At 46.0% G+C, this 72,089-nt stretch overlaps 1 protein-coding gene across 5 annotated transcripts; it reads left to right on the top strand.

Annotated features, from left to right (window-relative positions):
* Nucleotides 1-25,728: 25,728 nt before the first annotated feature.
* ercc4 (excision repair cross-complementation group 4) lies at nucleotides 25,729-63,817 on the top strand. 5 transcript variants are annotated; one of them, XM_048552100.2, is made up of 12 exons: nucleotides 25,833-25,939; nucleotides 29,863-30,021; nucleotides 32,447-32,627; nucleotides 33,834-34,029; nucleotides 36,269-36,476; nucleotides 38,469-38,649; nucleotides 44,012-44,143; nucleotides 47,428-47,535; nucleotides 48,467-49,064; nucleotides 56,321-56,413; nucleotides 57,994-58,106; nucleotides 61,225-63,817. In XM_048552100.2, the coding sequence occupies exons 2-12, from the start codon at nucleotides 30,001-30,003 to the stop codon at nucleotides 61,956-61,958; spliced, it is 2,565 nt and encodes an 854-aa protein (XP_048408057.2). In that variant the 5' UTR covers nucleotides 25,833-25,939; nucleotides 29,863-30,000; the 3' UTR covers nucleotides 61,959-63,817. The 5 variants fall into 5 exon arrangements, with proteins under 5 accessions (XP_048408056.2, XP_048408059.2, XP_048408057.2 ...); XM_048552099.2 differs by lacking the exon at nucleotides 29,863-30,021 and having other exon boundaries at nucleotides 25,729-25,939; XM_048552103.2 differs by lacking the exon at nucleotides 32,447-32,627.
* Nucleotides 63,818-72,089: the final 8,272 nt, after the last annotated feature.

Genomic DNA, 72,089 nt, shown 5'->3' with positions numbered 1-72,089 from the left:
TACCAGCCCCAATCATAGATCTCATAGACAATAAGATCCACCAGGTTCCAATCACTACATTTACATAACAGGCATTGTTTAATGATTATTATTCACTGGTGAGATGTGGGCATTGCCTGGTGGAACAGTATTGCTGTCCCATCCCTTGTTGCTCCTGAGCTGATGGTGGTTAGCTGCCTTTTTGAACCGTTGCAGTCTGAAATACAAGTGGGCCATGTAATAACACAAATCATTCTGTACAGCCACGATTAGTAATGTTCAATCCAGAACTGACATCCTCCGAGCAAAACCCAAGACCTCCCAAAACAGATGGATACCATCACAAACAGACCTCTGACAGAAAAAATGAACATTTGAACATTCTGAAACTCAAAGGAAATCTGTGCTTATCATTTCTTTTCCAATGGTTCTTAGAATCAATTTAATATGACTTCCATGTCAGGGCTGATATGTACGTTTGCAACTCAGGCTTGTTAGATAGGTCTCATCCATCACCCATTTGTATGTTGGTTACAATTATATTTCAGGTTTAAACTTTCTCCATTATGAAGGCCGGAAAGGAATTTGTCTGGTTAGTAGCAATTTGCCTATTCCATTACGCGTACATCATAACCATATCATAGAGAAGATATTCATCCTTCAGTCATCACCTAATGAATTGCTAATTAAAATAATGATATTAACTACAGGACTGTTCTTCAAATGATTTCGCAAATTCAATAATGGTTGTGCATAATTAGCATGCGTGGAAGGATGGATTGAACATTTTAATCAAATCCAGAAGCAGTTAATGATTTCTCTTAGGCCAGCCACAAGTTTAAAAAAATCCCTGTGAGGAACTTGAGAGTGTGATTAATGATCTTAAGCCACAGCATGTTCTATAATACAGAACTAACTGAGGTCCGATGACGTTGTGACAGAAGGCTTGCCTAGCATGCATCCTACTCCATTAGTAACTCTGATCTCTCACCCAATAGTTTGTCTTGGTGACTCACTCAGCTCTTACAATGTGGTTCCATGATGTGGGAGGTGCCAGTGTTGGACTGAGGTGGACAAAGTCGCATGACACCAGGTCATAGTCCAACAGGTTTATTTGAAATCACAAGCACTCAGGGCACTGGTCCTTCATTACCTGATGAAAGCTTATGATTTCAAATAAACCAGTTGGACTGTAAACTGGTGTCAAGCAACATTTGGCTTCAAGTGGTACACAACATGGTATTATTCTGAGCCTGGTAGGAGCAGTGCAACACTACAAATGTTGGAGCTCTGAAAGCAAATGGCTTGGAGAAGATGAGATAGATAATTGATGCCAATAAATCATCATGAGGACAAATGAGTATTGTGCTCCATAGCAGAGGCACAATTGAAAATGCTTAATCAGTATGAGTTGTAAATTAAGTTTGGAACACATATATATCCATGGACTATGAGAAACTTGAATATGGAGGTGTTTGGACTATCTCTGAAGATAGTCTAGCATGTGATTTATTGCAAGCACAAAGTTGGAAGGTCAGAGAAAGTTGTGAATTATCAACTGTTTACCAGAATAGTAAATAATTCTGGGAGAAAAGTTCATTAGAGATTTGAGAGAGATAAGAGGTGAATCTGTTGACAGGTCAGAGGCAAGAAATCCTGCAGCAAGCACCTCCAGGCTCTCCAAAGCCTGTCCACAATCTACAAGGCACAAGGCACGAGCCAGGATGGGTGCAGCTTCAATAACACTGAAGAAGCTGGTCATCTTCCAGGTCAAAGTGGACAGCCTGAAAGTTATCACATCCACAAGAATCCATGCTCTCCATCACTGACACACTGTAGCAGCAGTGTGTACCAACTACAAGATGCGCTGTAGGAATTCAACAGGATTCCTCAGGCAGCACCTTCCCAACCCACGACCACTTCCATTTAGAAGGACAAGGGCAGCAGATGCATGGGAACATAACCCCCTGCAAGTTCCCCTCCAAGCCCTTCGCCACTGTTCTTTCAGCGTCACTGGGTCAAAATACTGGAACTTCCTCCCTAAAAGCATTGTGGTAAACCCCAGCACATGGACTGCAGCGGTTCAAGAAGGCAGCTCACCCCCACCTTCTCAAGGGGCAACTAGGGATGGGGCAAGAGATACTTGCCCAGTCAGCCAGCCACACCCACATCCCATTCATGAATATTTTTAAAACGTAAGCCTATTAATTGTTAGATAAACAGACTTGGAAACCCCTAGGATTTCTGTGTTTTGTTACCTAGCAACAGCCTCTGGGTTGAAGTTGATGTATGTTATCACAGAACTAGAGTTGTTGGAGAACTTTGCCTTTCTTCTACTCTCTGTCAGTCAGTTAGAGACAAAGTAGATGCAGCTGAAAGACCTCTGTTGTGAAACCTGAAACCTGATGATATTTAAATATCGGGGTTCTGAACTGTTTCCCATTTGAATCTGGAAACTGGTCTGAAGATCTTCCACCCTTTCATGACTGACCATTAAACCATATGGGGGCTCAGTGGTTAGCATCGCTGTCTCACAGCGCCAGGGACCCGGGTTTGATTCCGCCCTCAGGCAGCTGTCTGTGCGGAGTTTGTACTTTATCCCTGTGTCTGTGTGGGTTTGCTCCGGTTTCCTCCCAAAGTTGTGCAGATGAGATGGACTGATCAGGGGAAATGCAGGGTTACGGGGATTGGGTGGGGGGGGGGGGGGGTGGGGGTGAGTCTGGGGGGGGGGGGGGGATGGTTCTTCAGACATTCTGTGTGGACTTTCTGGGCTGAGTGGCCTGTTTCCACACTGTAGAGATTCTATCATTCACAGCCAAATGTGTGAACAGTGCCACTGCTCCAATGTCATGCGATGTGACTGGACATGATCACTACTTAAAAATCAACAACCAAAACAAGAAACGCTGGAGAAAAATTAGTGGGTCTGATAGGTGCTCTCCTTAGACACTGCCAGACCTGCTGACGCTCTCCAGCATTTTCTGTTTTCACCTCAGATTTCTGGCATCTGCAGTATTTTGTGTTTAGATGGACCAGCAGATTTCCTTTCTCCAAAATATTAGTGACTATCCAGTTATCGTTTTCTCTCTCCCTGGGCTCCATCTCCATCTATTGTTTATTCCTCCCCCTCACAGCGCACCATCTTTAGCATCTATGCCAATATTTCCCCAACTACCATCAGTTCTGAAGAAGGGTCACTGGACCTGAAATGTTCACTCAGTTTCTCTCTCCAGAGATGTTGCCAGACCTGCTGAGTTTCTTCAGCTCTTTTGGCTTGCACATCACAAATGCAGGGTTTTGTTTGATTGCTCCTAGGATTCAGATATTTCTGTGGCAAGGCAAATATTTGTTGTCCATCCCTATAATTGCCCTCGAAATGAGTGGTTTGCTGATTGAGTTCAGAATCACACACATTGCTGTGGGTCTGGAGTCACATGTAGGCCAGATCAGGTAAGGATGGTAGATTTCTTTTCCTAAAGGGGCATTAATGAACCAGATGGAGTTTTATGCCAATTGCCCGATTATATGGTCACCATTAGGAACCCCCTTTGTACCAAATTTTTACTAAATTCGATTTTCACCATCTGTCCTGGTGGGACTCGAATCTACATCCCAAGTACATTATCTGAGGATTTTCTGGATTTCAGGACAGCTGACAGCACCAGTAATCACTACCTTTATCAGGTAGAGAGAATTTTAATGTGATTAACAAAATACAGCATCTGGGATTGAAAGCTAATCTCTGCGAGTTTGAAACTATCACCATTAGTTGTGAAAACAAACAGAAATTGCCGGAGAAACTCAGCAGGTCTGGCAGGATCTGTGGAAGAAAAAAGCAGTGTCAACTCTCAGGTCCGGTGACCCTTCCTCAGAACGACAATGTATCTGGAAAAAGGTTGGTGTACATGATGAAGATGGGGTGGGGGAAGGGGCAGGAGTAAATGATAGATGGAAATGGAGCCCAGAGAGAGAAACAGCCAGGCAGACAAAGGCCAGTCCTGGGAGAATGAATGGGTGCTAATTAGGGCCATTAGTGGCTGATAACAGGTTGGCTGTAGTGACAGCCTGTGTAGTGGCGAGGCCTGGGGTGTGGGAATTAGCATAAGGGCATGGGAGAAGGTGTCTCGAGCTGTAAAATTGTTGAACCTCAATACTGAGTCCAAAAAACTGTGGAGCCCCCAAGCGGAGAATGAGGTGCTGTTATTCCAGCTTGCGCTGAGCTTCCCTGAGACACAGATGTTGGCCAGGGAACAGGGTCGAGCATTGAAGTGGACGGCAACCGAGAGCTCAGGGTGACTGGCAATCACCCAGTCTGTTGTTTGTCCTCCCAGTGTAGGGGAGACTGCATTGTGCAGACATAATATCACTAGCACAACAACCTGCGAAACTATACAAACACTTTAGCCATCGGTGTTCCCCTAACATTGAGCGCTCTTGTGGCATGGTGATAATGTCCCTGCTTCAGGGCCAGAAAGCTTGGACTCAAGTCCCACCCACTCTGGACACATATCAGAACAAACCTGAACGTAAAGTATCTATTCAGGAAGCTCAATGCAGGTCAAAAAATGAATTTAAATCTTCCCAAGTCCGCATGGCTCTGTTGCAGAACACAACAGCTATTTACCTCCAAACATGTGAGAGGATTTGACTTATTTTTAACTTTGGAAAAGTAAAGATCCAGGGCATCATTAATTATGTGAATGTTACACTGATAGCAACAATGTTACACTGGCATCAACAATGTTACACTGGCAGAAACAATGTTTCACTGGTAGCAATGATGTTACACTGGCAGCAACGATGTTACACTGGCAGCAACAATGTTACACTGGCAGCAACGATGCTACACTGGCAGAAACGATGTTTCACTGGTAGCAACAATGTTACACTGGCAGCAACGATGTTACACTGGCAGCAATGATGTTACATTGGTAGCAACAATGTTACACTGGCAGTAACAATGTTACATTGGTAGCAACAATGTTACACTGGTAGCAACAATGTTACACTGGCAGCAACGATGCTACACTGGCAGAAACGATGTTACATTGGTAGCAACAATGTTACACTGGCAGCAACGATGTTACACTGGCAGCAACGATGCTACACTGGCAGAAACGATGTTTCACTGGTAGCAATGATGTTACACTGGCAGCAACGATGTTACACTGGCAGCAATGATGTTACACTGGCAGCGACAATGTTACACTGGCAGCAACGATGTTTCACTGGTAGCAACAATGTTACATTGGCAGCAACAATGTTACAGTGGCAGTAACAATGTTACACTGGTAGCAACAATGTTACACTGGCAGCAACGATGTTACACTGGCAGCAATGATGTTACATTGGTAGCAACAATGTTACACTGGCAGTAACAATGTTACATTGGTAGCAACAATGTTACACTGGTAGCAACAATGTTACACTGGCAGCAACGATGCTACGCTGGCAGAAACGATGTTACATTGGCAGCAACAATGTTACACTGGTAGCAACAATGTTACACTGGCAGCAACAATGGTACAGTGGCAGTAACAATGTTACATTGGTAGCAACAATGTTACACCGGTAGCAACAATGTTACACTGGCAGCAACGATGCTACACTGGCAGAAACGATGTTTCACTGGTAGCAATGATGTTACACTGGCAGCAACGATGTTACACTGGCAGCAACGATGTTACACTGGCAGCGACAATGTTACACTGGCAGAAACGATGTTACACTGGCAGCAATGATGTTACATTGGTAGCAACAATGTTACACTGGCAGTAACAATGTTACATTGGTAGCAACAATGTTACACTGGTAGCAACAATGTTACACTGGCAGCAACGATGCTACACTGGCAGAAACGTTGTTACATTGGTAGCAACAATGTTACACTGGTAGCAACAATGTTACACTGGCAGCAACGATGTTATACTGGCAGCAACGATGTTACACTGGCAGCAACGATGTTTCACTGGTAGCAATGATGTTACACTGGCAGCAACGATGTTACACTGGCAGCAATGATGTTACACTGGCAGCAACAATGTTACACTGGCAGCAACAATGTTACACTGGCAGCGACAATGTTACACTGGCAGCAACGATGTTTCACTGGTAGCAACAATGTTACATTGGTAGCAACAATGTTACACTGGCAGCAACAATGTTACATTGGTAGCAACAATGTTACACTGGTAGCAACAATGTTACACTGGCAGCAACGATGTTTCACTGGTAGCAATAATGTTACAGTGGCAGTAACAATGTTACACTGGTAGCAACAATGTTACACTGGCAGCAATGATGTTTCACTGGTAGCAACAATGTTACACTGGCAGCAACAATGTTTCACTGGTAGCAACAATGTTACATTGGCAGCAACAATGTTACAGTGGCAGTAACAATGTTACACTGGTAGCAACAATGTTACACTGGCAGCAATGATGTTTCACTGGTAGCAACAATGTTACACTGGCAGCAACAATGTTACAGTGGCAGTAACTATGTTACACTGGCAGCAACAATGTTACACTGGCAGAAATGATGTTTCACTGGTAGCAACAATGTTACACTGGCAGCAACGATGTTTCACTGGCAGCAACAATGCTACACTGGCAGCAACGATGTTTCACTTGTAGCAACGATGTTTCACTGGTAGCAACAATGTTACATTGGCAGCAACAATGTTACAGTGGCAGTAACAATGTTAAACTGGTAGCAACAATGTTACACTGGCAGCAACGATGTTACACTGGCAGCAATGATGTTTCACTGGTTGCAACGATGTTACACTGGCAGCAACAATGTTACACTGACAGCAACAATGTTTCACTGGTAGCAACAATGTTACACTGGCAGCAACGATGTTACAGTGGCAGCAACAATGTTACACTGGTAGCAACAATGTTTCACTGGCAGTAACAATGTTTCACTGGCAGCAACAATGTTACACTGGTTGCAACGATGTTACACTGGCAGCAGCAATGTTACACTGGTAGCAACAATGTTTCACTGGCAGCAACAATGTTTCACTGGTAGCAACAATGTTACACTGGCAGCATAATAATAAAACGTGAAGCTGGATGAACACAGCAGGCCAAGCAGCATCTCAGGAGCACAAAAGCTGACGTTTTGGGCCTTGATCCTTCATCAGAGAGGGGGATGGGGAGAGGGAACTGGAATAAATAGGGAGAGAGGGGGAGGCGGACCGAAGATGGAGAGTAAAGAAGATAGGTGGAGAGAGTATAGGTGGGGAGGTAGGGAGGGTATAGGTCAGTCCAGGGAAGATGGACAGGTTAAGGAGGTGGGATGAGGTTAGTAGGTAGATGGGGGTGCGGCTTGGGGTGGGAGGAAGGGATGGGTGAGAGGAAGCACAGGTTAGAGAGGCAGAGACAGGTTGGACTGGTTTTGGGATGCAGTGGGTGGGGGGGGGAAGAGCTGGGCTGGTTGTGTGGTGCAGTGGGGGGAGGGGATGCACTGGGCTGGTTTAGGGATGCAGTAGGGGAAGGGGAGATTTTGAAACTGGTGAAGTCCACATTGATACCATATGGCTGCAGGGTTCCCAGGCGGAATATTTCATTTCAAGCCCACCGACTCCCACATCTACCTAGATTACACCTCCTCCCACCCACCCTCCTGCAAAAATTCCATCCCCTATTCCCAATTTCTCCGCCTCCGCCGCATCTGCTCCCACGATAAGACATTCCACTCCCGCACATCCCAGATGTCCAAGTTCCTTAAGGACCGCAACTTTCCCCCCACAGTGATCGAGAACGCCCTTGACCGCGTCTCCCGTATTTCCCGCAACACATCCCTCACACCCCGCCCCCGCCACAACCGCCCAAAGAGGATCCCCCTCGTTCTCACACACCACCCCACCAACCTCTGGATACAACGCATCATCCTCCGACACTTCCGCCATTTACAATCCGACCCCACCACCCAAGACATTTTTCCATCCCCCACCCCTGTCTGCTTTCCGGAGAGACCACTCTCTCCGTGACTCCCTTGTTCGCTCCACACTGCCCTCCAACCCCACCACACCCGGCACCTTCCCCTGCAACCGCAGGAAATGCTACACTTGTTCCCACACCTCCTCCCTCACCCCTATCCCAGGCCCCAAGATGACATTCCACATTAAGCAGAGGTTCACCTGCACCTCTGCCAATGTGGTATACTGCATCCACTGTACCCGGTGCGGCTTCCTCTACATTGGGGAAACCAAGTGGAGGCTTGGAGACCGCTTTGCAGAACACCTCTGCTCAGTTCGCAATAAACAACTGCACCTCCCAGTCGCAAACCATTTCCACTCCCCCTTCCATTCTCTAGATGACATGTCCATCATGGGCCTCCTGCAGTGCGACTATGATGCCACCCGAAGGTTGCAGGAACAGCAACTCATATTCTGCCTGGGAACCCTGCAGCCATAAGGTATCAATGTGGACTTCACCAGTTTCAAAATCTCCCCTTCCCCTACTGCATCCCTAAACCAGCCCAGTTCGTCCCCTCCCCCCACTGCACCACACCACCAGCCCAGCTCTTCCCCCCCACCCACTGCATCCCAAAACCAGTCCAACCTGTCTCTGCCTCCCTAACCTGTTCTTCCTCTCACCCATCCCTTCCTCCCACCCCAGGATGCACCCCCATCTACCTACTAACCTCATCCCACCTCCTTGACCTGTCCGTCTTCCCTGGACTGACCTATCCCCTCCCTACCTCCCCACCTATACTCTCTCCACCTATCTTCTTTTCTCTCCATCTTCGGTCCGCCTCCCCCTCTCTCCCTATTTATTCCAGTTCCCTCTCCCCATCCCCCTCTCTGATGAAGGGTCTAGGCCCAAAACGTCAGCTTTTGTGCTCCTGAGATGCTGCTTGGCCTGCTGTGTTCATCCAGCCTCACATTTTATTATCTTGGAATTCTCCAGCATCTGCAGTTCCCATTATCTCTCTTACACTGGCAGGAACAATGTTTCACTGGCACCAACAATGTTTCACTGGTAGCAACAATGTTACACTGGCAGCAACAATGTTTCACTGGCACCAACAATTTTTCACTGGCAGCAACAATGTTACACTGGCAGCAACAATGTTACACTGGTAGTAACAATGTTACACTGGTAGCAACGATGTTTCACTGGTAGCAACAATGTTACACTAGCAGCAACAATGTTACAGTGGCAGCAACGAGGCACAAGTCAGGAGTGTGATGGAATACCCCCCCACTTGCCTGGATGAGTTCAGCCCAGCAACACCATCCAGGACAAATAAGCTGCTTGATTGGCACCGCATCCCCAAGCTTTCACACCCTCCACCACCGACGCTCAGTAGCAGCAGCGTGTACTGAATACAAGACGCACTGCAGAAATTCACCAATGATCCTCAGACAGCACCTTCCAAACTCACAACTACAAGGGCAAGGGCAGCAGATATATGGGAACACCACCATCTCCAAGATCCCCTCCAAGTCACTCACCACCCTGACTTGGAAATATATTGCCATTCCTTCAGTGTCGCTGGGTCAAAATCCTGGAATTCCCTCCCTAATGGCATGGTGGGTCAACCTACAGCAGGAGGACTGCAGCGATTCAAGAAGGCAGTTCACCCCCACCTTCTCAAGCGGGCAACAAGGGATGGGCAAGAAATGCTGGATGACCCAGCAACACCTACATCCCATGAACGAATTAAAAAAAACACTTTCTATCAGTAAGAGCAACTGTGGAATATTTAGCAAAAGATTGGGTTTACATATACTGCTTTAGAGAAGCAGAAGTGTTTAGTGCAATGTGGATAACTGCCAATTGAACACATAATTACCAAGTGTAATAGCCCCTGTATAATTTGCAGTTACAAATTGTATTGCTAACCAATGCAGATTTATAATCTAAACTGATGTTAAGTCTCAACAACAGCCCATTACAGAAGAGCAGTCAATAGTGCAGTGTAATGTTGCATCAAGTGAATGAGACGTCCAAACACCCAACAGAATTCACAAAGATTCTCCAATTGAAAAGCAAAGTTTGAAGCTCAGACACGGGCTGAATAACTGTTGTGTGAAAATCTGGAGAGGAAGGCCAAATCCTGTATTGTCAGTTAAAATGACACCAATTCAAACTCAATTGCTCTGTCAATTCAGACCCCAACCTCATTGAAATGTATGCAACAAAGGAGCTGTGAGATTATTTATAACCACACGAGCAGGATAAATACCTGTACTTTCAAAATGAAGTTATCAGCTCAGCGACAATCTGTCAGTTTGTTGACCTTATCAAAGTAAACCAATCATTATATTATCAGCATTATTTTAGATGCTGTGAATAAGTTTGTTGGAGGTGCTCCTGGAAAATTGTAAAGAAAATTAAAGGGTGGTTCCCCCAGAGGCTAAGTTTAAGCCTGATGTGCAGAGCTAATCAAGAGTGTGATTTACTGTCTGCTTGTTATTATCTGAAGTCAGCTCATTTGAATAATTACTCATAATTCAGCAAACGTTTCTCACTAGTTTAGCATCACCCTGGAACACAAACATAACCACAGTATATATTCTCTAAGACATCAGGTCTTCTTAAAGAAATAGCAGGAACTGCCGATGCTGGAGTCAGAGATAACACAGTGTGGAGATGGAGAAACACAGCAGGCCAGGCAGCATCAGAGGAGCAGGAAAGCTGACGTTTCAAGTTGGGACCCTTCTTCAGAAAGGTCTTCTTAAATGCCTCTTCCCTGTTTCAACCATCCTCGCCTCCAACCTTCATCGGAAGGTTATGAGTCTTTGGAGCTCCAGCTGGTTGTGGTAGTAATGTGATATTATTACGGCAAAATTCACCAACAAGGGAGTCAACTAAAGGATGGACTTGAGGCACAAGCAGATCAGCCACAATTTCATTGCACAATGGTGCAGACTGAAGGGACAGAATGGTCTAACTCCTGCTCCTTCTTCCTACAGTTGTTTCTTTAGCTCTCTCACCCTCGTCTCCTCCACACTCAACTTCTAACAACAAACACTAAGCGCAGGATCTTCCCAGCCCCCTTGAACAATGTGATCCATGACTTGGAAGTTGGTGGGAGGTCCTGATTGATGTGGAGACCACCGCATTTTCCAACCAAGTGTCCGACATCTGAGGTGAGATTCTCACGGGTGACAATTATCACACATTATCGCTTGTTCATTCCTGACTGATCTCACCTCATTAGTATGCAGTCTCCTACCCTATCAACCACCATAGGAATCAGGATGGCAACAATTCCCATCAGGAAGGTCAGAGAGGAGCAATGATAACTTGGATCACCTGATAACTCCAGCTCGCTGCTCTGAACCTCATCCTTGAACACCTTTGATTTCATTAACTATCGTCACATGTACCGAGATACAGTGAAAAGTATTGTTTTGTGTGCTAACTAGACAAATCATATCTTACGTAAGTACATCAGGGTACTAGAACAGAGCGCAGAATACAGCTTCAGTGAACTTTAACATAAGTGAAGTCTGTCTGTAAGTTTGATGAGAGCGGGAAAGAAGCTGTTCTTGTATCTGGCGCTGGATTCTCAGCACATTCCCTGAGCAGCTATTGCCCACATTCCGTACCAACACACCTGGGCACCCAATCAAGCTGCACCCTCATGGCACACCTTTGCAATGCACTTACAGCACGTCCTGTACTTCAGTGCAACACTTTGGAGCACACTAGCACCTTCCTTTGCGGGGCTACTGCCTTTATTCACAGGGACCCAGCATCATCTCATGGGCTGGACCAGGCTGCATCTCAGGGCTGCTCACTCGCTCCAGTGAGGCTCATGATGTTTGACCGCAGTGATTCCACTCTGTCTTGCCTTTTGCTGGCTCAGCCCCTCAGTCAAAGCTAACAGGCTCATTGCACTTCGGTCTTCCCTTGCCATTTGGCACAGACACAAAGCCTGTCAGCTGTCATTAGGTGGGGTAGGTTGGGGGGTGTGGTGCAGGTGGGATGTTGTGTTGGACCTTTACTGCAAATACCGCAAATAGGAGCAGCAGCAGGCCATTCTGCCCCTCAAGCCTGCTCCATATTCAATATGGTGATCATTGAACTCAATACCCTAATTCCACCCCCGCTGCCATATCCCTTGATCTCTTTATCCACAAGAGACCTATCCACCTCCTTCTTGAAATGGCAACAATTTGGCCTCAGCCTCTCTCTGTGATAATGAATTCCACAGGCTCACTAGTCTCTGGGTGAAGACATTTCTCCTCATATCAGTCTGAAACGTTTTACCCCTTGTCCTTAAAATACAACCCTGGGTTCTGGACTCCGCCACCATCAAGAACATCCTTCCTCCACCTAACCTAGTTCTGCGAGAATTTTACAGCTTTCCATGAGATCTCTCCCTGTCCCCCCTCTGGCTCCTTCTGAGCTCATTTTGTCCATGAGACCCACCTTCTACTCCCCCGACCCCACTCCCAGTCAAATACTGGCAACCTGACTTCCATTCCTGAACCCCATGTTAGCCAAAATTGTTTGGTGATGTTCGTTATCTTTGTTTGTTGTCTATTTCTCTGTCAAATCTAACAACATTAGCCCTTCTCCTCAAATTAAAACAAACTTGGACCCCACCATTTTTGCAAACACCACTTCACCTCCAAACTACCTTCCCCTCCAAAATTCTCAAACCTGTTGCTGGCTCCCATCTCCATATCCTGTTGTCCTGGTCTTCCATTTCTGAATCTTTCCAGTCAGATTCCTGTGATAGAAATTACAGTATGAACAGGCTCCTTTTATAGTCACAGATTATTCTGAGGTGACAGCAATGACTGTAAATTTCCCTCTTCGCCCTTCCTGACCTATCTGTAGCCTTTGGCATGATGGAGCTACACCAGCTTCCTCTAATGCCCCTCCATTGTCGCCCCACTGTCTGGCACCACTCCTACCCACTTCCATTTTTATTTATCTAATTACGCTCATAATGTCACCCGTAATCCTTCTCTTCCCACTTTCCACTCCCATGCCATTAACTCGAGCAACTGTCCTTGCCCACATTCCTCCCCTCCCAAGCCTCCGGATTCTACCACCTCTCAGCTACGTGCGGTCCCTTGATCACTGCATCTGTAACATCTCATGTTCTCACAACACCCAGGTCTGTCTCAGCCTTGACTCTTCTACCATTGTAAAGTTTATCAGACTGCTTTACCAGGCAGGCAGCACCGGATCTGGAGAAAGCACTGTGGGAAGATCAATGGCATTGTCCCCATTGGAGTCTCTGTTCCCTGACTCTTATGGAGGAGTGGGCAGCGAAGGAGATTATCTCAGAGTACAAGCAGAACTTTGATCAGTTGGAACAACGGGCTGAGGAGTGGCAGATGGGGTTTAATTTAAATATAGTTAGGTGCTGCATTTTGGAAAAGCAAACCAGGGCAGGACTTATACACTTAATGGTAAAGTCCTGGGGAGTGTTACTGTACAAAGAGACCGTGGAGTGCAGTACATAGTTTCCTGAAAGTAGGGTCACAGGTAGACAGGGTGGTGAAGAAGGTGTTCAGTGGACTTGCTTTTATTGGTCAGAACATTGAATATAAGAGTTGGGAGGTCATGTTTTGGCTGTATAGGACATTGGCAAGGCCACATTTAGGATACAGCGTTCAATTCTGATCACTCTTCTGTGGGAAGGATCTTGTTAAACATGAAAGGGTGCTGAAACGATTTACAAGGATGTTCCCAGGGTTGAAAGGCTCGAGCTATAGGGAGGGGCTGAATAGGCTGGGGCTGTTTTCCCTGGAGCTTTGGATGATGAGGGGTGACCTTTTAGAGGCTTATAAAATCATGAGGGGCATGGACAGGGTGAATAGACAAGGTCTTTTTCCTAGGGTTGGGGTGTCCAAAACTAGAGGGGCATTGGTTTAAGGTGAGAGAAGAAAGATTTAAAGAGACCTGAAGCTAACATTTTCACGCAGAGTGTGGTGCGTGTATGGAATGAGCTGCCAGAGGAAGTGGTGGAGGCTGATACAGTTACAACATTTAAAAGGCATCTGGAAGGGTTTAGAGGGATATTGGCCAAATGCTGGCAAATGGGACTAGATCAGATTGGGATGTACGGTCAGCGCAGGCAAATTGGACAAAAGGATCTGTTTCAATGCTGCATAACTCTATAACTGTATCCCTTTCTCCGGCAACAGCATCAGGGAGGTGATGATCTAGTGATATTATTGGTAGACTATTAATCCAGAGACCCAGCTAATGTTCTGGAGGGGAAGTTTGAATCCCAGCACAGCAGATGGTGGAATTTGAATTCGATTAAAATACCTGGAATTACAAATCTACTGATGGCCATGAAACCATTGTTGCTTGTTGTAAAAACCCATCTGGTTCACTGATCCCATTCAGGAAAAGAAAACTGCCACCCTCACCTGATCTGGCCTACATGTGATCCCAGACCTACAGCAATCTGGTTGACTATCAACTGCCCTCTGAAATAGCCTAGCAAGCCACTCAGTTGTATCAATTGCTACAAAGTCTCAAAGAAATGAAACGGGCATCGACCTAGGCACTGGAAAAGACAACAATAGAAACAGTGCTGTGGACCCTGCAATGTCCTCTTTGCTAACATCTGGAGGTTAGTGCCAAAATTGGGAGAGCTGTCTCACAGACTAGTTAAACAACAACCTGACATAGTCATACTCAAAGAATCATATCTTATAGACAATGTCCCAGACACGACTATCACCATCCCTGGATATGTCCTGTCTCACTGGCAGGACAGAAATAGCAGAGGTGGTGGCACAGAGATATACAGTCAGGAGGGTGTTGCTCTAGGAGTCCTCAACATTGACTGTGGACCCCATGAAGTTTTATGGTTTCGGGGTAAACATGGAAACCTCTTGCTGATTATCACACACCATCCTCCCTCAGCTGGTGAATCAGTACTACTCAAGGTTGAACAACCCTTAAAGGCAACACTGAGGATAGCAAGGACACAAAATGTACGCTGGGTGGAGGATTTCAATATCCGCCGCCAAGAGAGGCTCAGCAGCTGATTGAATTGATAGGGTTCTAAAGGACATAGCTGCTAGACCCGGTCGGCAACGGGTGTAAAGGGAACGAATAAGAGGGTAAAACATTCTTGACCTCATCCTTTCTAATCTGCCAGCTACAGTTACATCTGTCCATGACAGTATCAGTAAGAGTGACCATCGCACAGCCCTTGTGGAGACAAAGTCTCGCCTTCACATTGAAAACAACCTCCATCGTGTTGTGTGGCACTATCACCGTGCTAAATAGGTCAGACTTTGCACTGATCTAGCAACTGAAGACTGGGCATCCATGAGGTGCTGTGGGCCATCAACAGCAGCAGAATTGTTCTCCAGGACAATCTGTAACCTTGTGGCCCAGCATATCCCCCACTCAACCATTACCATCAGGCCAGGGGATCAACCCTGGTTCAATGGAGAGTGTGGGAGGGCATGCCAAGGGTGGCACACCAGGCATACCTGAAGATGAGGTATCAACCTGGTGAAGCCACCAAACAGGACTACTTGCATGTCAAACAGTGAAAGCAGCAAGTGATAGGCAGAGCTAAAGAGTCCCACAGCCAACAGATCAGTTCTAAGCTCTGCAGCCTTGCCACATCCAGCTGTGAATGATGGTGGACAATTAAATAACTCACTGGAGGAGGAGGGTCCACAAATATCCCCATCTTCAATTAGGGAAGAGCCCAGCACGTCAGCGCAAAAGATAAGGCTGAAGCATTCGCAGCAATCTTCAGGCAGAAGTGCCGAGTGGATGATCCACCTTGGCATCTTGCAGTGATCCCCAGCATTACAAATACCAGTCTTCAACCAATTCGATTCACTCCATCCCACACTACATCCACTCCACTCAAGAAATGGTTGGAGACACTGGATACTGCAAAAGCTATGGGCCCTGGCAACATTCTGGCAATAGCACTGAAGACTTGTGCTCCATACAGCTACAACACTGGTACCTACCAACAATGAGGAAAATTGCCCAAGTACACAAAAAGCAGGACAAATCCAGCCCCATCAAGTCTACTTTCAATCATCAGTAAAGTGATGGAAGGTGTCAGTAACCGTGCTATTGGGCAGCACCTATTCAGCAATAACCTGCTCAGTGATGCCCAGAGATAACGGGAACTGCAGATGCTGGAGAATCCAAGATAACAAAGTGTGGAGCTGGAAGAACACAGCAGGCCAAGCAGCATCTCAGGAGCACAAAAGCTGACGTTTCGGGCCTAGACCCTTCTTCAGAAAATCCTTCCTGCTCCTCTGATGCTGCTTGGCCTGCTGTGTTCATCCAGCTCTACACCTTGTTATCTTCAATAAGCATTAGTTGCTCTCGATCTAATACTGCGCTGATTGACACTTGGTTTGTGTGGAGCAGTGGCAGTGTCCCTATCTCTGAGCTAGGAGACTCTGCTTCAAGTCCAACGTATCCCAAAGTTGTGTGATAGCATCTCTGAACAGGTTGATCAAGGAAGAATAACTATCATCCAGTTGGCCCTTTGAGGAAACTGTATTCTCATGCTGCCAAGGATAATTTGATCTGCCTATCTCTTTGTTAAAAAAATTGAACTTTTCTCATTTAATTGTGCCTAATTACAACAGAGAAATGAATTTCTGCCTGAGTTTTTTCGTGAAGCAGTCTACCTTGCTTGATGGTGGGAGTCTGTCCCACATAATGGTCCTAGACCCCCATAAGCAAAGCTATAGTGCTGCTTCTCTCTTCACCTCAATGCTAAAACTCACTGTCGAAACAGAAGCTGCTCTTATTCCAGAGATAACAAAGAATGGGGCTGAAGGAACACAGAAATGAAGAAATGAAATTTCTGAAGAAGGGTGCTGACCCAAAACATCACCTTTCCTGCTCCTCTGATGCTGCCTGGCCTGCTGTGTACTTCCAGCTCCACACTGTGTTATCTCTGACCCCAGCATCTGAGGTTCTTGCTATCTCTCTGCTCTTATTCCAGTTGGCTTTTTCCAGGGTGGCAGGGTGGTTCAGTGTTTAGCACTGCTACCCCATTGTGCTGTGTGGAGTTTGCACATTTTCCCCGTGTCTGTATGGTTCTCCTCCAGGTGCCCTGGTTTTCTCCCACAGTCCAAAGATGTGCAGGTTAGGTGGATCGGCCATGCTAAATTACCCACAGTGTTCAGGAATGTGTAGTTTAGGTGGATTAGTCGTGAGAAATGCAGGGTAGGGGTGTGGGTCTGGGAGGGCTAGTCTTTGGAGAGTTCGAGTGGACTCAGTGGGCTGAATGCCCTGTTTCCACACTGTGGAGATTCTACAGGTAATGCTTGTGAAAATAATCCTGGCCATTTCTCAATTTGTTTTGCTCATCTCATACAGATAATAGCTACATTAAAATGCATTGATGCAGCAAACTATTTGAAGCCACTAAGAGTGCTAGTCTTACACAATGCCTCTAGCCAGTATTGAGAACCAGTCAGTTGCATAACTCTATCAATTGCTAGCTGCAAGCTTTTGAGGCTTGTACTGCCTCACGCATCTCAGCATTTTGGGCTCAATGTGTCAGAAAGGTACCAAAAAATGAACAAATGACCAACCTCAGAAAATAAATTATCCTGTTAATTTACTACCTACTGCCTCATTATTTTTGAAGAAAAGCGACGACAATTACAATTAGCTGTGAATTACTGAATGTTATGCCAGGTTTCCTACTCACAATTTACCTGATTTTCCACTGAATGAACATGAAATTTGTCCATTAGAGATTAGAGATGTTACTCCTTATTAATTCAAGAGATGTTCACAAAGTTGACAGAATTGCTTTCTGGTTTGCTCAGCAAATGCAGGAAAAGAGATAGAGCTTCAGTCCACACACAGTGCCATTGTGTTATAACTTGGGGGCAGTCTGCCGAGGATGTCTGAAATTGACTGAAACACAGAAACACATGGTGATTATATGTTAAAATTAAAATGTAAAGTTGCCATTGTCATGCCAGGCCATAGGGCTGTTCTTTCATTACAGAGCAGTGGCTGATTGGGGTTTAACCTAAGGATCACCATGCCACAGGAAGGGGAGAGGTTGAGAAGGACAGTCCTTCAGGGTAACTTCAGCTGATGTGGGAATCAAACCCATGCTGTTGGCATCACTCTGCATCACAAACCAGCTGTCCAAGCCAACTGTCACCCTCTTGTATGTTATCAAGCAATCGTATGACCATTTAAGGTCTGTGCAATATCACTGGAGATCTAGAACTCTTATGATGCAGTGATAGTGTGCCTACCTTTGAGCCAGGAGGCCTAGAATCAGGTCCTACTAGCTCCAGAGGTATGTCAAAATATCTCTGAACAGGTAGGAGATACAGAAGCTTGAACACATCACCAACAGGTTCAAGAACAGCTTCTTCCCTGCCGTTATTACACTGCTGAATGGACCCTTCTAACTTCAAATCTAATGTTAATCTCACTTTGTGCCCCTCCTGTGCAGTGTAGCCTGTATGACTTGGTCTGTCTATTCACCTGTATGTTCTTGTTTGCTATGATCTGTCTATACTGCTCGCAAGACAAAAGTTTTCACTGTACTTAGGTACATGTGACTACAACAAATCAAATCAAATCAAAGCAAAATACTTTGGATGAGCATTTACCTGGGCTGTGTGTAAAGGAAGCAGATTGTTAGTGCTGTTAAACCTCACACAGGTAGCTCACTGGAAATCAGGCCCTGCTATTCCCCACCATCTGACACACTTTTCTTTTCAACATTGTTGTTTTAACGTTCTTATATGACATAATTGATGCTCCGGCCTAGCCTATCCATAAAACAGCTCACTTGTACTAACCCCCCTGCATGGGCGACTGCGCTATCTCCTTGTTTGAAGTGGTTTGGGTTCAGTGTGTCTGTCTGCCTCTCCCCTTCATCTTCACCTTTGAAATTATTGAATGCTCCTGTGCTATCTCTCGCACTCCTGAGGGCCCCTCCAGGAAGATTTTCACATTGTCCAACCTTGAGAATTCATCTCCCTACCTTAAAAAAAATTTTCCTTAATCATTTTTAAGTGATGTCTGACGCGGTGACCACGAAACAAATTCAAATGGCCTAAATCCAGTAAAATCTCTGCTAGCAAATAATTTTTAAAAATCCATCCCTTTCACCCATTCCTGAGGATACACTTAATAAGACACTTGCACCACTGTCACGACGTTGGATGGTATCAGTTTAAAGCTCACTGTTTTTGTGCATGAAGTAGAATCCCTGCAGTGCAGGAGGAGGCCATTTGGCCAATCGAGTCTTTACAAACCCTCCAGAGAGCATCCCACCCAAATTCCCTTCACATACTTTTGAATTCCAAAGTCCTTCCCTTTTCTTTCTCTGCCCTTTGAGGTTTAAGAAATTTGCCATGTCCATGCAAACGCTCACCAACTTCTATAAACGCACCATTGAAAGCACACTGCCCGGGTGCATAGCAGCCTGGTACGACATCTGCTCTGCCCAGGACCGTAAGAAACTGCAGAGAGTTGTGAGCACAGCCCAGACCCTCACAAAAGCCAACCTTTCATCCATGGACTCCAGCTACACTTCTCGCTGCTGTGGAAAGGCTGCCGACATCATCAAAGATCCCTTCCCAACCCAGTAATGCTCTCTTTCAGCCTCTTCCATCAGGCAGAAGATACAGAAGCTTGAGCAGATGCTTCCCTGCCATTACTAGACTGATAAATCGACTCTCTAAATTCAAATAATATTGATCCTGCTTTGTAACCCTCCTGTACAGTGTAACCCTGTCTGCCTCGCTCTGTCTAAACACCCTGTGATCTGTATGTCCTTGATTACTATGATCTGCCTGTACTGTTCACAAAACAAAACTGTACTTAGGTGCTCATGACTACAATAAATCAGTAACAAGCAATAATAACAATCATTGGGATTCTATTGACAACTGGTTCATTTCTTCCCCACATCCAAACTGCTTTAACCATAATTCAATCTGCAACTCCGATGACACACCACTTGAGAACACTTCACTAAGAGATAGTAAGAGCTGCCGATGCTGGGGTCAGAGATAACACAGTGTGGAGCTGGAGGAGCACAGCGGGTCAGGCAGCATCGGAGGAGCAGGGAAAGCCGACGTTTCAGGTCGGGAATATTCTGAAGAAAGGTCCCAACCCGAACCTTGCAAACCAGTCAGAGCCACCCTTTCCAATTTAGTTCCTTCCAATGCCATCTTATTGAAAGAACATTTGAAACCTGATATCTGTTGTTTTATCACTACCTCACATTCAATTACAGGTTATCCACTTCCCATATTACACTCCAAGCCTCTAAACCTCGTTACAACTTGACAGGAGCTGAAAATCAAGCGCCATTTCTCCATTAGTGTGAATGTCTTATTCAATCACCTAAAGTGGTCAATTTGTTTCTCTTTATTAGCGTTAACTAGAATTAAAGAGACTTTCACTAGACTTTTCAATAAACTCAGAAGTTAGACATTTATCACAAGCAATTTTATTCTTCAATCAAGTGGAAACTAGCCATCAACTAAGCTAACCACATAAAATAAACTATATTCCCTTAATCACAAACTCACAAATGCATACTCAGACAGGACAAAGCTGTGCATGACACAGATTTACAAAGTAATTGTAAGTGGATAAATCAGAAATCCCCATGGATCATGCCCGTGTGAGGAGGGTAGAATAAGGTGACGTTCTCACATTTCCTTCGGTTCCTTGTTGACAAGTTCATGTTGCTGTCAGACACAGAGCAATGGGAAATCTTCATTCTAGATTTCAGATTCAGGTGAGAAACAGTTAGGAGTCTCAATATTTGAAACTTTATTTGAATTTTAATTTCCCCCAAACTACTTTGCTGAGAGATAGAGAGAGTGCTGCTTTCAGCTCCAAACTCGGACTCCTCCGGGCAGAGAGAGACTAGACTATATCCCAGAATAGTCCTCCTGCCAGATCTGTTACAGCTGCTGGAGGACCAGTTCCATGTGGGTCTGTCGATAGCCCCATTAGACACTGTAATGTACAACATGGTGGCAGCGGTCTGACTCAATCAGGATGTCAATATGGTCACTCTCTCTCTCTCACACACACACACTCATACTCACTCACTCACACACACACATACACACACGTTTATACACACACACACACGTTTACACATACACACACACACCTTAACACACACACACGTTTACACAGACACACATGTTTACACACACACACACGTTTACACATACACACACACACCTTAACACACACACACGTTTACACAGACACACATGTTTACACACACACACACGTTTACACATACACACACACACCTTAACACACACACACGTTTACACAGACACACATGTTTACACACACACACGTTTACACACACACATTTACACACACACATGTTTACACACACACATTTATACACAAACACACACACACACACACACACACACATTTATACACACGCTCACGTTTACACACACACACACACACATTTATACATACACACACACATACACCTTTCCACACGCACACATGCACGTTTACACACACAAGTTTACACACACACACGTTTATACACACACACACGTTTACACACACACACGTTTACACACACACACGTTTACACACACACATTTACACACTCACACATTTACAGACACACACGCGCGCGCGTGCGCAAGCACAAACATTCTGGAGAGGGATGTGAAGAGCCTCCTCCATTTTCACAACACACCAAAATAACATACCAATTGGAAAACATGATGTGGAGGTGCCGGTGTTGAACTGGGGCAGGCACAAATGCAGGCACGATGGGCTGAAAGGCCTCAATCTGCAGCATAAATATTTCTATAATTCCGTGGGGTGAGGGTTCAAATCCCACCACAACAGCTTGTGGAATCGGAATTCAATGCATGAATCTGGGATTTGAAAGCCACGTTCGGCCATGGTGACTATGGAACAATGATCAACTGTTTCCAGAAACCAACTGGTTTACCAATGTCCTTTAGGGGAGGAAATCTGCCATCCCTGTGTAGTCTGACCTACACGTGACTCCAGACCATTCTACACTTTGGTGTTCTGAGGAATGAGAGGTGATCTCATTGAAACATGTAAGGTTCTAAAGGGGCTTGATGAGGTAAATACTGAGGGTGTTTCAACTCATGGGACAGTCTAGGGCCGTAAAGCGGCACCAGTTGAAGACTGAGATAAGAAGGAATTTCTTCTGGGAGAGGGTTGCGAGTCTTTGGAACTCCTTGCCACAGAGAGCTGTGGGGGCAGAATCCCTGTGTATATTTAAGGCTGAAGTAGAGAGATTCTTGATCAGTCAAGGAAGTCAAGGGCTTTGGGGAAAGGACAGGAAAGTGGATGTGAGGAATATCGAATCAGCCATGATCCTATTGAATAGAGGAGCAAGCTTGAGGGGCTGAATGGCCTACTCTATGTCTTAGAGTGTTAAGGACCCACTGGGATCGAGGTCCATTAAAAATCGGCAGTAAATGCTGGTCTTGTCAGGGTTGTCCACATCCCAAGAGAAAATAAAGTCAAAATATGACTGAGGGAGTGCTGCATTGTCACAGGTGCTACCTCTCAGAGGCGTTGTTAAACTGACGCACCCATCTGAGCCATTGGGTCAATCTAAACCATCCAACGGTACCAATTTGTTGAAGGGTTCTCACCAGTGCCCTGCCCTATCTTTATTCTTCAATCAACATATCAGTCTAAATAGTCAAATGGTGAAGAAGACATAAAAAGCCTGCAAAGGGATATAGATCAGTGAAGTGAGTGGGCAAAACCTTGGCAGATGGGAAACTTGATGTTGGCAGAAAGAACAGAGGAGCTCAGCAGCATTGAAATGGAGAAAGAAAACTGTGGCCCAAAGGGATTTGGGAGCGCTTGCATATAAATCTCAAAAAATTAGTGTCCAAGTTCAGCGAGTAACAGGGAAGGCAACTGGAACGTTGGCTTTTCTTTCAAAGGGAATGGAATATTAAATAGGGAAGCTTTTGCCAAAATTGTATAAGGCACTAATCAGACTGTGAACACTTTGGAAACCTTATCTAAAGCACGATATACTGACACTTCAGACAGGTCAGAGAAGGTTTGCTGGGCTGATCCCAGGTATGGAGGAGAGGTTGAGTCGATTGGGCCTGAACTCATTGAGGCATAGGAGAATGAGAGGCGACCTTACTGAAACATACAAGATTCTTATCCATTATAGGAGAGTCTCAGACCAAAATACAAACTCATGTTTTTAACATAGAAAACAGGAGCAGGAGGAGGCCATTCAGCCCTTCGAGCCTGCACCACCATTCAACACGATCATGGCTGACCACACAATCTCAGTATCCCGTTCCCCTTTTCTCTCCCTATATCCCTTGATCCCTTTAGCCGCAAGGGCAACGTCCAGCTCCCTCTTGAATATAACTAATAAACCAGCCCCAACAGCTTCCTGTGGGTGAGAATTCTACAGGTTCCGAACTCTCTGAGTGAACAAATTCTTCCCCCTCTCGGTCCTGACTGGCTAAACCCTTATTCTTAGACTGTGACCTCCTAGTTCTGACTTCCCCAGCATCGGGAACATTCTCCCAGCATCTAGCCTGGCCCATCCCATCAGGATTTTATATGTTTCTATGAGACATCCCCTCATTTTTCTAAAATTCCAGTGAATCCAAACTGAGCCCACCTAGTTTTTAAGACAGGAATGTCTTCTCTTAGAGGGTAGTGAACCTGTGGAATTCTTTACTGCAGATGGAATGTCAAGGCTGGATCATCCAGTATATTCCAGGCTGAGATAGATTTTTAATCAGTGAGGGAATCAAAGGTGATGGGGAAACAGCAGGATAGTGACTCAATTGAGACTAGCTGTCTCAGTGCTCTGATTGGTCTACTCCTGCTCCAAGCTTTTAAGGCTTTATAGTCTATCTGCAAAACAGATGGGTGTATCATTATGACATTGCTGATTGTGGGATCCTGCTGTGTGCAATGTGGCTTCCCCATTTCCTACATTACAGCCACGATTACGCTTCAACACTTACTTCATCAGCCACACTGCAATTTGGGATATCCAGGGGTAGTGATAAAAATGCTATGTAAATGCAAGCTTTTTCATAATATGAACACAGGAAGTGCAGGAGAGATTCAGCACATCCAGCAACTGTCCCAGACTTTCCAGGACTGTTGAGGGAATTGTTTGATGTCTCAGGGTCCTGGATGCTGGAACTTTGCTTGTCCGATATTTTTGGAAAGAAACGACGATCAGGGAGACATGTGCAGGACTAACAGACACCCACAACCCCCCTCTCCCACAGTCTGGACAGAAATCCTACCCCATTCCACCATCATTCCCTACCCTTCCGCCTCCCATGCCCTCATCACCCAAACACCAAACACACACATCTTCCCATGGGCCTCTCAAATGAGCCCCACCTCCCAACACCAGTTTACCCCCATCACCATAGACTAGATACCAACCAACCCAAAAGCTCAGCTCCTGTGGTGTTACCGACATCTCCCATTGCCCACTGCTACCAGCCTGACCAACACTGCGTATGTAAGGACCCACAGGGATCAAGATCGATTAAAAATGGGCAGTAAATGCTGGTCACCCCCACCCCCTCCAGGACAGCATGCCAGCAATAACCTTTTGTTATGAACAACACTCGAATTGTTAATAAAACCCAAAAAACTGTGCATGCTGAGGCCACCTGTCATGTACCCCCCCCCACCAATCCTATCTGCTGCACACAAACCGACATTTTCCTGGCTACCATCAGTTCTGAGGAAGGGTCACTGGACCCGAAATGCTAACTCTGATTTCCATCCACAGACGCTACCAGACCTGCTGAGCTTTTCCAGCAATTTCCATTCTTGATTCAAATCCTTCCCATTCATTGGCCCTGAATTTGCTTTTAATCTTACACCATAAGACGATAAGATATAGGAGAATTAGGACATTTAGCCCATCATGGATGTGTTGCCATTCAATCAAAGTTGATATGTTGCTCACCCCATTCTCCTGCCTTCTCCCCCTAACCCTTGACTTTCCCCCTAATAACCAAGAGCCCATCTATGTCTGTCTTATCTCAATGACTTGGCTGCCACAGCGCCCAGCAGCAACTAGTTAAACAGATTCACCACCCTCTGGCTGAAGAAATTCTTCCTCATCTCAGTTCGAAAGAGTTGTCCCTTCAGCCTGAGGCTGTGGCCTCAGGTCCAGATCTCTCCCACTCTCGGTAACATCTCCTCCATGTCTACTCCATCCACACCACTCAATGTTCTGGCCCACCCTCACCTGCACCGCACTCTCCCCACTGCCCCCAGAGTTGGTCACCCTGTGCTTTAAAGTCAATAAAAATGTTTCTCTGTGGTTAAATTTCTGGGTTGGGCAGAATTTTTTTCAGAAAAACCAGTACAGGCGCAAGGGGCCAAATGGCCTGCCTCCGGACTGCTACATGCTGTGAGCCGTTCATCTGAACTCCAGCAATCTCCTCAGGCCAGGAGGAAACCGGCCCCTGCCAACTATCAATGATAACAAAGTGTGGAGCTGGATGAACACAGCAGGCCAAGCAGCATCTCAGGAGCACAAAAGCTGACGTTTCAGGCCTGGACCCTTCATCACACTTTGTTGTCCTGGATTCTCCAGCATCTGCAGTTCCCATTATCACTGCCAACCAGCAGATGGCGGTGGCGGTGGAGGAAGGCGACGATGCGGCCGCCAACCAGCAGGTGGCGGTGGCCGTGGAGGGCGGCGTCGATGCGGCCGCCAACCAGCAGATGGCGGTGGCGGCGGCGGCGGTAGTGGCGGGTCGTTTTCGGCCTTTGGGGTGAGCAGTGTCCCGGGGAGCATGACTCGTCTGTTGGAGCACGAGAGCCAGATTTTCCTGGATTTATTCCATGAGGATGGGCTGGTCATCACGGCCAAGGGCATGGGGGTGGACAGGATTCTCTTCAACTTCCTCAAGTTGTACAGTGACCCCGGGAACCTGGTCCTGGTGCTCAACACCGGCGTTGCCGAGGAGGTAAAATGAAGCCTGGGCCTGCCCTGAGTTCCTCACCGTCTCTGCCCACAGCCCCCCTCACCCACACCCACAGCCCCCCACCCACACCCACACCCACAGCCCCCCCACCCACAGCCCCCCTCACCCACACCCACAGCCCCCCTCACCCACAGCCCCCACACCCACAGCCCCCACAGCCCCCCCACCCACACCCACAGCCCCCCTCACCCACACCCACAGCCCCCCCTCACCCACAGCCCCCTCACCCACACCCACAGCCCCCCTCACCCACACCCACAGCCCCCCTCACCCACAGCCCCCCTCACCCACACCCACAGCCCCCACACCCACAGCCCCCACACCCACAGCCCCCCCCACCCACACCCACAGCCCCCCCCACCCACACCCACCCCACCCCACCCACACCCACCCCACCCCACCCACACCCACACCCACAGCCCCTCCACCCCCACACCCACACCCACAGCCCCTCCACCCCCACACCCACAGCCCCCCCCCACCCACACCCACACCCCCCCCACCCACACCCACACCCCCCCCACCCACACCCACACCCCACCCACACCCACACCCCCCACACCCACAGCCCCCCCCCACCCACACCCACACCCCCCCCACCCACACCCACACCCCACCCACACCCACACCCCCCCCACCCACACCCACAGCCCCCCCCCACCCACAGCCCCCCCCACCCACACCCACAGCCCCCCCCACCCCCCCCCACCCACAGCCCCCCCCACCCACGCCCCCCCCACACCCACGCCCCCCCCACACCCACAGCCCCCCCCACCCACACCCACAGCCCCCCCCCACAGCCCCCCCACCCACACCCACACCCCCCCACCCACACCCACACCCCCCCACCACCCACACCCACACCCCCCCACCCACACCCCCCCACCCACACCCACACCCCCCCACCCACACCCACACCCCCCCACCCACAGCCCGCCCCACCCACAGCCCCCCCCACCCACACCCACACCCCCCCCCACCCACACCCCCCCCACCCACACCCACACCCCCCCCCACCCACACCCACACCCCCCCCCACCCACACCCATACCCCCCCCCAACCCACACCCACAGCCCCCCAACCCACACCCACAGCCCCCCAACCCACACCCACAGCCCCCCCCACACACCCACAGCCCCCCCCCACACACCCACAGCCCCCCCCCACACACCCACAGCCCCCCCCCCACCCACACGTTTCTAGCCCCACCACCCACACCCCTGAGCCCCCCCAGCCTCTCTCCAGCACCCCACAACCCCGCCCCCCCTTCCCCCGCGCCCCCCCCGCCCCCCCGCCCCCGCCGTCCCCCGTCCCCCGTCCCCCGTCCCCCGCGCCCCCCCGCCCCGCCCCCCCGCCCCCGTCCCCCGCGCCCCCCCGCCCCCGTCCCCCGCGCCCCCCCGTCCCCCGCGCCCCCCCGTCCCCCCGCCCCCGTCCCCCGCCCCCGTCCCCCGCGCCCCCCGCCCCCGTCCCCCGCGCCCCCCGCCCCCGTCCCCCGCGCCCCCCGCCCCCGTCCCCCGCGCCCCCCCGCCCCCCCGCCCCCGTCCCCCGCTCCCCCCGCCCCCGTCCCCCGCTCCCCCCGCCCCCGTCCCCCGCTCCCCCCGCCCCCGTCCCCCGCGCCCCCCCGCCCCCGTCCCCCGCGCCCCCCCGCCCCCGTCCCCCGCGCCCCCCCGCCCCCGTCCCCCGCGCCCCCCCGCCCCCGTCCCCCGCGCCCCCCCGCCCCCGTCCCCCGCGCCCCCCCGCCCCCGTCCCCCGCGCCCCCCCGCCCCCGTCCCCCCGTCCCCCCGCCCCCCCCGCCCCCCCCGCCCCCCCCGCCCCCCCCGTCCCCCGCGCCCCCCCCGTCCCCCGCGCCCCCCCCGTCCCCCGCGCCCCCCCCGTCCCCCGCGCCCCCCCCGTCCCCCGCGCCCCCCCCGTCCCCCGCGCCCCCCCCGTCCCCCGCGCCCCCCCCGTCCCCCGCGCCCCCCCCGTCCCCCGCGCCCCCCCCGTCCCCCGCGCCCCCCCGTCCCCCGCGCCCCCCCGTCCCCCGCGCCCCCCCGTCCCCCGTCCCCCGCGCCCCCCCCGTCCCCCGCGCCCCCCCGTCCCCCGTCCCCCGCGCCCCCCCGTCCCCCGTCCCCCGCGCCCCCCCGTCCCCCGCGCCCCCCCGTCCCCCGCGCCCCCCCGTCCCCCGCGCCCCCCCGTCCCCCGCGCCCCCCCGTCCCCCGCGCCCCCCCGTCCCCCGCGCCCCCCCGTCCCCCGCGCCCCCCCGTCCCCCGCGCCCCCCCGTCCCCCGCGCCCCCCCGTCCCCCGCGCCCCCCCGTCCCCCGCGCCCCCCCGTCCCCCGCGCCCCCCCGTCCCCCGCGCCCCCCCGTCCCCCGCGCCCCCCCGTCCCCCGCGCCCCCCCGTCCCCCGCGCCCCCCCGTCCCCCGCGCCCCCCCGTCCCCCGCGCCCCCCCGTCCCCCGCGCCCCCCCGTCCCCCGCGCCCCCCCGTCCCCCGCGCCCCCCCGTCCCCCCCGCCCCCCCGTCCCCCGCGCCCCCCCGTCCCCCCCGCCCCCCCGTCCCCCCCGCCCCCCCGTCCCCCCCGCCCCCCCGTCCCCCGCGCCCCCCCGTCCCCCCCGCCCCCCCGTCCCCCCCGCCCCCCCGTCCCCCGCGCCCCCCCGTCCCCCGCGCCCCCCCGTCCCCCGCGCCCCCCCGTCCCCCCCGCCCCCCCGTCCCCCCCGCCCCCCCGCCCCCCCCGCCCCCCCGTCCCCCCCGCCCCCCCGTCCCCCCCGCCCCCCCGTCCCCCCCGCCCCCCCGTCCCCCCCGCCCCCCCGTCCCCCCCGCCCCCCCGTCCCCCCCGCCCCCCCGTCCCCCCCGCCCCCCCGTCCCCCCCGCCCCCCCGTCCCCCCCGCCCCCCCGTCCCCCCCGCCCCCCCGTCCCCCCCGCCCCCCCGTCCCCCCCGCCCCCCCGTCCCCCCGCCCCCCCGTCCCCCCGCCCCCCCGTCCCCCCGTCCCCCCCGCCCCCCCGTCCCCCCCGCCCCCCCGTCCCCCCCGTCCCCCCCGCCCCCCCCGCCCCCCCGCCCCCCCCGCCCCCCCGCCCCCCCCGCCCCCCCGCCCCCCCGCCCCCCCGCCCCCCCCGCCCCCCCGCCCCCCCCGCCCCCCCGTCCCCCCCGTCCCCCCCGCCCCCCCGTCCCCCCCGCCCCCCCGTCCCCCCCGTCCCCCCCGTCCCCCCCGTCCCCCCGCCCCCCCGCCCCCCCGCCCCCCCGTCCCCCCCGTCCCCCCCGTCCCCCCCGTCCCCCCCGCCCCCCCGTCCCCCCCGTCCCCCCCGTCCCCCGCGCCCCCCCCGCGCCCCCCCCCGCGCCCCCGCGCCGTCCCCCGCGCCCCCCCGTCCCCCCCGTCCCCCGCGCCCCCCCGTCCCCCCCGTCCCCCCCGTCCCCCGCGCCCCCCCGTCCCCCGCGCCCACCCCGCCCCCTTCCCCCGCGCCCCACCGCCATCTGTCTCCCTGTCTCTTCCTCCATTGACGCCCTGTCCACACCTCAGTGTCAGTGCTGCCTCTGTCTCCTCCCTCTATCCTCATGCCCGCGTTGTCTCCCCTGTCTCCCAATCTTCTGCCACCCCTCCTCCTTCCTTTGTCCTCCCTGCCCACTCTGTGTCTCCATCCCCCGTCTCAATGTCTAAATCTATCTCTCACTCTGTGCCTATGTCTGTCTGTCTGTCTCTGTCTGTTGCTATTTATCCTTGAGACGGTGGTGATGAGCCATTTTGGGACCATTGCAGTCCATGTGGTGTCTGGTCTGTTTTGACAAAAAGGCTAATATCGTTGATAACTGAAGTATGGGATGGTTATTTTGCAGTTGTGTAATTGGGATATAAAATGGATGAGAAAGGCAGTGGAGTCTTTTTGCTTCTTCATTGTTGAAAAACCTGATGGAATGTTTTATGGCTCACATTAGGTGTCCACGTTGCTCTGGCAACGAACACTTTGTGCATCGCCTTTAGCCAGGAGCTATGGCTAATGCTGGATACTGGAACATGCTTCCCATCTAACAGATGACCAGGAATCTTCCCCGCACTTATTTGTCTGCCCTAATATGTGTTGGAAGAATTTACAGGTTGATAACCTTTTTGGCAATGTTATGAATGCACTTGGAAAAATCCTTGAATCCTCCCCCTTCACTGAACCCACATTTGCTTCTTAACCCACATTTGCTTTTTAACCCTGGGTTTTTCACCTACTTCATGAATCCAGCTTGTTCTGTACTCTTTCTGAGACAGGCATAGAGTCATCAGAAAGGAAACAGTCCCTTTGGTCAAATTAGTCCATGCTGACCATAATCCCAAACTAAATTATTCCCACCTGCCTGTGCTTGGCACATATCCCTCTAAACATTTCTTATTCATGTACTTATCCAAATATCTTTTAAACATTGTAACTGTACCCACATCCTTTGGCAGTTCATTCCACACATGAACCACTCCTTATGTACAAAGAAACAAAATTGTCCCCATGTCTCTTTTTTAATCTTTCTCCTCTCACCTTAAAAATATGCCCTCTAGGCTTGAAGTGCCCCAATCTAGGTAAAACACTCCTGCCAGTCACCTTATTGGTACCCCTCATGATTTATTTACTGCTGTAAAAGCTCAGCAGGTCTGGCAGCAGCTGTCGGGAGGAAACCGAGTTAATGTTTCATGTCAAGTAACCCTTCCTCGGAATGTTCAGGGAAAATGGATGCCAATCCCACCGTGGCAGGTGGTGAAATTTGCATTCAATTTTTAAAACTCTGCAGGACTTGATGGGCTGAACAGCCTGCTTCCACACTATATCACCACACTATTCTATAAACATTCCATTGCTTTTTGGGCATCATCACCATCCACTCCACATGCTCATCTTCACCTTTTGTCAACAGTTCCAAAATATTTTCCAGCCCCCTTCAGCTCAGAAGAAGTCACATTAGCTTAGAAACATTAACTCATTCTCCCTCCACAGATGCTGCAAGACTGACTGAGTTTCTCCAGCACTTTGTTTCTATTTTAGTCTGTAATTCTGTATGATTTCCTCAGTGCTGAAAGTGTAACCTAACTAGAAGACCGTTTGATTCTAACTTGTATTCCTTCATATGTAGTCAGAGGTTTTCTGTGGGCTTTTACACTGTGACATCTGGTCATGAGAATCCCTAAACAGCACAGCACCTTCTCCAAGGGTTTGGGGTCTGTCTGAACAAGTCAAGCAACAGTGTTTTTCCTTAACCAGTCAGATTGAAGAATGCTCACTCAGGCATTTGAGTCTGATTTGAACACCAGAGTGAATATCTGATGAAGGGTCTAGGCCCGAAACATCAGCTTTTGTGCTCCTGAGATGCTGCTTGGCCTGCTGTGTTCATCCAGCTCCACACTTTGTTATCTTGGATTCTCCAGCATCTGCAGTTCCCATTATCTCTGAACACCAGAGCAACTCGGTTTCAAAGGCTTCAAGAAGCCTTTTGGAAGGGTTCCACAATTGACCTTAGGGGCAAAATTAAAGCAAACGGGAGTAGAGGTAATACATTGGCATGGGTTGAGAATTGTTTCACAGACGGGAAAGAGTGTGGGAGTAATTGGGTCTTTTTTCCAGGTGGTGTACAGCAGGGATTAGTGCTTGGGCCCCAGCAGACATCACAAAACTAGGTTGGATTGAGTTATGTTAGGAGAATTCAGAGGTTTTAGGGTAATCTAGATAAGTTGATGCGGGCAAACATGTCAGATGCCACATATTGTGAATAAATGTGAAGTTATACACGTCAGCGTCCAAACAGAAAGGAAAAGTGTTATTTAAATGGTGATATTTTGGGAAATGTGAATGCTGAAAGAAGTTGCACACCAGTCAATGAAACCAGTGCAGCAAGCAATTCAGAGAAAAATAGTATGTTGATTTTTGTTGCAAGAGGATTCGAGTTTAGAAATAGAGATGCCTTTCTACAGTTGTACAGGCCCTTGGTGATTCTGCATCTGGTGTATTACATGCAGTTTTGATCTCTCTACCTAAAAGAAGGCATACTTGCTGTAGAGGGAGTATAGCAGAGGTTCACTAGGCTGATACTGAGGACTGTCCTATGAGGAGAGATTGGTTTGACTGGGCCTGGAGTGTCAGAGAAATGAGAGGGAATCTGATTTGAAAAGTATAAAATTCTAATAGGGCTGGATAAATTAGATCCAGGGGGATGTTACACCTGGTTGAGAGTCGAGAATTAAGATTTAAGATCATTGGCAAAAGAATCAATGCAACATGAGATTTTCACACAGTGAGTGGTTAAGATTTGAAGTGCTGTGCCTGTGTGTGTGGTGGAAGCATTTCGAGAGGGCCATGGATTATTTGGAAAGGAAGACAGTGTAGGTTCGTAGGGAGAAGGCAGAAGGTGGACTACACCAGATGAAGTGCTCATTTGGAGAGCTGCTGCTGACATGATGGCCTCCTGTGTGGTTACAATTCTATAATTAGCATCCAAGTGACACAGAAAAGACAGTGAAATATTAAGTGATAGCTTTTCTCTGTTTCAGCAATATTTTATTGAACAGCTGCGTTCTGAAGGAGTAACCCACCTTCCGCGCATTATTTCCAATGAAGTTTCAAGTAATGATCGTTACACAGTGTACACTGAAGGTGGGATCTTGTTTGTGACCAGCCGGATTCTTGTTGTTGACCTCTTAACAGATCGCATTCCTGCAAGCCTTATTACAGGTAAGCAGGGGCTCTATTTGTCCATGGTTGAAAGGAGAAACAATCCTTTTCATTTTTCATTTCTTGCCCCAGTGTTCGGTGAGGGCAAAGATTTAAAAGGGATCTAAGGAGCAACTTTTTCACACAGAAGGTGGTGCATGTTTGCCAGAGGAAGTGGTGGAAGCTGGTACAATTACTATGTTAAAATGACGTCTGGATGGGCATATAGATAGCAAGGGTCTAGAGGAGCTTGGGCCAAATGCTGGCAGATGGGACTAGATTAATTTAGGGTATCTGGTCAGCATGGACATGTTGGACTGAAGGGTCTGTTTTCATGTACAGCTGTAGGACTCTACGACTCTAATAGTGATGTTGTAACTGCTTGTTGTTGTATAAAACCATGAGGCTCACTAGTAAAGAAATCTGGCACCTTTACCTGGACTGGCTAAAGAGTGACCCATGTGGTTGGCTCTGAGCAGTCCTCTGGAACAACCTGACAAGGCACTCATTCAGGACAACTAGTGCTGGGGCTGGGCAATAAATGACGATCTTGCCAGTGTTGCTCACATCCCACAAATACTCAAAGCCAAGTGTTTCAACTTCAGTTTAAGTTGCTTGTGAAGTAACATGGTTGAGCAGTAAACTCTGAAGTGTTATGACCTCTTCTTCCCACAGTAAAACCGCCTCATAAATTTGCTTTCACATTGTCATCATATGCTTTGCTGGCCTCTGTCATCTGTTATTGAAGCTGTTTTATATAAACGTTCTTTTCATTGTTAAAATATTGGAAGTCCAGTCTTACTGTCTTGTGATCAGACTCTGTATTCAAAATAGTCAGTAAAATGGATGGATTGGTGCTGTCTGGCTGCCAGCCTGCCCTCCAGTAAATACCCAAAGGGATTGGTAACTCTATAGCTGCCGCCTGTTCCTTAGAAAGAGTTAATCATCCTGTATGAGCATTTACAGAAAGAGTACAGATATTCTCATACCTCCCCAAAGGTGCTGATGGTGTCAACTTTCATAAGTAGGTATATCAATCTCTGTGATCCCAGATGTCACATTTTATTAAATTCTAGATAACTGGTCTGTAAGATGTATAGAGCCGGGGTTCTGTTTTTTGAAAATTTCATAATGTTTACACCACGCTTCCAGATTGCCTGGACCTGACCTAGTTGCATTAATGGATTTTGTGATGAAGGTGCCTGGTGGAACGCTTTGTCATTGCAGGTATTTTGGTATACAAAGCTCACCGAATCATTGAATCATGTCAGGAGGCATTTATTCTTCGGCTTTATCGACAGAAGAACAAAAAAGGTTTTATAAAGGCTTTCACGGACAATGCAGTGGCCTTTAGTCTCGGTTTCTGTCGCGTGGAGCGAGTGATGCGAAACTTGTTTGTTCGAAAGCTGTACCTGTGGCCCAGGTAAGTAGATTTAGGAGAAACCGCGTAATCTACACTGCCAGTTAATACATACGGAGTTCATCAGTCTGAAGTCTCTTCCAGTTGCCAAATGCGTAATTCTATTGAAGGTACTTTGGACTTCACATGATGTCTATCCAGTGTACAGAATGTTACATTGACTGCAGCATTGACTTATTTTGATCTGAGAAATAAAACCAGTTTCAAACAGATCTTTATTTATCTACCAAATGCAGCCATCTCCTGTTTTGAGATGATCAGATGACATTTTCACATCACTTCTAGATATTATTGTTCTACTAGGAATTTCTGTACCATAATTACAGATAAGATGCCCAAATGTCCCTGTCTGAAACTACTGTATCCAAAGTAAGGACAACTGTCAACTTCATAACATCTGATGTTGGAGACACAGGGTGATTTAATCTGGAACCTGAACTGTCTTCAGAGGCTTAGAGCACTGCCAGGGTATGTAACAGAATTGGAGTACACTGACGCAATAGCATTGTCTGATTTCTCTTAAAAGTACAAAATGTAACACTTGGTAAGAGAGGTACATAGGCTCTTTTTCCAAACCCATTAATGTTAGAATTCGTTGTATCCAAATAGGCATCTTTAGGTTGAACAGAATCTCTGCAATGTGCTTAATTTCAGAGACAGAGTTCTGTGGAGCCATTGTAACCTTGCTGATTTATCTAAAATTCAATTCTTCAATCTACTTCACTCCAGCTGCAATCTTTTATACATACAAAATACAGAAAAAAAGGCATCTATTATAGCTCATTGAGACAGAGTGAGTGAACAAGAGAAGTGCACTCTGCATGTTTAGCCTCCAGCTTATGCTGCAGTAGTACAAAGTAAGTGATGAGGCTAGTGGGCTTGATAGGGGGCACACTAATCTTGTAGAAGTTAATACTCCAACCATTTAGAGAACATTTTGATCTTTTAATATTGTGATCTCCTGACGAAAGGCTCCTTCTGGAGCAGGCTGTGGTTGCGGAAGAAAAAGTCAGTTTTGAAACATGTACAGCAGATATGCTGAAAATGAATTGCTGCCAGAAGTTTGGAACTGAAGAAGTGGTTCTGTGTTCTCAAAAGATGTTTGAAATCTGCAGTCTGCCCTTGAAACTGTCCCTTGACCATTATTATAAATGTGCTGTCCTTTTGTTTATGCCATATTTGGCATATCCTTTTAAATAAAAGCAAAATACTATGGTAATCTGAAATTAAGAACAAAGTGCTGGAGAAACAGAGTTAATGCTTTGAGTCTGGAAGGACTCATTGATCATAAAATCATACAGTACAGAAGAGACCCTTTGGCCCATCAATTCTATACGGACAAAATTACTAACTCCTATTCAGGTTCTGAACTCTATTTCTCTCCACAGCTGCTGATAGACCTGCTGAGCTTCTCCAGCACTTTGTTTTATTTCACGTTCTTTAAAATATGTTTTACTTGGAGCTATGTAGTTTCCAATCAAAAGAGTTTGGGAATTTCCAATACAGGAGATTTTTGTTGAAATGAGTTTAATCGTTGTAGTGTATAACATTACTTATTCATAAACTTTGTCCTCATGGAATGCATATACTTAACAGATCTACTCCCAAAGAACCGATGGTTTGTTGACATCCATCTTTATTTTATTTGTTGATGGGTTATGGGCATTGCTGGCTCATCCCAAATTGCCCTAAAGAAAGTGAGTTGTCATCTTGAACTGCCACCCTCTATGAACTGTAACTACATCCATAGTGCCCTTCAAGAGGGAATTCTAAACATATGACCCAGCAACAATGAAGAAACAGCGATATATTTCCAAGTCGGGATGGTGAGTGGCTTGGAGGGGAACTAGCAGGGAGTGGTGTTCCCATGTATCTGCTGCCCTTGTCCTTCTAGATGGGCGAGGACTCGGGTTGGGTAGGTACTGTCTTGCTGTAATGCATCTTGTAGATAGTGCAGGCCGTTGCTACCATATATTAGTGGTGAGGTGAGTGAAAGTTGAGGATGTTAGCCTGCTTGACTGCACCACACCTACTTTGTCCTGGATGTTGTTGGAGCTGCACCCATCCAGGCAAGTATAGAGCATCCTGTCACGCTCCTGGCTTGTGCCTTCTGGATGATGGGCAGGCAGCCAGGTCTTGCCACAGAATTCCTAGCCGCTGGCCTGTTCTTGTAGTCAGTGTTTATCCTGTGACCTGCATCCCCCTTGCTGTCCTTCACTGATCTGATTACCTCTCCCCTTAGATTCCATGTCGCGGTCGGCTCCTGCCTGGACAAGCACAAACCTGAAGTAATAGAGTTACACGTATCTCTGACACCCTCCATGCTGGCTATCCAGACTGCTATAATGGATGTAATGAATGCATGCTTGAAGGAACTTAAACGCTACAACCCATCTTTGGATGTCGAGGAGCTGTCTCTTGAGAATGCTATTGGAAAGTCATTTGACAAGGTTTGCTATTCAGGATTTTTTTAAAAATGTACATTGATTTCAGCAGTCTGTCCTCTGCCCAGGACTCAGCACGTATTGCTGTTGAGTTAGTGAGTTCTTTAGACTGATATTATCACCATTTGCCATTATTCCCTGATCTTTTAGTTGATTCTTTTATTACCTTGGTGCATTGCTGAGGCAGCGCAGCCATGTAGAAAAACAATCCATTATTTTTCCAAACACAGCAGCTGTTAGTGAGCAGTAATTGGAAGACACTTTGAGTAATAGAATTCTTAATTGTGCAAAATACTAACAGAGAAATTGACTAAATGACCTACTAAAATTCTCAGCTTACAAAAAAATTATTTGAAATTTAGTTATTAGAGACGTAAATAGTCAGTAATTTATCTGATTCTGACTAGCTTTGAACTTAATACATTTTCTCTCAACATCTGGCAATTTTAAGGTCTTACTGTAGGTCACGTGCTTCTGATTTTTTTTGTTCCCTGGTCAGGATAAGAAGCCGCTATTTGAATTCTGTTGTTCTTTCTTCCCAGTTATACGCCGTTTGAGTAGCCAAAATGACTCCATCATCGTTTAGGGCTCAAAGGAACTGTAATAAATTGTGTTCTGCCAAACTATTACCTGGCTTGAATGCAAATACACCATATTTTTGTAAAATGGCCTGCATTTAAATGTGCCTTTTGTGACCACTAGATACCTCGAAGTGCTTTCCAGCCAATGCAGTAGTTACTGGTGTAATGTGGAAAAAGCAGGCAGGTTTGCATATAGCAAGCAGCAATGTGATAATGACTGAATGATCTGTTTTTATGATGTTGATTGAGGAATAAATATTGGTGAGGACAATGAGCATATCTCCCCTGCTGCTCTTCAAAAACAGTGCAGTGGGATTTTTTTTACATCTAACACTGCAGACAGCTGAGATCTCAGTTTAACGATTCATCCAAAAGTTGGCACCTCTAACAGTGCAGCTCGGCTACAGTTTTGCACAGCAGTGGAGCTTTGAGTCTGGCTCATCGTCAATTGGACCCTGAACTCAGGACCTAGTGACTGAGTGTGCTGCCATTCTAATTCATGGCTGGTACACAAATTGAAATTGAACTTGAGTAATGTTTTAATGTCAGTTATAATAAGGTTATTCATTGCAAAATGTCCATAAATCCCAAAGATTGCTGAAGCATGACTTTGTAACCAAGGTGACTTTGTCAGAGTTCCCTAGTGAGAAATAGGTATATTATAATGCAAACATTCAAGCCCCATTTCAAAATCTATAATGTGTATCAACATTTACATGGCAAAAACTAAAGCATTGTTTGAAAATGAAACAGAAGTGTAGCGGAAAGCAAACACTCAACAATTCACACCAGGATTGTCCATAAATGGACGTTCTTTTTGGGAGCAATTTATCAAAAGATGGGTCCACCATTAAATTGCCTTTCGAAATGTAAGAAAAGAGTCTTTTGAATGTAGCTATTTATTTCTGGTTTTGCTGGACGATGTTGTAGGTATCTGCATCAAGTCATAATTGGCTGAATCTACCATGTTGTTTGTCAGTAAAACAGGAACCTGTCTGTGTGTCAACTGATTAACAAGCAAGATTGCAGGCAATATGCAGAAAAGGCCCTGAGGCCTGTGGTTGTTAGTTTCTCAATCTCCGCTTCCAGTGCCCTTTATAATAAAAGCAAAATAGTGCTGATACTAGAGATTTAAGATTAAAATAAAGGCTGAAGAAGCTCAGCAGTATCAGTGGGGAGAGAGAGAGAGAGAGAGAGAGAGAGAGAAAGCAAGTTAATATTTCGAGTCTGGTACGCTTTCTTCGGAACGAGACCCTTCTGTGGAAGAGTCACGCTGGACTGAAATGTTCACTCTGTTTCTCCCCACATGTGCTGAGTTTCTCCAGCAGTTCCTGTTTATATTTCATAGCCCATATTTTACCCTGCTGATGAATGCTTTTATTTTTTACTTAACGACTGCTGTTTTCTTATTTTGCAGGCAATCTGTTACTATATGGACCCAATCTGGCACCAACTTGGGGCAAAAACCAAGTCTCTGGTACAAGATTTGAAGGTTCTTCGCACTCTGTTAGAATATCTAACCCAGTATGACTGTGTTACCTTTCTCAATCTGCTTGAGTCTCTTCGGGCTACTGAAAAAGCTTTCGGGCAGAATTCAGGTAATTGTAAAATAAAGACTGAAAATTCAGTTCAATATTTAGAAAATACATCATGGGCAGCTATAAGATTAACTGCCTGCACACTTTAGCAAATAGCTAGCACTCAGGCCATACCTCACAGAAATGTTGCTGATCTTTGGGAGCATATCCAGTTTCTGAGGCTTCTGTGTAGTGAATCCTGACTCATACTGTTTTAGCATTGCTTGACACTTGATATACTAGAAACAAATGGCCTCAAACTACGAGGGGCAGAAAAAGGGTTGCATTTCCCAGAGTCGATTTTCCAATTCAATTTTAGTAGTTTAACAACAAATAAGACTCATTTAAAAGTCTCATTCTTCTGCTAATTTTGAAAGATGAAACAGTCAGTGAACAGAGCCTGCATCGGAGGACAACTATTTTGGTGGAGAAGGCAGAAACAAAGACTTGCATCTATGTAGGTACTTTTGCCGCCCTGGAGTGTCCCCAAAGCACTTCATACCCAATGAAGTACCCTTGAAGGACAATTAGGAAGGTGCACTATGTCCATGTCTGACAAAGGAGGAGCTGTGCGTTCAAATGTATTCTTTGGGCATAGGCATTCTAGTTGTACCTTTTAATAGGCAAATCATTCCCCTGTTCTGAGCAAGATTCATTACTGATGCTGCACATAGCTACTTTTGTCAGGAGATCAGCTGTCATGGCATCCTGCTTGTCTGTCCTATACTATCCTCTCATACCCACTGTGGGCGCTTAACTGCACGAGCTTACTCTGGATACCCATTCACAGGTCATGGTGGGTGGATGGCTGATGCAGGGCAATCCTAAAACAATGCCCAGGCTACACAGCAAATAAGGAAAAGTAAGCTTGTGGTTTGGAAGCTGAAATGCAAATCAGAATATGCGGTCCAACTATGTCTGGGTCAACCCTTTTTGTTGCCTTCCACTTTACCTTCTAGAAGAGATCTCTGTAGCTTTTCAGCTCTGATGGAAAGGTCAAAATTCTCCTCTTTTCCTCCCTGGATGTATCTTTTTAGAGTTCTTTTTGCTCTTGCAATTTCGCGTACATCCACATTTGCCTTGTGATGTGTGTATACGTATGGAATCTTGACATCTACACTTTTTCCATGGAGCTTTACTTATTATCCATATCCCTGAATTGTACAGGAAAGTGAATCAAATGTAGCAGCTCATGAGATGTTCCCTTGTTATGAGCTTGAGTTTTTTTTCTGTTGTTAACACATCTCTCATTTTCACAAGGTAACTCCTGGCTATCTCCGTCCTTGTAACATCTGCGTCGTAATTGCCATTTTCTGAATCATCGGCCTAAATGGACAGACTTATCGTGGTGTTCCAGATCCATTTCGATCTTCACTCTAGGTTCTTCCAGTGTATCCCTTCTAACTGCCCGACTGGTTTTCTCTTTTCTGTGTTCTTGCATCGTCCACATTTTAAACTTTGTGAATTATAAATGAAATGGGACAGGGTGATAGACCTTAGCAAGAAATCTTGCACTGTGCGAACTAGCTTGAAGTTCTACATTATTTCATGATAGGATGCACCTACAGCACAGACTGCAGATTGCTGAGCCCCTCAGAGAAATGAAGAATGTTGTGGTTGCACGATCGACTTGGTTGGCTGTTTGCTCTCTGTCAAGCTTCCGCCACACTCACTGGTACTCTGTGTTCTTTCCCTATTTGTAGATGGTATAATTAACCTCCTGAATAGAGCCTGTGTCAGCTAATCTTTTTCCTTGTAGAGTTGTAATGTCATCACCAAGCTTGAGTGCCTCCTGCCTCCTGGTCAATTAGGATTATCTTCTGTATGCCCGATGTGGAATGAGAGTCATTAATTGTGCCAGGGTGCACAATCCTCACATTTCAGTTTCCAAACCACAGGCTTGCCTTTGCTGTGTAGCCTGGGCATTGTTGTAGGAAGTGCAGACATGCCTGGCATCAGTACCCTGACGATGGGTATCCAGAGGAAGACCCTGTATCCTGTTGGGGCCTAGTATGTTGCAAGAATTGTTGCAGGTAACTAACTTGAAGGAAACACCAGTCACCTAATGATCTCCCCTCAGATTTTGTAAGGTTGGAGCCTTTAGTCATTGAACCCTTCTTGTTAATGTTCATAAGCACCTAATGGTAAAGCCCAGACCATAAGTACAGATGTAATTGAGAGAGGTAGTTGCTAAGGTATGGGAATTGAGCAATTCCCATATATGTTCCAGAGTCTCTCCTTCAATATAAATGGAAGTGGAACACTTGGCCAAATCTGGGTTGGTTTGTTTTTGGCAACGTTCAAGTTTTGGCCAAGTCTTTTATTTCTCAAACTGAAGAGATTGCAAGTGGCTTAAAATCTAGTGCAGGGTGGTGTTGTGAAAACAGTTTGTTCACTGAATGTTGTACAGTGATAATGGGAACTGCAGATGCTGGAGAATCCAAGACAATAAAATGTGAGGCTGGATGAACACAGGCCCAGCAGCATCTCAGGAGCACAAAAGCTGATGTTTCAGGCCTAGACCCTTCATCAGAGATGGGGATGGGGTGAGGGTTTTGGAATAGAGAGGGGGAGGCGGACCGAAGATGGAGAGAAAAGAAGATAGGTGGAGAGGAGAGTATAGGTGGGGAGGGGATAGGTCAGTCCAGGGAAGATGGACAGGTCAAGGAGGTGGGATGAGGTTAGTAGGTAGGAGATGGAGGTGCGGCTTGGGGTGGGAGGAAGGGATGGGTGAGAGGAAGAACAGGTTAGGGAAGCAGAGACAGGTTGGACTGGTTTTGGGATGCAGTGGGTGGAGGGGAAGAGCTGGGCTGGTCGTGTGGTGCAGTGGGGGGAGGGGACGAACTGGGCTGGCTGTGGGATTCGGTGGGGGAAGGGCAGATTTTGAAGCTGGTGAAGTCCACATTGATACCATTGGGCTGCAGGGTTCCCAAGCGGAATATGAGTTGCTGTTCCTGCAACCCTCGGGTGGCATCATTGTGGCACTACAGGAGGCCCATGATGGACATGTCATCTAACGAATGGGAGGGGGAGTGGAAATGGTTTGCGACTGGGAGGTGCGGTTGTTTATTGCGAACCGAGCGGAGGTGTTCTGCAAAGCGGTCCCCAAGCCTCCGCTTGGTTTCCCCAATGTAGAGGAAGCCACACCGGGTACAGTGGATACAGTATACCACATTGGCAGATGTGCAGGTGAACCTCTGCTTAATATGGAAAGTCATCTTGGGGCCTGGGATAGGGGTGAGGGAGGAGGTGTGGGGGCAAGTATAGCATTTCCTGCGGTTGCAGGGGAAGGTGCCGGGTGTGGTGGGGTTGGAGGGCAGTGTGGAGCGAGCAAGGGAGTCACGGAGAGAGTGGTCTCTCCGGAAAGCAGACAAGGGTGGGGATGGAAAAATGTCTTGGGTGGTGGGGTCGGATTGTAGATAGCGCAAGTGTCGGAGGATGATGCGTTGTATCTGGAGGTTGGTGGGGTGGTGTGTGAGAACGAGGGGGATCCTCTTTGGGCGGTTGTGGCGGGGGCGGGGTGTGAGGGATATGTTGCGGGAGACGCGGTCAAGGGCGTTCTCGACCACTGTGGGGGAAAAGTTGCGGTCCTTGAAGAACTTGGACATCTGGGATGTGCGGGAATGGAATGCCTCATCGTGGGGGCGGAGGCGGAGGAATTGGGAATAGGGGGTGGAATTTTTGCAGGAGGGTGGGTGGGAGGAGGTGTATTCTAGGTAGCTGTGGGAGTCGGTGGGCTTGAAATGGACATCAGTTACAAGCTGGTTGCCTGAGATGGAGACTGAGAGGTCCAGGAAGTTGAGGGATGTGCTGGAGATGGCCCAGGTGAACTGAAGGTTGGAGTGGAAGGTGTTGGTGAAGTGGATGAACTGTTCGAGCTCCTCTGGGGAGCAAGAGGCGGCGCCGATATAGTCATCAATGTACCGGAGGAAGAGGCGGGGTTTGGGGCCTGTGTAGGTGCGGAAGAGGGACTGTTCCACGTAACCTACAAAGAGGCAGGCATAGCTGGGGCCCATGCGGGTGCCCATGGCCACCCCCTTTGTCTGTAGGAAGTGGGAGGAATGGACAAGTCTGTTTTACATTTCGCCCTATACTGTCGTGTGTACGACTACACTGGTCGGTTTAGCTTGGGCACGGAGGGAAAAGGTTAGAGTTTTACATCCAAGTGGTGTCTAATAGTCACACTGGAGGTCAATTGATCTTTGAGTTGAATAACAACTGTTGGGTAAATGGTAACTAACATGGAGTCTATCATGCAGCTTTGCTTGACATTGATCCTCTGTTTAAAAGTATCTGTTTTTCTTTCTGTATGTAATACTTAGTCTCATGTTCCAAACAGTCTGCTCTGATATGTAGCAGTCTCAGGAGCAGACAGGATACCTTCTTCATTTTTGATTTGAATGTCATTAGCTTTATTGTATGTCCTTGTGCAGTTTTCTTTGTCTTTTAACAACACTGCCATGTAGGCTTTAATGGCCAAATAAATTATGAACAGTGACATAGTAGTTACAATACTGAGATCAGGTCTCACCATAGCAATGTGAAAATTTGAATTCAATTTGAATAAAAATCTGGAAATAAAATATCATTGTCAGAGACAGTGACCAGGTTGTCTTGTGATTTAAAAACTCAGTTGGTTTCATTTAAAATTATTTGAACAGGTCCGTTTGTGGAGGGCAGCTGATGGAAGGCCTCAAAAATCAGATCAGATATCAATCCCCATTTTCTTTCCCTCTTGTGGTCCCAGCTGCTGCAGTTGTGATGGGAATTAGTGAAGAGATCATGAATATTACCGTACATGCTGGCAGACTGATCAACTCACTTCTGAAGTTGTATTTCAAAGTCTTGTCAAGTATCTTGAGGCAGTTTCATCGAAATCAGCTTCTTAAAATTTATTTAACAATAACTGAGTGACGCAAAAAGATCATCAGAATGCTCTGCTTGGCAAAATATATTCCCTCAAGAAATACCCGGTGTAATGCAGATTAGTACTGATAGGAGAGACTCTAGATGACATCTGGCACGTCGGTAATGTATTGCTTGAATGCTTTGCTGTGATGTTTCCGCCAATCCCCTCCTGGCTTCTCAGTAAGGCTGTGATGGCACCTTTGCTGTTGTTGCACACGGTCCTCAGTTGTACCTTGGAAAGAGCCAGAGAAGAAAAGTTGTGAGAAGTACAGCTGTTGACATCCAGTGACAGAGTTGTTTGATTATTAAATCGGGTTGCGCATCATTGAATGGAAGGTAGCATTGTTCATCCAGGGCATCCTCGATGCTGTGTCCTTGCTTCCTTGCCGTTGCCTTTCACCAGTAAATAAAGCATTGACCCTCCCCACTTTGATGCCATGAAGTATAATTAGCAAATATTGGTTTGTGCTGACAGGGTGGTTATTTTTGGATGCGAGTAACACAATGTTTGTGAATGCTCGAGCCAGAGTGTACAAGCGTCTCGACTCAAAGCTTAAAACCTCAGCAAATGTGACAAAGGCTGAACCAACAGAAACAGACAAGACAGGTGCGTATTTAATAATCATCACTGTTCAATGTGTGTTTGGGCTGATTTAGCTGCTCCATGTTCAACATGTTTGTATGTGAAATCTCAGTTTCCAGGGGGTTGTCTTGTATTGCTTTCTGTGGAAGTTCTGTATCATGCAGTGTTCTGGAGAATGATGGCTGTGTCACAGTCAGTCAAGTCACCTGCCAATCTGCTCATCAGTAGCTTTTCCTGTCTGCAATCTGTCTGGCCAACCCTCTGACCTATGCTTAATTATCTAATGATCCAGCAGTCACTGTCCCAACCTTCAGGGCAGGGCAAAATAAAGCATGGGCTGTGTGCAGCTTCAAGATGATGGACCTAGCAACAAAAGGTTAGCAGACCTGGCAATTTGATATCTGAAGTAGGCAAATAAGCAGTGTCTACCGGTTTCACAGTGGCTCAGTGGTTACCATTGCTACCGCTCAGTGCCACGTACCTAGGTCCAGTTCCAAGCTTTGGGCGACTGTCTGTGTGGAGTTTGCACAATCTCCCTGTGTCTGCGTAGGTTTCCTATGGTTGCTCCGGTTTCCTCCCACAGACCAGAGATGTGCAGGTTAGGTGGATTGGCCATGGGAAATGCAGGGTTACATGGATAGGGTAGGGGGTGGTCTGGGTGGAATGCTTGTTGGAGGGGGCAGTATGGACTCAATAGGCCGAATGACCTGCTTCCACACTGTAGGGATTCTATGAATTAACTGGTTAGTCAGGCTCTCTTAAAGGCCCAGGAATGTGATAATTGCTCCTTACTTGATCTCGAAGTCTTAAGCTGGCAAACAAATGACAGTTCTGAATTTTTACAGTATTGTGTAGCACGGCTTGATTTCGTGCAGTACACAGGACAGGCTGTAGGGATCACTGCAGCCCTGTAAGGGATGGATGACAATGAGTGGCTCGTTCAGGATTCCATAGCAGGCATCTGTCGGAAGTTTCATAATCACACCCTTCAAATAAGCTTCCCTGATGCTGGCCGACACTTTCTTCATCTCCTCTTTCCCTCTCCTTCCTTTATTTTCTTAGCCTTTCATCATTTCTTCTTCGTACCATAATTTGAATTCTTTCCCACCTGCTCCAGTAGCTCCTACCCATGAGGTGCACCTGATGGGCTAAGAACTGCGAAGCTGCTCACTGACTGTTGCAGCTCATTGGTCACTTATAAATTATAATTTCAGTAACCAAGGTACTCTGCGAAGTGTATCTATGCTGTCCCAAATTTTGGCAGGTAGGGTGCTTTTCTTTGGATTAGAGTCATACAGCATAGAAACAGATCCTTCTGTCCACCAGTCCATGCCGAACACAATTCCAGACTAAACTAGCCCCACTTACCTGCCCTTGGCTCATATCCCCCCCAAAACTTTCTAATTCAAGTATTTATCTAAATGTCTTTTATATTTCGTAATTGTATCCACGTCCACCACTTCATCCGTAAGTTCATTCCACACAGACCGCACTCTGTAAAAAAAAAACGTGTTCCTCGTGTCCTTCTTAAATCTTTCTCCTCCCACCTTCAAAATACGCTGCCTGTTCTTGAAGTCACCCACCTTCGGGAAAAGATACCTGCCATGCATCTTATCTATACCCCTTATGATTTTTGAAAACCTCTAAAAGATCGTCGCTCAACCTAGTGAACAAAGTCCCAGCCTATCCAGCCTCTGCCTAAAACTCTCAACTTCCATTCCTGGCAAACCTTTTCCCAATCTTCTCCAGCTTAATAAAATCCTTCCTATCACAAGGCAAACAGAACTGCACACAGTACTCCAGAAGACGCTGCACCAACATCCTCCAGAACCTCAACATGACTTCCCAACTCCTATTCTCAAAAATCTGAGCAATGAAATCAAACATGCTAAACACCTTCTTAACCACAAATAAAAACAGATACTGGAGAAGCTCAGCAGGTCTGGCAGCATCTGTGAAGAGAAATCAGAGTTAACGTTTTGAGTCCGGTGACTGAGGAAGGGTCACTGGACCCAAAAAGATTAACTCTGGTTTCTCTTCACAGATGCTGTCAGACCTGCTGAGCTTTTCCAGTAACTTCTGTTTTTGCTTCTGATTTACAGCATCCGCAGATTTTTCAGTTTTCACCTTCTTAACCACCTTGCCTACATGAGACACAAATTTCAAAGAATTATGGACCTAAACTCCTAGGTCTCCCTGCTGAGCAACACGACTCAGGGGCCCTACTTTTAATTGGATTAGTCCTGTCCTTTCTTGTTTTTCTCAAAATAAAGTAGCTCACATTTATCCAAATTATACACCATCTGCCCCTCCTCAGCCCATTCACCCAGTTGTTCAAGATTTCTTTGTAATCTTAGATAACTACCTCACTGTTCACCATGCCACCAGTTTTGGTTCTGAAGAAGTGTGAATTTCATAGCAACAACTGAGACAAGTAAGAAATAAACAAGTAGAACAGTACATAAGACCCTTTTCCCTCAGTAAGGACAGTGCAGGGGTGATTCTCAGGCCAAAAGAGATTTTCCTGTGGCCTTACAGGGGGAGCAGTGGAAACACCGCTACCAGGAGTGGAATTGGTTGGAGAACTAGCCCCCAACTCCCCCTCACCAGTTGCATTTATTGGGAAGGAAGGAGCTATCAAAGTTTGGATGGTGAGGTGTACCAGTAAATCTCCCTGTCTAACTTCCCATCATACTGCATGAGGACCTGACTGAGAGTGGGCAAACAGCAGAGAATAAGTCAGCCTGATAACACTTAAGGAGAGTCCCGAGGAATTTCCACAGTACTGAGCTCATCGTGTTTGTTCGAAGGATGAGGAAGACCCTAGGAGAGAAAAAAAATTCTTACCTGCTTTGAAGCCGTGATTTAACAATCTCTGATAAGATTTGCTTTTACAAGGAGCATTAAGAAGCTCAAGCCTGATACATTGTTATCCTCTATTATTCTTTTGGTAGTTTGAAATGATCAATGGTGAAGGGCATTGCCATTTGGTATCTAGGATTTTGTAAGCCAAATTTCTGGTACGAAAGTGAGGTGAAGCCACCTGCAGGCCAGCTACATCTCTACAAAGGGGAAGTGGCAATTCACATACCAGTCACCAAAAGGACACTGTTAACTGACTCTCCGCAGGTAGCTACAGAACAACATTGTGTTTCGCCGATCTACTGTCCCGCGCAGGAAGCAGGGAAGGGAGAGAATTTTATACATTTCGAAACCAATTCAGACTTGAAAGGCAGGATGACTGGAGAACTAGTTGAAGTTGTCAGTAGCTTGAGCACAACATTGCTTTTGTCTTGCATTTTACTTAGAACAAAAGGATCTCATCCTGGAGCCGAACCCAAAGTGGGAAGCATTGAGTGAAGTCCTAGCGGAGATCAAAAGGGAGAATGAGCCCAGCGAAACATTGACAGCCTCAGGTGAGCTGATGAACATCTAAAAGAATTGAATGAAAGCAAGAACTGCAGATGCTGGCAGTTGGAGTTGATGCAGTATGGAGCTGGAGGAACACAACAGGTCGGGCGGCATCAAAAGAGCAGGAAAGTCAACGTTTCAGGTTGGGACCCAAAATGTCGACTTTCCTGCTTTGATGCTGCCTGACCTGCTGCGTTCCTGCAGCTCCACATTGTCTCGACTGAAAGAATTGAACGCTGACTTCGGCTTTGCTGAACTCCAGAACTCTGTTGGCTGGACTTATTGGAATCCTGTGAGAATGACAACTCCAGATGGCGTATACATTGACATCAAATGTTTTAAGCTTTTTATGGGACAACTAGGCTGGAACATGCAGAGAAACTGATCTTGAAATTTGGATGAAAATTGGGTTTGCTCAGAAATAGTAAATGATTTATGAATCAGCTATATGTTTATGTAAAATATGTTTCACTTTATTGCGCACAAGATTCATACTTATTGTTTTTACAAAGCTGCTACAGGAATATAAATTATGCCAAAGATAAATTGCCAGTGATATTTGCTGTCTAAACACGCTCACTGCTTACTTCCACAATGACGTGGACCTAATTGAATTGCATGAAACTACTGATCAGTGGAATGTTTATATTATAAACCTAAAACAGGGCTTCTCATCGTAAGCAGAAATATTGGAGTTACAAGCTCCAAGGTAACAGCTCCACTGTGAGGCTTCATCTAATCAATATCCTGTTTTCCCACAGTGTAATTTGTTCTGATTGTTTGAAATTTGGCATTTTTGCAATTGTCCTAATGAGTGCAGATGAAAAAACTTCAGCAGCAGGTCTGTCTTTTCGGCGATGTGGTCTGATATTGTAGGTGAGTATTTCTTAGTGAACCCAGTTGATTGCAGCAGTGTTTTTCTTTGGCTGCCTCTAGGTCATGTGCTGATCTGTGCCAGTGATGATAGAACCTGTGCCCAACTGAAGGAATATATTACTGTTGGAGCAGAAGACTTGTTAATGAGACTGTATAATAAAACCTTTGGGAAGAGCGAGAAGGCAGAGGATGCTGGGAAAGCCTGCATAAAGGACAAGAAGCCTGCTAAAACCAAGGCAAAATCGAAACCTGGCAATGGGCCGAAACTGAAGAAAGCAAAAGCAGAGACTGCTAAAAACAGGAGGAAACCAGAGTTGACATTAACTCAAATGGTAGGAACAGAAAATGGTGAAGGTTCTCATAAGGTAAAAGAAGGAGAGGGGGAAGAGGAGATTGAAGAAAGTGTTAGCCCAGAAGCCAACATCAAGGAAGCTCAATCGAAGGGTGTGATTATGAAACTTCCGACAGAGGCCTGCTATGGAATCCTGAATGAGCCGCTCATTGTCATCCATCCCTTACAGGGCTGCAGTGATCCCTACAGCCTGTCCCGTGTACTGCATGAAATCGAGCCCCGCTACGTTATACTGTATGATGCAGAACTGTCATTTGTTCGTCAGCTTGAGATTTACAGAGCAAGCAAGCCCGGCAAGCCTCTCCGGTAACACTGTTTGCAAACTTTTTAAAGGCGTGAATTTTTTTTTTAAAATTCAGAACGAGAACCCAAGCAAGGCTTATTGTCCATCCCCAATTGCAGTAGCCTTTTTGAAGCTATTGTCTTTTAACAGCTGATCACTTCAGAGATGGTTAGGAGTCAGCCACTTTAATTCTGTAGGTCAACGTCACCTCAAGACCAATGCTGGGAAGGGAAATGGACCCTTGCATTTAGTTTCACACTTGTCATGATTTGATATGAACACACAAGCTGTGTGATGCTAGTTCAGTATCATAACTTTTCCACTAATGTACCATTTCCACTGGAGTTATGACTAATTTTGGATGTCCCTTAGGTGTCCTCATTCTGTGGAAGCCATACCAGGTTGCCTCTCCTAAAATGTAAGTTCTAGTTCAGTAAAGCAGTTTTACCTCTGAATCAATGCTTCTGATTTGGAGCCACGGTGCAGTGACTTGAGCACAGTATCCAGTTCAACACTTCAGTACTGTGCTGTCAAAACTCTTTAGATGAAACATTAACCTCAGGCCTGTCTTTCCCCTCAGTTGAATGTAAAATAATGAATGGCACTATTTAACAAGTAATAGGGGAGTTCTCCTGCTACTCATATTTATTCATGGTCCAATGTCCTTGCCAATAATTCTGTCATCGTATATTTCATTGCTGATTCCTAAGATTTTGCTAATAGCCCTACATGTGTACAGGTTCGGAGCAGGAGTAGGCCACTCTGCTCGTTAATCCCACTCAGTGAGATCATGCTTATCTGATTTTTCTGCACGCTTCTGGTAACATTTTAATCACTTTCTCGTCAAGAGTTTATCTATTGCTGCCTTAAAAACAATTTTTAAATTTTCTACCATCACCTTTTGAGGAAGAATTCCAAAGACTTCTGACCCTCTGTGAGAAAAAATAATTATCCTCCCCTCCTGTCTTAAATGGATGACCCCTATAACAGTGACCCTGTACTAGATTCCCACAAGAGGAAACATGCTTTCCACATCCACCTGATCAAGACCCTTCAGGACCCGTGTTTCAAACAAGTTGCTTCTTGCTGTTTGAGATCCCAGCAATATAAGTTTAGCCTGCCCCACCTTTCCTCGCAAGACAGCCCACTCATTCCAAGTATCAGTCCAGTTAACCACCTCTGAATCACTTCCAAAACATTTATATCCTTCCTTAAATAGGGAAGCCAGTACTGTGCATGGTATTCCTGACCAATGGCCTGAATAACTGGAATATTACTTCCCTACCTTTGTATTCAGTTCCCCTCTTGGTAAACCACTGCATTCTATTAGCTTTCCTTGTTACTTACTGTTGCCTGCATGTGAGTCTTTTACAATGCATTGCAGTAGCGCGCACACCTATCTCTATCTCAGAGCTCTGCAGTCTCTCACCATTTAGACTGTTTTTAATTCTTCCTGCCAGAGTGTACAATTTTATATTTTTCCACACTGTACTGCACATGCCACAACCTTTCCTACTCATGTAACCTATCAGTATCCCTTTGCAGCTTCCTTCTGTTCTATTCACAACTTACCTTCCTGACTGACTTTGTGTCGTCAACAAAGTTTGCTACTTATATCTTTGACCCTATCATGTGAGTCAATTTTTTTTTAAATTGTAAAGAATTGAGGCCCCAGCTTTGACTCACCACTTATTATATCTTGCCAGCTAAGGATTAGCCCATTTATAGCTGCTCTTGGTTTCCTGTTTGCAAACAGATATTTTATCCATGCAAATACATTACTCCCTACACCATGAGATATATTTTCAGCAGTAGCTTTTGATATGTCTTTATCAAAGTGCAGTACACTTTATCCAGAATATGTTACTTCCACAAATTGGTTAAACATGATTTTCTGTCTGATAAATTTATATTTTTAAGATCACTGCTATAATATCTTTAATCATAATTTCTAACATTTTACCCACAAAAGATGTTCAGCCTGTAGTTTTCTGTTTTTTTTCTCCCTTTTTGAATAAAGGCATTATATTGTCTATTTTCCAGTCTAATGAAACCTTCCCTGAATCTAGGAAAATAATCTAGTCCCATTTGCAAGCATTTGAAAATTAAAACCAGCACACCAGCTATTGTCACTAGACACTTTTTAGACCTTATGATAAAGTCCATCAGAACCTGGAAACTCGTCAGTCTTCAGCTCGAACAATTAGTTCAGTCTCACTTCGTTAGTAAATAGTAAGACTCTTGTCTTCTCCTTTCCCTTTTTCCTATTTTACAGCTACTTGTGTTCTCTGTATTCAAGACTGTTAGCGCTTTATTTTCAATTGTTAACACCCCAGAGTCACTTCCAAAGCCCCAATACTCACCTTGTTAACTTGTTTCTTTTTAAAATACTTGTAGATACTCTTTCAGTCTGGTTTTATATTTCTTTCTTAAATTCTCTCTATTCTATTTTTTTTCTACCTTATCAACCTTTTAAATTCACTTTTCTGACCTGCCACCCACCTTTCCACAATTATAGAACATAGAACAATACAGGGCAGAACAGGCCCTTCGGCCCTCGATGTTGCGCCGACCTGTGAATTAATCTAAGCCCCTCCCCCTACACTATCCCATCATTATCCATACGCTTATCCAAGGACGGTTTAAATGCCCCTAATGTGGCTGAGTTAACTACATTGGCAAGCAGGGTGTTCCACGCCCTTACCATGCTCTGAGTAAAGAACCTGCCTCTGACATCTGTCTTAAATCTATCACCCCTCAATTTGTAGCTATGCCCCCTTGTATAAGCTGAAGTCATCATCCTCGGAAAAAGACTCTCACTGCCCACCCTATCTAATCCTCTGATCATCTTGTATGTCTCTATTAAATCCCCTCTTAGCCTCCTTCTCTCCAAACAGAACAGACCCAAGTCCCTCAGCCTTTCTTCATAGGGCCGTGAAGATGAAGGGCCCAAGACTTCTGTACCAAACCATGCTTCTCTCTAACTCCTGAGGAAGAGGCTTATCTTGCATTAACAAGTAGCCCATTCCATCACCGAAAAGGAGAAGAAGGAGGTGTGGTAAGGCATAAATACTCTTGTGGAGGAAGGTAACACCCCTATTTACTTAGGAATCAGTCACCATGTCAAATGTGGAACCTCCCAAGCTGGTCTACGAGCAGGAGATAAGAAGAGTGGACTCTGCACTGCAGCAGAGGGAGAGGGACTCAGTGCAACAAAATCACGGAAAAAATTGAGAATGAGAGTGAGCTAGATAAATCCAGTCTTTGGGAGTCACCCATACCCTCTCCACCTCTGCCCTCCGTACGACATGACAACCCCTCCCCTGTTCCTCCAGGTCCCGTTCTTTTCTTGCCCATTTAGGAAACAGTAGCGTCCCAAGAGCAGTGTTTGGTTTTGTGATGGGATTGTACAGGAATTCCGAGGCGTTCCCACAGAAATTTATTCCTAACTCGACAGGATCAGGCAAGGGTTTAACAGCGTTCTTTCGTACTTTGTTGCACTTTATTGTCTCTCCACCTTGACTTCACTCTTGTCCCAACTTGTTTGGAGGCAACATTGGTGTCATGGGAATGCCATTAGATCCAATTTTTCCAGGGAGAAGGGTTTCAATCCCACCATGACATCTGAGAATGGGGCATGAGGCATGAGGATCCAGGATGTGCCTTTTATCGCGTTAGGATTTTTTTCTTGTTCAGACGTATCCGTTGTGTTTTCTGAAAATACTCCAGGCTTGCCCACCCCCCCCCCCCCCCACAAAAAAAAAAAATCCTTTCCTGAAACAGAGATAATGGGAACTGCAGATGCTGGAGAATCCAAGATAATAAAGTGTGGAGCTGGATGAACACAGCAGGTCAAGCAGCATCTCAGGAGCACAAAAGCTGACGTTTCGGGACTAGACCCTTCATCAGAGAGGGGGATGGGGTGAGGGTTCTGGAATAAATAGGGAGAGAGGTGGAGGTGGATCGAAGATGGATACAGGGGAAGATAGGTGGAGAGGAGAGTATAGGTGGGGAGGGGCTACGTCAGTCCAGGGAGGACGGACAGGCCAAGGAGACGGGATGAGGTTAGTAGGTGGGAAATGGAGGTGTGGCTTGAGGTGGGTGGAGGGGATAGGTGAGAGGAAGAACAGGTTAGGGAGGCAGAGACAAGCTGGGCTGGTTTTGGGATGCAGTGGGGTAAGGGGAGATTTTGAAGCTTGTGAAGTCCACATTGATACCATTGGGCTGCAGGTCTCCCAAACGGAATGTGAGTTGCTGTTCCTGCTGTTTCCTGAAACAACCTGTTTATCATTTCTCATAATAATAACTTGCTCTCTTGCCTTCTGTCTATTTTTTGGTTGACTCCATAGAGTCTAACTTGTCCATGCCCATCAGATATCCTAAATTAATCTAATCCCATTAGCCAGCATTTGGCCCATATGCCTCTGAGCCCTTCCTATTCATGTATTTTCCAAACTTTTTCCAAATTTGATCCCTTGCCCACCCTGTTTAGTTTAAATTCCTGTCGTCATCTCTGGTTATGCAACTGACTGAAACACCAGTCCCAGCACAGTTCAAGTATAGAGCATCTCAATGATACAGCTCCCACTTTTCCAGCACTGAAGCAACTATGCCACGAGCTAGTGCTCACTCTTACTGTACAGTTTGGGTCATACATTTGTTTCCCTCATTTTATTTGCCCCTGTCTGTTTGCACATGGCTGTTGTAATAATGTAGAGATTATTAAATTTTGGATTCGGCTGCTTAGTTTGTGCCTGGCTTTTCATACTGACTATGCAGTACCTGTTTGGTGTCCTACTGGTATCATTGGCACTGCAGTGACTGGATTCTCCCTTTCTCCCTGTATGTTCCTCTCTGAACCAGTGTTGTGAATCAAGGCACCAAGCAGGCAATGTTATCGAAAACGAGAGGACACCGATTTAAAGTAATTTAGTAAAAAAAATTAAAAGTAACATGAAGAACAACTCTTCTCATACTTCAAGTGGTTAGGGTGTGGAAAGCACTGCATGAAGGTGTGGTGGAAATAAGTTCAAACAAGACCATCAAAAGACAATTTGTTATTTTAAAATGCAACATCTAATGTGCAAGATTGTAGGGAGACAGTAGGGCAATGAGATACTGCTCAGAGAGCCAGCATGGGCACAATGAACTGAACAGCCTCGTGCTCTCCAATAATTCTCTGATTCTATTAGCAGTTCTTGAGCTCAGAATCCTCATGTGTTCCACACATTCGTAGTTCATTCTACACTAGACATCTGTAGATGCACCATCATTTAGAATATAGCTGTAGATGCTAGACTTTTAAATCTTAGTGGAATCCAGCGACATGATTTGGAAAAGTGGATTGAGCTCAGGATCAGACATCTTATTTAAAAAGCCTAATTGGAATGAATGAGCAGTGAAAGTTGCAAGAGATTTCTTGCATGAAAATGTTCATCTGAAGAGAAAATATTACTTCTCCCATCGCTTTTGATTAAAGTGCAAATTACATTATTTTAAATTAAATGACCTGTGGGTTCCAGGTAGATCTGGACATTAGTTCACCGTCTGAGAACGTAGGCAAGAAGCTACTCCCATTACAGTAATTACTAATGAACTTCGAAAATGGCTCTATTCATGTTCCCGTCCTATTTGTAAAATCATTTTCTGCACGCACCTCCCCTAACTGTGTCTATCTGCTTTACTTCCATTCTGTGCCACCATACTGCAGTAAAACAAAGAACTGCAGATGCTGGGGATCTGAAACAACAAAAACAGAAATTGCTGAAGAAATTCAGGTGTGGAAGCATCTGTGGAGAGAAAACAGTTAGTATTTGAGTCCATATGGGTCACTGGACTCAACATTGACTGTTCTTCTCGTTCCATAGATGCAGCCCGAGCTACTGAGTTTCTCTGGCAATTTCTGTTTTCACTTGTGCTGCTGCACTGTTTTTGTAAAACTAGCTTCCATTACGCCTTAAAGCAGCCATTGGCGACTGCTCACCCATCACTGCATTGAACTTGCCGCAGGGATTCCAGAAGTGAGTAGCATCTTGTATCTGCTAGCGTCATTGCTACCCACTCTTCAGCCTGTTTGTTACCTTGCCAGATGTCCAATATGGGATTCCAGTTGTGTGGGAGCTGTGTTAAGGTGAATAAGGACACGTTCACATTGACTGTGACTCTGGTGTTATTTGCTCTGCAGAACTACGAGGTTCATTTGTAACTGTCAGCAAGGAAAGTCTTGAGACTGGAGATTTTATAACTAAATTGTGCTTGTGGTTGTTCAGCATCAGCCATAAATAATCGGGACAGTACTATGTAGCAGCTCACTGCATCAATTCAATAGACTAGGAACGCTTAATGCGTTAATAAAGAATATAAATTACTTGGTGCCACAGGACGAGCTCCACAGTTTCTGCACGTCGTTTCTTTTCAACTGTTACCTGCCTACGTCTAAAGTGAGTCCTGCAGTCATACTGGACGGTGGTGATCCAGATTATTTAATTCCTTTTTGCAGCTCTGGCTCATCTCGCTGCTTTCTGCTCGTGCTGAAATGGTGCTGTGTGGAGAAAAGATGGGAGTAGGGTTTTGGATAAAAAGCCTAATTGAGACTGTTTTTAGCACCCACTTCCCCCCTCTGTCTGCTCCTTCCCTGACATGCAGCTTTACCCTTGACCTGCTGTTACTATGTTCAGCAGTTGAGAAAGACTTTTCATTGTTCTGTACTTGATGTGCTGCCCTGTGTTCTGAACATTTCTTTATCTGGAAAGTGGTTACAATGTCAAATTTGCTACTGCAAAGGCTAGTTAGGGCAAATAACATCAATGTCTTTAAGAGAGCATTAGATGGAGGGAGAAAGGAATTGACAAATGCATTACTAATGTTAGGTGAGGTGTGAGGAGAAGAAATACAGGTGTAGACTGTCAGGCCAACTAGCCCATTTGTGCTGTTATTTTTGTAATGGATGTAAGTTTTATCTGTTTCTGTGTGTGTGCCGTTTTCCTCTTCCACTCATTCATTCAAGTGAAGAAATGGAAAAATGTTTTTCTTTGCAGCAGCTTGGTGATCAAGTTTATCTCCATCAGAATAGTCACCTCAATTTCACACAGTTAATGAGGCAATCTGAGCACTTGCAGTGGGACTAATGGAATCGAATCAAAGGGATATTGTGTCAGCTCAACATAAATATTCCACCTTTCCCTTAACCTAAGCAGCAGTTGTGTACATGTTTCAGGATGAATCATTACGTGTATGTGGTGCCTGAAAACCCGATGTGTTCGATTTTAATTTCTTTCAGGGTTTATTTCCTAATATATGGAGGCTCTACAGAAGAGCAGCGTTACCTGACCAAGCTGAGGAAAGAGAAAACGGCTTTTGAGCTTTTGATAAGGTAAACAAATGGAAATATATCTCCAATAGAGTCTTTACTGTGAACAAAATGCTCTGTAAAGTTAACTTAAAGTGAGGACTAATTTCCCCTTTTGTTGTGGAAATGTCTTTAACTTCCATTAAACAATTTAGCCCATTTTATTCAATTGTCAACCAAACCCAAGGACAATAAAATATTGACAGAGAAGACCCATTTATTCAGTTGATAAAAAGATATCAGTGTTTCTCGCATGCGGTTACAGATGAATGTGACTGATCAAATTCAGCAAAATGGGAATTGTGAAAGCTTATCAGCTTGTGTAATTTTCGAATACAAATCGGCAAACTCGTCTCACTTATAAGAATAACAGCTAGTAAGGTTTTCTGTCTGAACTCTCCATGTGTTTATTGGGGGGTTTTTAGCCTGTATGCACCTTCAGTGCATTTACTTGCAGGCTTCCAGCATGACTTCATTGGAGACAAAATAAATCTTTGCAAGAAATTCCCTTCCTGTTTGTCTTAAATGCACGTGCTGTCATTTTGCTGATATTTGTTTTAATCTAAAAGTGTCTCTGGTACCTTTTAGTTCTTTCCCCTTCTGTTAACTTCAGCAATAAATGCTATTTAGAATCATAAAGCCATACAGCACAGAAACAGACCCTTTGATCCAAGCAGTCCGTGCTGAACATAACCCAAACTAAAGTAGTCCCACCTGCCTGCTCCTGGACCATATCCCTCCAAATCTTTCCTATTCGCATACCAACCCAAATGTCTTTTAAATATTTGTAATTGTACCTGTATCCACCACTTCCTCAGGAACTTTATTCCACACACAAATCACCCACTGTGTTTAAAAAAAAAGCCCCTCCTGTCTTTTCTTAAATCTCTCTCCTCTTACCTTAAAATTGTGCCCCTACTCTTGAAATACCCCTTCTTAGGGAAAAGACAACTATCATTTATTCTATGTACAACTCTCATTATTTCATTCGATAAACTTCTATAAGGTTACCTCTTGACCTCCTACACTTCAGTGAAAAGAGTCCCAGCCTATTCAGGCGTTCTTTGTAACTCAAGCCTTCCATACCCCGCAACATCCTGCAAACTTCTCTGAACCCTCTCCAACTAAATAACATCCTTCACATAACTGGGCACAGTATTCCAGAAGAGGACTCGGGTCTCGGCCCGAAACGTCAGCTTTTGTGCTCCTGAGATGCTGCTTGGCCTGCTGTGTTTATCCACTTTGTTTTCGAGGACTCACCAATTGTTGACTGTGCCCACATTATAACTGACAAATGCAATTAAAATAGTGGGGTCCCCAGTTTTCAATCATCTGTCTAATGAACATGATCCCACGTGGAGTGTAATTTTAAAGATCTGACATATGAATGTTTCCAGTGCTTAGGAGCAGCTGCTTTCTATTGACCTGCGTTGTGTTTTCACTTGCATACAGGTTGATTTGTGAGTGGAGTCCAGAATGGAACCCATTTGCAACCCAGGGCCTGCCTGCATGTTTGCAAAGTATCTTTACATTAACGAGTGAGGACTTCTTAAACTGAATGGCAAATATTCTCAAATATGATTCTCTATCCTGCTCATGTTTAGGGAGAAGGCAATAATGGTTATCCCTGAGGAGAGAGAAGGAAGAGATGATTTAAATCCAGACCTTACACGAAGTGTTGCCCCAGCAACTGCTATTGCAGACACAAGGAAAGCAGGTTTGTGTAAACCGGGAAAGCTCTTTATTTCCCTCTTTGTGAATTCAAACCTGAAGTTATTGTCACCAGGATGAACCCCTTCATTGTGTGGTCTGAGGTGGTGCATTTTGTTCTAGTATTCAGCTCCATTCCCAGTTTCTCAGCTAGTGAAACAGTTCACACCTGCATGCAACAGGGCACTAAATCTGAAACAACAGTTAATGGTTGCACCTCACATTGATTTGGCTCATTGGCGTGTACCGCTGCTTGTCAGTGCCAGGGACTCGGGTCCAATTCCACCCCTGGGAAATGGTCTGCGTGGGTTTCCTCCAAAGAAGTGCAGATTAGGTGGATTGGCCATGCTAGATTTCCTATAGTGCCCAGGGATATGCAGGCTAGGTGAATTAGCTGTGGGAAAGGCACAGATGGAGAAGTGGCTCTGGATGAGATGCTCTTTGGAGGGTTGGTGTGGATTTGATGAGCAGAATGGCCTGCTTCCGCACTGTAGGGATTCTGTGATTCTAATAGATAATACCAAGCGTATCCCCACCTATTAAATGGTGTTACCATCCCCAAACCACCCTCCCGTCCATAACCATCCTTCAAGGAAGGAATAGCTCACCATTCCCCAGTACATACAGGGAGGCTGGGTATTCTTTAGCAAGCCAAAGCTTTGTAACTCCCTTCAGTCAGTCCACTGTTTACCAGGCACAAGTCAAGAATTTAATGAAATGTTGTCACAGTTCAGAAGGGCAACAATATTGAAGCACCCAAGAACCCCAGACAACACCCTGGACAGAATCTGAAGTGAAATATTCTTTATGCACTCAGTTTTTAGAGTCTGTCGACCCAGATGTTGCTTTTAGTCTGGTCACTCACCGCCAAAATCTCTCAATCTCGGAACTGTTGTTTTTCCCCTTTCACAACATCTATTTAAATCTGGCACCAAATCACGGGATTCCAGGCATAATACAACAGTGATGTCAGCTAGCAGATAAGCCAATCACATTGTACTGTTCTCTCAGGCAGAACTGTATTTTAATTTAAATATTCAGGATTAAAAGTTTCTGATTTGATTGTGAGAAGCTGAAATAAAGATAAACCAACTTCTAAAGATAAACCAACTTCAAAAGATAAAATTTGAGCCAATCATATCACAGTATTCCCATGGACAGCAGGCAGGATATTACTTTAAATTTATTAATAATAGTTAAATTATTTGATTAAGATAGAAGTCAAAACAAAATTAAACTGATTTTGGAGAAAATATTACCTTCATAAGTACATGGAATGTTTTTATCAGAATGAAGAAACTCGATATTCCTCAAGTATGAAATAGGGCTTATTCTCCTTAGAGCAAAGAGGATTAAGAGGTAACCTTATTGACATGTTCAAAATTATCACCAATTTTGACCAGGTAAAGAAGGGTATTGTGTTTTCACTAGTTAGTATGTCAGTAACGAACTGTCACAATTTTTCAAGATTATCGGCGAGAGAGCTAGGAGTGAGATGAGGAAAAACTTCTTTATTCAGAGTTTTTAGGGTTTGGAATGCTCTGCTTGGAAGTGTGGTGGAGGCACATTCCAAAGGAGAGCTGAATATATATTTGGATGGAGTTAATTTATAGGTTTTTGGAGATTGCGGTAGTATGGCGCTGAACACCAGTTCCAGTCTCCATCAAGGTGCGAGTTCAGATTCCACCAGTGCCAGCTTTAATCTGTGATTCTCTTTAAAATGCTCCATTATCTCAATAGTGAGAGGTAATGGCCTAGTGGTATTATCACTGGACTGTGAACTCAGATTCTGGGGACCCAGGTTCAAATCCCGCCACAGCAAATGGTGAAATTTAAATTTGAGAGTTTGACAATGACCATGAATCTATTAACGATTGTTGGGGAGGAAAAAACCCATCTGTCTCACTCATGCCCTTTAGGGAAGGAAACTACCATCCTTACCTGGTTTGGCCTCCATGTGACTCCAATCCCTCAGCAATGTGGTTGGCTCTTAACAACAGCCCGATGGGAATAAGTGCTATTTTAGGCAAAGATTCCCTCTCCTCAGAATTTTTTAAAAAAAGGACAAAGCTGGAGACTAGAACTAGCTGGGTAGCACTTTTAGGCATTGGAATAGACACAGTGGCCATCTTCTGTACCGTGCGATGCTATGATTCTATGAAATTGGTTTTTCAATGCTAATTCAAAGTGTTTAGCAATATTAATAAGCTTAGCATGCAACAGAATTTAAATTTTTCCAACCTATTTTAAGCAGTGTAATCTGCTGGTGGAAGCAGCTGTCGATTTTGTTCATTTTTTTTTATTGATTCCAGTTTGGGAGATTTCAATAGTGTGAAGCATCAAATCACAGTATCTCCTAGATTTGTGATGTTCTCTAGTTGTGTAGGTTCCTGAAGTTGAACGCAGGACAGTACAGCTGTGACAAGCGATGTTTTATATGGGACGGTTCTCTTGTACTCGAGCTAAAACCTGTTTCCCCAGTATGTTGTCCTACAGTTATCAAGGGGGCAGCTTTTTCAAATGGCAAATTCCCAATCTTTGTGTAATTGAGACCAAACTTCTCTAAAGTCAGCGAGAGAAGGCTGGAGAACTGTGCCATGTGAACAATTAGGACCAGGTGTAGGCATTCAGCCCCTCAAGCCTATTCTATCATTTAATACAATCACCTGATTAGTGCACATGCCTGCCCCCTCTCCCAGCAACTTTTGCCTCAAATCTATTAACTTCTCCCTTTAATAAGGAATCTCTTCCCCTGCCTTTTTGGGAAGACAGCTCTAGAGTCTGAGGGGAAAATCCTCTCGAGAGAGCAAAATTTCATCTCCTTGTCTTGTCTTCAATCCGTCTTTACCCTTTTTGCTTTAAAACAGTGATCCCTCGTTGTAGAACCTCAGGAGGAGAATCCACAAGTGAAATCATCCTTTCCACATGCATCCTCAGGATCTTACATGTTTCAATTAGGTCATCTCTGACCCACTAAATTTCAGCAGATGCAAGCTTAGCAAAATTGATTGATAAAACAAATGAAAAGCAAATTTTGAAGGAAACATGTAGAAGTAAATGTCAGGAGATAGATGGGCAATAATTAATTGAAGATGAATTCTCTTGCTTGGTTTGACTTAATACAGGTGGTCAGACTCAGAAACATGAGCAGCAGCGAATCATTGTGGATATGCGGGAGTTCCGCAGTGAGCTGCCTTCCCTGATACATCGGCGTGGCATTGACATCGAGCCAGTCACCCTGGAGGTTGGTGACTACATTCTGACTCCCGATATCTGTGTTGAACGCAAGAGCGTGAGTGACTTGATAGGCTCTTTGAACAAAGGCCGGCTGTACACTCAGTGTGTCACCATGTCCCGGTATTACAAGCGGCCTGTGCTTCTGATCGAGTTTGACCCCAACAAGCCTTTTTCACTGAACTTCAGAGGGTCGGCACACAAGGACATTTCCATTAATGACCTTACGTCCAAGCTGACCTTACTGACTCTTCACTTCCCCAGGCTGCGGCTTCTGTGGTGCTCCTCCCCGCACGTCGCTGCTGAATTGTTCGAGGACCTGAAACGGAACCGGCCTGAGCCGGATGCAGCCGCTGCCGTGGCGGTCAGCGGTGATTCTGAAATGGTTTCCGAGTCGGACAGGTACAACCCCGGCCCGCAGGACTTCCTGCTGAAAATGCCCGGAGTCAGTACAAAAAACTGTCGGGCCCTGATGAACCATGTGAGGAGCATTGCTGAACTAGTGACACTGTCTCAGGAACGACTAGCAGAGATCCTGGGGAATGCCAACAATGCCAAACAGCTCTGGGAGTTTATTCACACCTCCTATCTGGATTGTACAGTGCAGGGAAAGTATCGAAGGTGATATTCAAAGTGGACAGGGTTTAATAAACACTTTACTCTCAATGTCTGTGCTTACCAGTTGCTGTTAACTGGAAAGATTAGACACTTTAAGGAGATGTTGAACTTTAATTATGCAAACTTTAATATAATTAGAAAAATAGCAGAATACATTACAGTATGCCCATTACAGGCTTATGATCCATCAGTAAACTTAAAGCAGGAGCTCTCTTTGTCTGCTTACAATATTTTTAGTCAGAGGGAGCTCCAGATTCAGTGTTGATGGATTTTGACTGTAAATGCTACCAGATATTGTACAATGTTTTTGGTTCACTCGAGAAAGATGCAGAAATGCTTGAAAGGGAACAAGTCCTGGAAGGTGGAACGTAAATATTGCTGAAGAAGTTCTGCTTTCACCTTGCTGTTTTCGTTTGAAACTCAGCTGCCTAAAGGCTGTCGATAAGTGCTGATGCAGTTTCTAACCAGTCCAGTCGGCTTTTTCAGTACTGAATATGATCAACCAAGGTGTGTTTCTTTTTTTCATCATGGACCTGTATATGTTAATGAGTTGCAGTTTTCCAAGGCTTTGTTAGCCTTCTGCTTATTTGCATTTTACCCGTAAGGAGTCTTGGCTTCAGAAAGCTGTTTTATCAATTGAATCCAACTCTGCCTGTGGTTTTCCTTCTGCCTTTGAAGCCATTAGCAAATTTTATAAATGGTGAACTAAGGTAATGGGAATCTTCCTGAGGTTTAAATCCATGAAATAGCTCTGATGTTTCTTTTTTTCATTGTGTGATTTCTGTATTGTTTGGCTGTTAGACTGCTGTCAGGGGATGGAGCCCTGAGTCGTTGTTCAAGTCGTGTCAGCTGCAGCTCAGTAGGTAGTACGTTTGCCTCTGAGTCAGAAAGTTGTGGGTTTGAGTCCTATTCCAGAAACTTAGCATAAAGATCAAAGCTGGCACCGCAGCTCCATACTGAAGGAGTACAGTCCTGACAGAGGTGCTATCTTTCAAATGAGACATTAAACTGAAACATGCCTGCCCTCAGACTAATACTTTTTTAAAAAGAGTACCATAACACAGCTTAGAGGAAAGCAGGTGTGTTATCCTCCACCTGCTGGCCAATGTTTATCACTCAGTCAACGTCACAAAAACCAGTCATCAAACATCCTGTTGTTATACTGTGCATGAACTGATTATTGCAGTTCCAGAGGTCCAACATTTGACACTTCAAAAGTATCCCATTGATTGTGAAGCTATTCCAATGCCTTCTGATCACAAAAGGCATTATATCAATGTCTTATCTCAGTGTCTGCGTGATATCGTGAAAATTTTTTAGTAAGAAATTCTGCTGAGCTATTTGGCAATCAACTTTTATGACATAAATATTCTGACATTTCTAGCACCTCTTAGGAATGAGGCCTTAAAAATAATAATTAATTTAATCTGCTACCTCTTACACTCAAAGTTGTTTTTGATGTATAAATTAGACCTTTGTAATGTCATAGGGTATAAACATTTTAAATAAAAGTTGGAGCACATTTGTGGCTTCTGAAGTCTTTTGGAATTGCTTGGTTTATGAGTTGAGACATGATCTCAGCTCATTGTAACACTCGTGGGAAAACATTCCGTTTTGAAATGTTAAAGCAGATTAGATTTTCTTAAAAATATTTAATGCCACATTCAGTTTGTAACAGAACAGATAACGTCAAGCCTTTTCAGGAATGTTTTTTCTTGGGGGGAAAAAAAAGAGTAAGTACAAATGAATGTGGATTTTAATCTACCTTTAGGAAACTGTAGTTCATGGAGTGGGGATGCGGGTTGTATTCAAATATTTGTATAGTGTGTATCAATTCTGACTGAAAATAAACTTAAAGAAAAATCAGTGACTCTGAGGAAAAAGTGTTGTTTCTACTTTGAAAATAATGGGTTTATTTGAAAATAGTTGTCCTGTTTTCCTTGCATGTTGATCTGAATCTCAGATATTGCAGTTTGCACCAGTTTATGAAAGCGGTACAAGCAGCTGGAACCTCTTACAGTAGCTGTGCTATCCAGCCACTCTCCAGTCCCAATGTATAGTGATATAGCACTAAAAGAATGCTCTTGAAGTTTTCCATCTGGAACCCATCAGGACAAAATTGCAAGAGTACCAAATTTTGAAGGGATCAACAATCTACAGTGCTTCAGGGGAAGGTGCTGATTAGTTGAGAACCTCAGTCTGGTCATGTTATCGCCATAGAGAATGCATTGGGAAACAACCGACCTCTGTAAGCTTTCGTCTCTTTAGAAAAACACAATGAATGGGCATGTTCTTTCCGTGGGCAAAGGACAGGGCCCAACATGTCAGTATTAAATTAATATGTCAGTATTAAATTGTTGTAGTTCTTAGCACAACCAGAATAAGTAACTCCCAATTATGGATTCATATCTCACATGGTCACGTCTGAGTTTTTGAAATTGAGGGGCAATTTGACTATGGTAGCCAAAAACAGTCAAAATCAGTCTGAAATAATCCACCTCTTATTGAGTCACAAAATCGATTGTATGCAGCATCACTGGAATAGTGTTATTGTAGTGTATCTGAGGCACAACACTTTGAGGATCCCAAGTACCTTCAAATAAGATCTAGTTAGCTCCTTTTGCAATTTCACTGAAGTCTGGTCAGGCAATATCTGACCCCCACTTAGTTACATTTCCCCCTTTGTTTCTTTGTTAATTCCAATTATCGTTAAACTCTTCCACTTTTGCCTTTTTCCTCCAGTGATCCCTTCTAATGCCACATTTCATCAGTCTGTGTCTTTCCCCTCTTGGTTCCTAAATAGCTGATCTGATAAGATATATTTCCCCTGCGCAACATATCAGTATCCATGTCCATCAGCTGCAATGGGAAAGACATTGTGAAACTTGAAAGCATTCAGAAAGGATGTTGCTAGGGTTGGAGGGTTTGTTGAAGTTTTATAAAATCATGAGGAGCATGGTTAGAGTAAATAGCCACGGCCTTTTCCCTCGAATAGGGGAGTTCAAAACTAGAGGGGCATGGGTTTAAGTTGAGAGGGGAAAGATTTAAAAAGGGACCGAAGGGGCAATGTTTTCACACAAAGGGTGGTGCGTGTATGGAATGAGCTGCCAGAGGAAGTGGTGGAGGCTGGTGCAATTACAATATTTAAAAGGCAACTGGATGGATATGAGTAGGAAGAGTTTACAGGCATATGGGCCAAATACTGGCAAATGGGACTGGATTAATTTAGGATATCTGGTCGGCATGCAGCAGTTGGACCGAAGGGTCTGTTTCTCTGCTGTACAGCTCCATGCCACTATGACTTGTTGAATAGATGATATGCATGCATTTTTCAACTGAGGACTTCTACAGCTGCAAGATAGCCATGGAACCGGTGCAACTACTGGGATCAGCCAAAGTGCTCCTTTAACATCTACAATACATGGTGATCTGAGTGTTCTGGAGCAGGAGTTATAAAAACCTCGTGCACAGGTACAAGTGATTAGGAAGGCAACTGGAATGTTGGTGTTTATTGCATTTGAATCAAGTTCAACAATAAAGGTAGACTTGCCATGGTTGAAGATTGCGTCTCGAGTGATGTGTGCAGCTCTGATCTCATTTAAGAAAGGATAAAAATTATGTTAGCTGTTGACACGTTCCTGGGATGAAGGAACTATGAAGAAAGGCTATACAGGATCGGCTTCAATCCATTAGAGTTTAGAAGAATGAGACGTGATCTTTTTGAAACGTAGGCTCAGCAGAGAGGTGACAGCAGTAATACCACTAATGTCTTCTTTCCAGGTCTGTATGCAGCAGCAGCTTACAGAACCAGAAGTCAATGCTGTGAAGGGCATCGACATGCCGTCATTATGCTTGGACTGTGGGAGCAGCACTGTGTGCAGCTGAGGGGGATCTTTCTTTGACAGGTTAGATGTTGAGACCGTTCCCTTTTTTGAGGGATGTGTAGACTACAAGTCTGTTTGAAATTAGGGGTCTCGCATTTAAAAATGGAGAGATTCTTCTGGGAGTTGTTAAATCTGTGGGATTCAATTCCCCAGAGAACAGTGGAGGCAGGGTCGTTCAGTAGATTCAAGGCTGAGTTTTTTTTTTGATCAACAAAGTTTGTGGAGGGCAGGCAGCAAAGCAGAATCGAGGCCCCTGTCATTTGTCGCAGACTTACAGAATGTTTGTATGACTGTGTAAATATGCCTGCAAGTGTTGCTTCAAAATTAACACCAGCCTGATTTAGTTGCAATGATTAGAATCAACACCAGCATTAAAGCACACAAGTGACCTGCCATTATTGTTGAATTGAAACAGACCCTGTCTGCTTGTAGATCCTGTTTATACAGCGTTAGCCCAAGCCAACAGCAGACCAACCTTCACAATAAACTAGTAGGTAAGTTATTTGTTCTTTTTCTTCCATCTGTTGGAACTCTGTGTGGAGTTCAGTTTCCATGTTCAAATTCACACAGGTAGCTTCTGTTGGTTTGCTGTCAGAATATAAATTCTCCCCCAGAGAGGATTCAGTCTGGATCCTCCAGGCACAGGTTTGACAGAGATTTGCACTGGCAGATTTTCTCTCCATTAGAATTTCCAAAGACTTAAAAGGTAGTTCACATTTACATGTCAAACTGCATCTTCCTCACATGGCCAAAGGCACGTTGGATGTGATTGAGTTCTGTCGAGGCTGGAAGGAGGCTCCTGAGAATTGGAAATGTGGACATTGACAGTCACAGTACGCACCTCGCCAGCAGTACCTCTGCAAAAAAAGGTGCAAATCTGCTGGCTGCACAGACAATCCAGTATAAGTGCAATCCCCCTGCCCCCCAAACACCCCAACCCACTCTAAGACCAACATCACCAAGTACTAGAGCATTGGTTGTGTCAGTTGTATTCGGTGGGGCCACATTGGTGTTCCTCTCAAGGTTCTCAAAAGCGGCATGGTGGCTCAGTGGTTAGCACAGCTGCCTCACAGCCCTAGGGTCCTGGGTTCGATTCCACCCTCTGGTCATTGGCTCTATGGAGTTTGCACATTCTCCCTGTGTCTGCGCGGGTGTTCTCCAGGTGCTCCAGTTTCCTCCCATAGTCCAAAGATGTGCAGGCTAGGTGGATTGGTCATGCCAAATTGCTTGTAGTGTTCAGGGATGTGTAGATTAGGTGGGTTACAGGGGCATGGGTCTGCGTGGGGTGCGCTGACAGTTGGTTTGGACTCCTTGGGCCGAAGGGCCTGATTCCCCACTTTAGGGATTCTGTGATTCTATGAATTACTGAGCTTCGCACAGCAAATGGTTAGAGAAGGGCAAATGAAAAGTTTCAAAGATGTCCTCAATCCTCCGTCTGTCGGGGAATTCCCCCACCACAGACTGGAGAAGTGTCCGTGAAGGAGCCAACCATTTCCAGTGTGTCTCGCAGCCCCAGCAGAGAGAGTGCTCAAAAATCCCACCCAGCTCCATCTTCAAACCCTATATGCCCCACCTTTGGGGTGTGTGGACTTGGTGTTGGAAGTGCGAGGTGACTAAACAACCCAGGGTGCAAGAAAATCACCAGAGTCATACAGCATGGAAACGGACTGTTCAGTCCGGCTTGTTCATCCTGACCAGGCTTTCTGGACTAAATTAATCCAATTTTTCCGGCATTTGACTCAAATCCCTCTAAACCTTTCCTGTCCGTGTACCTATCCAAATGTCTTTTAAACATTGTAACTGTGCCTGCATTTACCACTTCCTCTGGCAGTTCATTCCACATGTGAACCATCCTCAGTGTGGAAAAAGTTGCCCCTCAAATCTTTAAGTCTTTCTCTTCTCACCTTAAAATTATGCCCCTCTAGTTTTGAACTTCCCCACCCTAGGGAAAAGACCTGTGCTGTTCACCACCAGCAACTTGTCAAACACTGATGTCAGACTCCCAGGTCTGTTGTGCTGAGGCTTCTCCTTAGAGTCTGTCTTAAGTAAACGCATAATGTTAGCAACCCTCCAGTATTCTAGCATCACACCCTCGGTGGTTGATGATACAAATATCACTGCTAGGACCCTGCAATTTTCTCCAACTTCCCACGAAATCCTGTGATACACCTGATCAGGTCCAGGAGATTTTATGCATTTTAAAACCTCCAACATCTCTGTTTCTGTAATGTGGACTGTTTTCAATACATCAATATTTGTTTCTGAGTTCCCTAGCTTCCTTGTCTTTCTCCACAGTAAATACTGATGTGAAATACCCAATTAGTATATCTTCCCACCTCCTGTGCTTCCACACATAGACAACCTCATTAATCTTCAAGAGGCCCTGTTCTTGCCACAGATACTCTTTTGCCCTTAATGTACTTGTAGACTCTCTTTGGATTCTCCTTAACCTTATCTGCCAAGGCTCTCATATTCCCTTTTGTCCCCTGATTTCCGTCTTAAATATGGCCCTACTCCCCTTATATTTTTCAAGAGATTCACTTGATTCCAGCTGTCTATGCCTGACACAATTGTCCTTTTCTTGACCAGCATCTCAATATCTTTAGTCACCCATTGTTCCCTACTCTTACCAGCTTTACCATTCACTCTAACACAAACATACTGTCTCTGAACTCTCGTTACCTTGCTATTGGAAGCCTCCCACTTGCCAGGTGTCTCTTTATCTGTGAACAGTCAACCCATCAACTTTTGAAAGTTCCTATCCAAAACCACTAAAGTTGGCGTTGCTCCAATTTAGAACTTTAACTTGTAGACCAAGCCTATCTCTTTACGTAACTATTTTAAAACTAATAGAATTGTGATCGTTGGTCCCAAAGTGCTCCCTCACTTACACTTCAGTCACTTGACCTGCTGTATTTCCCATGAGAAGGTTAAGTTTTGTTCCTTCTCTAGTAGATACATCCACATATTGAATAAGAAAGGTTTCTTCTACTCACTTAACAATTAGTTCCCATCCAAGCCCTTAACTCTACCTCAGTCCCAATCTATGGTTGAAAGGCTAAAGTCCCCTATCATTGCAACCCCATTATTCTTACATATATCTGAGCTCTGTCCACATATTTGCTCCTTGATTTCCAGCTGTTTATTGGGAGGGTGTATGGTACAATCCCATTAAGATGATCACCCTTTCTTATTTGTGGATTCTACCCAAATAGTTTCGCTGGACAATCTCCCAGGAACATCTCTAATTTCCGTGGTGATGTTTTCCCTAATCAAAAACACCAACGCACACCCCCACCCCAACTCTCTCACCTCCCCCTCTATCCTTCCTGTAGCATCTAAGCCCCAGAACACTGAGCTGCCTGTCCTGTCCTTCTATCAGCCAAGTTTCTGTAATAGCTTATAACATCCCCGTCCAATGTTCCCGTTCGTGCCCTGAGTTCATCTTACAGGCCTTAGTTGTAAGACCCCTTGCATTGAAATAAATGCAGTTTAATTCTTCGGAGTTACCTCAATCTCTGTCATGCTCTTGCCTGTCATGTCTAAATAACTTGCTCCCTTTGATTTCAGAGACATCCTCAGCTTTCTCTCTCTACTGCTTACAGTCCCAACCCCCTCCACACTAATTTAAAGGCTCCCCAGTAGCACTAGTAAATCTCCCCTTACAGGTCAGGTCAAGCCCGTCCCTACTGAATAAGTCTGCCCCAGAAGAAGTCCCAATGATCCAAAAATCTGAATCTGTGTCCCCTGGACCAGCTCCTCAGCCATTCATTTATCTGCCGATCTTTCTATTCCTACCCTCACGAGTGTGTGGCACCAGGGGTAATCCAGAGATGACTATCCTTCAGGCCTTGCTTTTTAACCTCCTTGGTGCTGAGGGGCTAACTAAAAAGATGAAACAGCATTTTCACAGAGATGCTACTGAAAGCTGTGCAGTCTACTGCCATAATAGGGGAGGTGACGGCCTGGTAATTTTATTACTGGGATATTAAACCTGTAACCGAGGTAATGTTCTGGGGACCTAGGTTCAAAGCCCACCTTGACATAGAGCCATACAGCTGTAGAGCATAGAAACATACCCTTCAGTCCAACTCATCCATGCCAATCAGGTATCCTAAATTAATTATGACGCAAATCCCTCTAAACCCTTCCTATTCATATACCCATCCAGATGCCTTTTAAATGTTGTAATTGTACCAGCCTCCACCACTTCCTCTGGCAGCTCGTTCCATACACACTCCACCCTCTGCTTGAAACAGTTGCCCCTTAGGCCACTTTTTAAATCTTTCTCCTCTCACCTTAAAACCTATGACCCTCTGGTTTTGGGCTCCCCCACCCTGGTGAAAATACCTTGTCTATTCACCCTGTCCATGCCCCTCATGATCTTATAAACTTCTTTAAGGTTAGCCCTCAGCCTCTGACACTCTGGGGAATACAGCCCCAGCCTATTCAGCCCCTCCCTATAGCTTGAGCTCTCCAACCCTGGCAACATCCCTGTAAATCTTTTCTGAGCCCTTTCAAGTTTCACAACTTGTACAGAGACAAGAATCGAACGCAGTTCTCCAAAAGTGGGCCTAACCAATGTCCTGTGCAGCCCCAACATGACCCTCCCAACTCCTAGACTCAATGCACTGATCAATAAAACTAAGCGTACCAAGCACCACCTTCACTACCCTGTCCACCTGGGACTCCACTTTCAAAGAACTATGAACCTGCACTCCAAGGTCTCTTCGTTCAGCAACACTCCCCAGGACCTTACCATTAGGTGTATAAGTCCTGCCCAGATTTCCCTTTCCAAAATGCAGCACCTCATATTTATCTACATTAAACTCCAGCTGCCACTCCTTGGCCCATTGGCCCATCTGATCAAGATCCCATTGTACTCCGAGGTAACCTTCTTCACTGCCCACGACACCTCCAATTTCAGTGTAACCTGCAAACTCACTAACCGTACCTCTTATATTCACGTCCAAATCATTTATATAAATGACAAAAAGCAGCGGACCCAGCACCGATCCTTGCGGCTCACCGCTGTTCACAGGTCTCCAGCCTGAAAAGCAACCCTCTACTACTACCATCTGTCCTTGATTTGGTTTGGTGTGATTTATTTTGCCAAGTGTACCCAAGTACAGTGAAAAGCTCTGTTTATGAGCAGTACAGGCAGAGTAAGCAATGTCATAAAGATCATAGGGTGATCGAATGGGCTGCCATTCATTCCCAGCTGGCAATATAGACCTGCTTTATCCATTGGGTTTTGGGTCTGTAATATCAACTGGATTCAGTGATTCCTAAAGCAGACGTGATCCTCTTGATCAGAAGTCGTTTTCCGTCTGGTCCAATAGATGGGAGAGTTCTTGTGTACCACAAACTGCAAATTTGCACCATCCCAGCACATTTTGCAAACATTTGTTGTTACAAAAATGTTCCACAATAAACTAGTTCTGGGATTGTGGTTCATTTGAAAAGACAGAAGAGATTCCTGAGCCGATAGTTTTAAGGGGTGGTCACTGCAAGAGACTTTTTGGAACTTATTTTTAAAGACCCTACTCAGAGGTCACATGGTTTAGGCTAATCCCTTCGACTTGTTTCCTGGAAATCACATGCCTGAGTTTATGATATTTCCGTTTTGGGTATTGTTTGGAGTTCAGTGTCACTATGAGAGAGAAGGTACCTGATTCACCCTGTACCTTTCTAAGGAAACCCTTTTGAAGGTACACTATGATAACGCTGTAACACTGATTCAGCTGTACTTTTGAAAAGTTTCATAATGCCTGACAATTCCTAAAAAAAACTGCATGTATAAAGGTCCGCGTGACAAATGTGCTACGGTGCACTCTGCAATAGTAGTTTTATAATAGGAATGTGATCTAATCTGTACACAAATCCATTTTGAGAAACCCATAAACTGAATTGTTATGCTTGCACCGTTAACAAAGAAGAAACTTTCAGTGATAATGTGATTTAATCCCAAATACTACTCAACATGAGCAGTAGCAAATTATTGAAAAGGATCGATCCATTATTGAACTTGAACTGGACTGTGGTTGCCTTTATTTATACTACAGCCATTGAGTGCCATCTAGTGCTAATGCTGCCTAAGATATACTGCACTAACATTTAGGGTTGTCCAAATACACAACAGCAGGGATGCTCTTCAATAATATAAGCTGCTTCTTCAATTAATGAAACTTATTGTGTATTGAGAAGATATAATATATTGTTTGGTATTTTCAGGAGGCACGTGTATTAATTCT

Source organism: Stegostoma tigrinum, chromosome 23 (assembly GCF_030684315.1).
Source record: "Stegostoma tigrinum isolate sSteTig4 chromosome 23, sSteTig4.hap1, whole genome shotgun sequence".
Taxonomy (NCBI): Eukaryota; Metazoa; Chordata; class Chondrichthyes; order Orectolobiformes; family Stegostomatidae; genus Stegostoma; species Stegostoma tigrinum.
This window is presented reverse-complemented; position numbering and strand designations above follow the sequence as displayed.

Bases quoted from the DNA above. Each gene is read 5' to 3' on its own strand.
- ercc4 (XM_048552099.2), top strand. From the start codon at position 25,766: ATGACTCGTCTGTTGGAGCACGAGAGCCAGATTTTCCTGGATTTATTC. The intron at 44,144-47,427 runs GTGCGTATTTAA...CATTTTACTTAG, and splicing joins AACAGAAACAGACAAGACAG to AACAAAAGGATCTCATCCTG. The intron at 49,065-56,320 runs GTAACACTGTTT...AATTTCTTTCAG, and splicing joins AAGCCCGGCAAGCCTCTCCG to GGTTTATTTCCTAATATATG.